General features: G+C 37.7%; 1 protein-coding gene, 2 long non-coding RNA genes, 1 other non-coding gene and 1 pseudogene across 12 annotated transcripts in view; 3 read left to right on the forward strand and 2 right to left on the reverse strand.

The window, feature by feature from the left end:
- The first annotated feature begins 14,565 nt into the window (after positions 1-14,565).
- Positions 14,566-34,985, forward strand: LOC136839418 (uncharacterized). 4 transcript variants are annotated; one of them, XR_010853317.1, is made up of 6 exons: positions 14,566-14,776; positions 17,459-18,474; positions 19,801-19,916; positions 22,512-22,573; positions 23,066-23,278; positions 32,522-34,985. It is a non-coding gene; the product is annotated as an uncharacterized lncRNA (long non-coding RNA). The 4 variants fall into 4 exon arrangements; XR_010853315.1 differs by lacking the exons at positions 22,512-22,573; positions 32,522-34,985 and adding an exon at positions 30,192-30,315 and having other exon boundaries at positions 14,569-14,776; XR_010853316.1 differs by lacking the exons at positions 22,512-22,573; positions 23,066-23,278; positions 32,522-34,985 and adding an exon at positions 30,192-30,315 and having other exon boundaries at positions 14,571-14,776.
- Positions 25,197-25,301, forward strand: LOC136839869 (U6 spliceosomal RNA). The gene has a single exon (XR_010853475.1). It is a non-coding gene; the product is annotated as a U6 spliceosomal RNA (small nuclear RNA).
- Positions 26,774-26,892, forward strand: LOC136839873 (5S ribosomal RNA; annotated as a pseudogene).
- Positions 34,986-40,543: 5,558 nt separating the features above from the next.
- Positions 40,544-59,134, reverse strand: LOC136839419 (uncharacterized). The gene is made up of 4 exons (XR_010853318.1): positions 57,170-59,134; positions 56,681-56,774; positions 48,513-48,557; positions 40,544-43,648 (listed from the first exon to the last, which is right to left on the reverse strand). It is a non-coding gene; the product is annotated as an uncharacterized lncRNA (long non-coding RNA).
- Positions 59,135-68,221: 9,087 nt separating this feature from the next.
- LOC136839420 (voltage-dependent calcium channel subunit alpha-2/delta-1-like) overlaps positions 68,222-70,585 on the reverse strand; it is a 195,360-nt gene continuing 192,996 nt past the window's right edge. For all 6 annotated transcript variants that reach the window (XM_067105436.1, XM_067105434.1, XM_067105433.1 and 3 more), the window contains 3 exons: positions 69,789-69,951; positions 68,729-68,920; positions 68,222-68,399 (listed from right to left, as the gene is read on the reverse strand). In XM_067105436.1, the coding sequence (XP_066961537.1) occupies positions 68,286-68,399; positions 68,729-68,920; positions 69,789-69,951 (469 nt within the window). In that variant the 3' untranslated portion in view covers positions 68,222-68,285. The remainder of the gene's footprint in view (positions 68,400-68,728; positions 68,921-69,788; positions 69,952-70,585) is intronic.

Consider the following 70,585-nt stretch of genomic DNA (forward strand, 5'->3'; position numbering starts at 1 on the left):
CCAGGACGCCCCTCAGATTCCAGCTTCTCAGCAGTATTCGCTTCTCCTTACAAAACAAAACAAAAAAAGAGAGAGAAGTTTTACCTATACCGGTAGTTCTTCGACATCAAGACAAGGAGGTCTGAGAACGAAAACCAACGGGAAAATTGATCGTTCTCCTCTAGTCCCGGAATGAGTTGTCGAAGCCACGGGGGTAATAAGTGGTTAGCGAACGTAGCCGACCCTTCCATTATGCAGGGGATGGGTCGTCCTCCTGCTCTGCTGTGAACAGCGTGCTCTCTCTCTCTCTCTCTCTCTCTCTCTCTCTCTCTCTCTCTCTCTCTCTCTCTCTCTCTTTGTCATTTCTTCTCTTATGAGTTGTTCTGTTTAGCCTCTCGTAATCCCAAAAGCACAATCAGGACCTATGAGATTTTACCTTGCTTTAGTTTGACGTCATTGGTGGACTCCCGCATGTATCGCAGTATTGCCAGCGATAGCCGAACTATTCGACGAAGAGTTGTGGGAAACGGCGATCGGCAGGCGCAAAAGATCTGAAGGAGGCGGTGAGGGTGGTAATCGGTCGGCAAGAGAATCAGAGACCATAATATTAACTCAATTAGGCCAACCGCAGACTCCCTTGCTTTTACTGTGCCGCTCTGAGGTTAAGTCGGATCGGGGTGAGGGTGACGCTCCGGGAGTGAATTACTTTGCACTCCTAGGATTTAAAGGTGGCTGATCATTTCACTCAAGCTATGCAATCGGACAAGAGAGAGAGAGAGAGAGAGAGAGAGAGAGAGATGCATACAGCCAGACATTACGTAGAACGGTACCTCCTCTGCTAAAAAGTAGGAAAAACACCACATTGCTTTCAGCAGAAGGTGAAATTTGCCTACGAGGTACGGTTCCAGTAGCAGCTTCCTTCTGCATTGCACGTAATGCACGGAAGTTGGAACTGACGCAATGATTCGTGAATCTCGCAAGGGACCCCAGAGGTGATTAACTAATGATTATTAGATGTTTGGCTTCGATGTCAAGTCCGCTGGATTCATATTGGGGACATGTTCAAGTTTGTGTGGTCTAGTTGCCTTTGCTTTGGCTTTTGCATAATTCGGGCACAATCACGCAGCTTTTGTACCAGCTGGATATCATGGCCTCCGCCTCATGCCTAATAAATGGTTGTTGTGGCCCACAGATGTGGCAATGTTAATTTCTCTTTCTCTCTCACGGTCTTTGTCAAGCTACTGTAATAAACAATGCGGCTGTCATTTCTGAGTGATGATTTCATGTACAGCATTGATGATTTACCATTTTACGGTAAGAGTTCAAATTCATCTGTACAGAAATCCTGGAACTAGATAGCCAAAAGAAATCGTTTTCATAGACTTAAGTCTTTTGAAGATGAAATGATGTCAACCGAAGTTGTTTAAATTTCTTAAGAAAAATATTGCCCTTGATATCCGTGAATATTTATTGGACACTATAATGACCATTTAATCTAAAAATAATTCTATGACAAAACTTGACAGCTCAGTTGTGTACCATTTTCTAGTCTTCCTCCTAGAATTACAGGTAGACAAATTTCAATGTACCCATCGAAATAGACCCACTTTATTCTGGGGGCGCATTTACGGACTGAACGGGAAAACCGGCACCAGTTACTGCGAAAAGGGAGCTACCCATCCAAAGGGCTGCCGAATTACATAACGGTCAAAGTGCGCGATGAAACACGAGAAACATCGGATACAACATCACAGCGGAACAACAAAAGACGAACAAGAAACCGCGAGAAGAAGAAGAGCGGCCTTAGAGCTGTGACTGGAACGTAACGAAAGGGTCAAATGTACACTGAAAACTCACTGGGGCTCAAGCGGCGAGTGGCATTTGGTATTCAAATGCCCCTTAAATACCCAAATTATTTTGTGAAACCGGGTACAATTATGGCATTACAAAGGCTGTAAAAGTCTCGGAGTAGTGATTTGCGCTTTCCTTTATAATAAAAAGAGGAGCATCCCTTCCAAGAAATTATAGAGATTCTTTATGGGTTCTTCCACCTCCTCTAGCCGAGTAACAAAACTGGGGTTATGGCTATCTTAGAATCTCCATTTTGGGGTTAGATTGGCTCAAGTCACGAATGTATTTTTACGAGGAAAATGACTGGTACTAATCAGAGGAAATTAATTATAAATGAAAGATGAAAACAGTCACCAGTGAGCAATTCGTACTACGGTTGATAGCGCTTGTCTTCGATTTCATGAATCTCTGTCAGTTCTAAGGTATTAACACACATAAGCCAAGATTATAAAGTAAAACGTTTCCACGAAGCTGTTTTTGTCTTTGCATGTTCAGTCAGCAGATTATTCATACTTCACTAAATTTAACAACATTCATTGAAAATTTTTGTCCCAGAATCTCTATTCTCTTTTCCATTATAATTCCATTAATAACTTATACGCTAATTTTTTAGTTTATACATAGATATACAGCACATCCACAAACAACGAAATACAAGACTACTCGTGAAGCTCTTGATTTCTCCTGCTTCCCATATTACTTTTCTTAAATAAATATCATTTCGTTTACTGTTCAGAACTAAAGTAGAGATTGTTACCACCACCCAGGTAGCCTTTTTACACATGTTTCCAGCTTGCGGATATCAGTAATCATCCCATTGCTCGGCTCTGTGACCGTTCATTTCCCCCATCTTCTGCTTTTACCGAGCAGCTAGCAATTCCAATTCTTTCATGAGGTAGGTTTATAGTTTCCTTTGGGATTAATCACAACCCGCCCCCTCCCTTTTTTTTATTTTTTTATTTTTTTATTTTTTTATTTTTTGCTCTTGCTATCGAGTAGAGATTTTGATGGCGAGCAGCTTCGACTTTCATCAGCCAACTGTAGCTTCCTATGTTTGCGTGTTGTCAACGCCGCAGTCTGTAGCTAAGTTCGGGCTACCAAGAAGTATTTTAATCCTCTGTCCTTTGGCTGCCAACTGCTTGCTGTCACTGTGACAGGCTTGATTTGCAGTGCATTATTTTCAAACTCCTTTCTTTCTCGGGAGTATCAGGTATTTAAGAACGGCTTTTCCACAAATTTATTGAGAACGCGGTATTCCCATGTGCAAATTTAAATGTTTGCATGCTGGTTTTCCTTATTTCTTATTAAAAAAGATACATCAGGAAGAGGCCACAGATATATATTCTAAATAAAGGGCGACGTTAACCGACTGACCAAAAACAGAATACATTTTAGTGTTTAGAGTACAGATAACAAAAACAAGTATGAGCCGAAGTTCTTCGGCGCAATCGAGTTTTCTGTACAGCCGCTACAGCGTGTAATGAAGGCCACCAAAAATAGATCTACCTCGGTGTAATGCTGTATGAGCCGCGGCCCATGAAAATTTAACCACGGGCCGGTGGTGGCCTATCTTGCCAGAAGCACGATTGTGGCTAACTTTAACCTTAAATGAAATAACAACTCGTGAGGCTAGAGGATGGATGACTGGAGGGTGGATGATCAACATACCACTTTGCAGCCCGCTAGCCTCAGTAGTTTTTAAGATCTGAGGGCGGACAGGAAAAATTGCGGACAGAAAGTGCGGACGGACAAACAAAGCCGGCACAATAGTTTTCCTTTGCAGAAAACTAAAAGGCAAACTGAACAATTCTTTATGTTCGAAGATATCTCTACTCATGATGGTATTGCTTTATTCATCATTAAGGAACAAGGCATCTTGTTTAACGGCTCTAAACAATAGAGAATAACGTCCTCCTTTCACCTAGTACCAAGCAAGGTGTCATACCAAATTGCATCTGAGGAAGGATGTGCCGTAGACGAGCTTTCGCTTTCCGCCCCTCCGGATTGCCCGACCGGTGAGCTCATCGCCAGAGAATTATAGAACAAAGTAATTAAGTCATTTATGGGTACTGATTAGCGGTTATATTCGCTTGTGATGGACACATTACAGATACTTGAAGGATGCGCTACCATCCAGCCCTCTAGCGGTTTCCATCTGAACTAAAGTAAGTGGGAGAGATCCTTAAAAGAATTTGCTTGACTCATCTTCACTATCACCCGATGCATTAAAACCATAAAGTGTCTCTTGGGTACATAGGCCATCTCAGACCATTTAATACAATCGTCAGGGAAGAATTAGGCAACACACACTAGACCAAATCCAACGAAAATATTTGAAAAGTAGCCGAACTTCCTAAAGAAAATAACCGCTCTTCAACACCCCCCAAATCCCCTACCCTCTTCCATCAGCACCCTAACCCCTGATCCCCCTCCCGACTTAATCTGCAGAGGTCAGTCATTACTGCAAGCCGACTAAACACACGACATTCAAGAGCTCGTTATTACTGCTAAACGAGCAAACTCATTAATTTTAGGAAGAGGCCCGTAAAGGTGTGTTCCGCAGTGTTAAGGCATTTTTTCTTCATTTTTTTTTTTCGAAAATTACTGTAGGTAACCAAAGCCGCTTTTAAGGTAGGGAGCTACTGAAGGTAAAAGCTTCAGTGACTGCAGTCATGGAAGAAAATGAGCGGAAAAGAAATTTTCTCGTGAGGTGCAGCGTAGCTTAATTCATTTTTCAGAAATAATTGTCAGGATTTCACTCAGCGCTCAGTTCCTTTATAGTGAACGGGTAAGGAAGTCTGCGAGAAGCTCTGAGAGTGATCCTAATCTACCTCGCAATATATTTTCTTCCATTATGGTTTTTAACTTATCTGAAGACTTCACTTAAGTAATAAAAGTGCACTAAAGAGCAGTGAGAAATGTTAAAGACAGGTCTCTCATGTGTGTTTATGTAGAACTGTACAATACACAGTACAAACATTACCATGAAGTGCATGGAGCCCAAGCTAGGTCACATGCTGAACAATTTTTTTCTTTTTAAGAATGCTCTGATAATAGAAGTCTTCTGCACCAAGTATAATATTTACATTACGAAAAATTATCCATGACAACGAATCATCAATTATTATATCTAAAACAAGGGTTTTATAGAACCATCTGTTTGTTATGAGGGAAATAATGATAGAATATTAGCATGAAATTTTATTAAACAGGAAAATACAACTATTATAATTTTTACCCATCACAATTCATTCTGCACCTCAAACCAGTTTCAGTGACCGTACTTTCGTTAAACTTTGAACATTTTAAAGTACCTTCCGAAATTTGCAAGAGAGAGAGAGAGAGAGAGAGAGAGAGAGAGAGAAACTCTTTTAACAAAAAGAATATAATGCTGAATTTCAGAAACATCAAAGCAAGGAAAGGTGCCTCTTTTAATGTAAGGATTTACCTGCACTCATTGCAAAGATGAACTGTTTTAGTCATTACATTTGATAAATAACATTACAATTTCCGAAGAGTATAAATACGAATAGAAACTCCTTGCAGATATAAATTATAAGCCTCAAGGACTGAGCGAACTATAAAATTCTCAGAGATTTGAACAGTTACGGTCAGACTGGACGGACACAGGGATTCCTTGGGCTAACATGTAGGTGAATATCCATGACGTTGATACAGGCACTGTAATTTCAAATTCTTCCCTGAACAGTTAAGTATCTTGCCATTGTTAAGAAAAAATATATACTTTTTTTGTGTGTACCGCCAGTTCATCTTTTTGAAACTTTACAGTTGCTAGTATGACCTGAGTAGTATTTAGGCCTCTTTTACAAAGGAGTGGAAATTATCTGTCTGCCCCCCCCCACCACTCTCTCTCTCTCTCTCTCTCTCTCTCTCTCTCTCTCTCTCTCTCTCTCTCTCTCTCTCTCTCTTCTGTCTGTCTCTAATAACAGTGAGGGTAATAGCGAGTCATCCTTTTGCACTGTTAGAACAGGAAAACTTAAGACTCTCTCTCTCTCTCTCTCTCTCTCTCTCTCTCTCTCTCTCTCTCTCTCTCTTTATAACAATTAAAGTAATGTAAAACCATCTTTTGCTCTGTTTAAGTGATAATATATAAATTACAGATATTCCGGAACAGTACGTACGTGGTAGCACTCATTTAATCTTTTAATGAGTCAAAAGTTAAAAAAAAAAAATTAACACCTAAAAGAAACATGTTCTTATATTTGCTTAACCTGGATCATCTGTTACCAAACTCTTGTAATTTTATATAACCTTAACTATACAATATATTTTTCTATAATGTTTTTATAAGCATAAAAGCTCCTGCTCGAGGAACAATTGTAGTTCAGTTTGCATTATTTAAGTAGAATGATTCACTCAAATCTATTAATGTACAAAAAGTATAGTGCAGGATATATAGTAATTCTGGTGTTGGTTGAGAATAATCATTATCAAAGCATTCATGCTTCACTATTTTCATTTTTTACAATCAGTAATATATAGTGGTGGATTTGAAAACGTTGCAAAACTCACCTCTGGAATAGAGGTCACCGAATACCAAAAGCTAAGAGTCGAGATAAGAAAACTGAACAAGAAGCGCAATGGAAAACTGCTTCCATGAATCAAATATTAGACTTGAAAAGAGCGACCAGAGGTTGCTGTGAATAAGATTCTGAAATTGCAGCCTCACTGAGATGTGTATGATTGTTGTTTTCTCAGGAAAAGAATATAATTTCTACTTGAAATTTAAAAAAGAATTCACAAAATTAAAGGGACGCGAAATCTCCACGAAGTTCACTATCAGAGAGATAGTCGTAGTCAACGGACTGCAATAGACAGAGAGACGAAAAAGCCACACATTAAAAGAAGGACCACCAGACGAATGACAATTCCTCCATTTATTCCGCCTAAGTGCTGACAGGAGGTTGAAATCTTGGGTAATTATTATTACGTTCATTTCTCCCATCCAGACAAAGAGCCTTTCTCGAGTTGCTTGAAAGTCCATTAAGTGACATCATTAGATCTTGCTTGCGCAGGCTGGGCTTCATTCATTCGTCACTTACATTCGGTGACTTGGCTGTTTTGTACTTGCTAATGGGTTTTGCGCTCTTTGTGTGTTTTAATTCGTTTCGAGGACAAGATTCATTCGGACAGTGGTCACTTGAAGCTTTTGCGACACTCGAGTGCGTGAAACTGTTGAAATAAATCATGCAAACAGATAATGAAAATGTCCGCGGGTTTCATCGAAGATGTTGCACCTGGGTATTTGATCATTTGGTTTTAATTTATGGTAATGAAAAGCAAAAGCATTTTAAGAGAAAGGAAGGTGAAGATCAAACACAATATTGATTCGAATATGGTGTTCCTCATATCCCAAGGAGATGGGACCGCAAATCCCTCAGTATTTAATGGGCAACATGAAATCAGCTGTAATTATCAAGTAAATTAGTTGGATTCTATATTTAAGATCAGGTTTTATTTCAAACACCTCTCTCTCTCTCTCTCTCTCTCTCTATCAAACTTTCTTGAAATAAAAAAAAATACTGTTTTCATTTACTCCATTTCAGAGTAATATTTAATACTATTCACTAGTTCAGTTGCAAAAATATAACAGGGTAATCTATCACCTGTCAATTCCATTTGGTCACCTTAGATTATCGCTGGGAGGCAAAAATAATGAAAAACTGTGTCACCTTGCTCGACCGCCGGAAAATCTGCGTCATCTCGTATGCCTTTACTATCGATTCTCTTGATATCAGATTTTTCTGACACTCAAGGATTACTAAAGAATCTAAGGGAATTGAAATATTCATTCTTTAGTTATTGCAAATATTCGATTCTCCTACCTTCAGAATAATAAATTCGGCAGGCCAGTGTACCTATAAGCCTACAATAGCATTGCGGCTGATGGAGGGCGGTAGGAGGGTGCCATAAAAATCCATGCGAGGGAATGTTTTTAGGGGGTTTTATTATAATGTGTTTCTCATTTAGTGTTGTTTATTTGAAGTTAGGATCTAATAGACTGTACAGTGGATTACTGTAGACTCTCTACAGAAGGAAGAGTGAGCAAAGTTTTTTTTTTTTAGCTTCCAGCTTTTACGATAGAATCAGAGGTGATCCTCTGTAAAGACAGGCACCCATTACGTTGACTTGTATGACTTCAGAATCACTGGACAATTTAGGGTGCTTTTTTGTGCCTGTTCTTTTATTTTAGGGGACTTTATAAATTTTCTTTATCATTCTTTTTCCAGCAAAATCTGAGTTGATTTTGAGTTAAGCAAGGGGGATCAAGTTATTTTACACACTTGTTGCAGAATCATTTGTCAATATATTTCCAGTGTTCTTCGCCCATCCATGTAAGTTCAAAGATAATTTTCAGTTCAGTTACGGTAAATACATATTTTCATTATATTCAGAAGAGCAGGTAGATACCAAGGGGGAGAGAGAGAGAAAGAGAGAGAGAGAGAGAGAGAGAGAGAGAGAGAGAGAGAGAGAGAGAGAGAGAGAGAGAGAGAGAGGGAGAGAGAGAGAGAGAGAGAGAGAGAATATTTCTAATTTGATATACTTTACAGAGCTTTATTTATAGCTTTTACTGTATAGAAAGTTAACTTCTTTATTCTTCAGCTTATGAATACTAATCACCTTAGGCTACATTCTGAATTTGGTATTATTTTACTTTAAATCGTTATTGCCATATGCACTTGAGAATATAATTTTCCTGTTTTTTTAAGCTCGTTTTGAGTGTTTCTGACATTCGTTTCGTTAGCAAAAGAATTCTTTTGTAAATAGTGAACCCCATCCTTATATCTTTTAATCTGGAGGCCCATAGTGGGAAAGCGAGGTTTTTGGGTGGGGGAAAACACAAAGCGAGTGAAATACAAGGACCTTAACCCAGCTGATAGTTTTGATTCAGAATAAGGCAAGTTAATGGAATGTTTTCAGACTAAATCCATGAGCTCGACCTGGTACCTTAGGTAAGGTTAGCTTAGTGCGGAAGTTTAGGGCATTTGGTAATGAAGTGAACATCAGAAACTTTTAAGCAAATATTAGAAACATGTTTAAATGATATATTGAAGTCCAAAATGCGATAATGGTTTAAAGTAACATTTTACTCTAATTTTTAGAAACTGCTGTTTGTAGGTTGGCTTATATTAAACTGGCTGGTCCATAATCATGGTAAGGTATTGAATGGTATAAGAAGCTTAATTTACACCTCTGAACTCAACATAGGCAACTAAGGCTTTAAACAGCACGACTTACAGTTATATTTAATAAAATACGAGTAATCATTATGTCTCGTTATCCCTTACTGTAATACCACAGAAAATGGACATGATGGTCTTTCAAGAAAATGTAAATTTCATGGGTAACTTCATAAATTCTAGAGATTTATCTGATGCACGATAGTTTTGGGATAAAAGGTTTTGAATTCATTGTTCATTATCAAATGTACATAGCAGTGAAATAAAGTGTGTTTGGATTTTCTCACCTTCTGAAATAAAATCAAACTTAATATAGAATATTAGAGTGGTAACGCTTAATATCATTACCAATAAGTAATAACTCTCTCTCTCTCTCTCTCTCTCTCTCTCTCTCTCTCTCTCTCTCTCTCTCTCTCTCTCCATTGATATTAAACATTAGTCATCCTCTCAAATACATTATTTTATTTTTTATCTGCCATATCTCTTAAACTAGAAATCTTTGTTTCTAATTCTTAAAGGAAAAAACCTGTTCTAATAACGACTGATGCCAGTACAATACATTATATGACACTGGAATAGCATTCGTTTACTTTACAACGTACAAGAGAAATAATGTTCATTAATGCTATCCTATAGGTATTGTCATCGCTTGACATATTTTTACCTTCTCAGTAACCAGGTGCCAGGAAGGACCCGACACCCAAGGTAGGTTAGGTTAGGGTAAGGTTGCCTCCAGGATATGGCTTCATGGAAACTTTCCTTTATTCATGTGGAATGCACACCCGAGAGAATCATTAATAATATTATTCTGCCTGTTTCATACGCCATTTTGATGATTCCAAAGCTGTTAATATTGATCTGGGTTATCTGACAGATTGGATGCTTTGTATATTTTTAGGTTACGCCTATATTGAAAGGGATATTTAATGTTACGGTTTGGTACAAGAATCTTTATTTATTCATTAATTTCATTTCATTCATTTATTTAGTCTTGGTGAGTGAAATTCCATGTAGCTCTTGAAAATGCAAAACTGTTTTCATGCCAAACCTTTTCGCCCCATTACTTCATTTTCTTACATCCAGTAAGACTGTGATCAATTATACCATCATTGTTTAGATGAGCACTCACTAGAACGACAGGAGGTACCGTGATCAGAGCAGGCCATTTACTCTTCAGACCTCATATTACTGGAGAAATAAGGAAAACAGTTGAAGTGGAGTCGCTCAGATAATAGAATACTGAGCTACTTCATATCAGGCAAATTGATTCCGCGATTAATGAATCAGACAAATGTTAAGATCTTAGTCAATTCTCTGGTCTGTTATGTCATTCTAATACTACAATACCGGAACGAATCAAAGGAACCACAAATAGAGGAATTCATTCACTGAAAGAAGGAAGGTTTTCCAATGTGGATGTATTCTACTTTGATTAATAATTCAAAAAGAAGTCGAGAGAGACTGGGTCAGTTAACGATCTTCCATCCAGCCGCGAATTGATTAATAACAGGTGATAACCGGGATATCTGGTATTTGGTCAGTAGCCTATACTCATTGTACTCGGTCCTCAGTCACAACCAACCTGTTTTTGATCTATCAGTCTCTTTTTCGAGGTTCCGAAGTGCGTATTTGCGTGTGTGTTCAAAGTAGGTAGTTCCAGGTTAGATATATGTGGATGATTTGACTATTTCTCGAATAGTATGTCTTAAGACTTGAGACCGTAAGGATCCACTATAAGGCTGGAACTTTCACCGTGTCAGAGAGGTAAGAAAAACAATTTGCAAAGTTTAATTTTTTTATTTATAAAAATCGCACGATCATAAACTCCACGATTATAAGGACGTCTTGGTATCAGAGAGGAACGCATAATAATAATAATAATAATAATAATAATAATAATAATAATAATAATAATAATAATAATAATAATAATAATAATAATAATAATAATAATATTTTGCATTTCCCTAACAGTGTAAGGTGATGACCTGCTCTCTCTCTCTCTCTCTCTCTCTCTCTCTCTCTCTCTCTCTCTCTCTGTGGTTGGTGTCCCCTTGTAAGATCATTATTCTAAGCCATCTGAAGCCGTCAAAGTAAACCTTCTTTGTGGGCTGCTGTGTGTAACCTTGCTTCTTGCGAGAGAGAGAGAGAGAGAGAGAGAGAGAGAGAGAGAGAGAGAGAGAGAGAGAGAGAGATTCTCTTGAATGCTTTTAATCCGGTGAGGTGAAAATTAGCTGGTCGAGGTCCTGTCAGTTGAAGTTAAGTTATAATGATACACATTATGATAGTAAATTGAACTCACACACTCTCTTTCTATCAACTCCAGCTACGACCCACACCGATCAACTGACATTCAGGGCACATAATCCCCAGCTTAGGTGATCTGAGATATACCCAGTTTTCAGTTGTTATGCCCATACTTTTCTATTTCTCTCCCCGTCCGCGGATCGAAACGATGGTTCCTCTGTCCGTAAGCCAAGTGGCAACTTAAAAATTTCCCTTTATATGTTTAAAGGCAGAAGAGTTCACTGAAAAGTGTCATTGTATTAGAGAGCTAAATTTGCAAAGTCACTCAAGATTATTATGGATAAAAAATAGTCTTTCATCTTCAGTTATGTTTACAGGGAATGGGGTTACAAATCCTATGTCCCAACCATTTGGTGATTTTCTTATAACACATAGCAGCAAGGATGTTCCTACAGGAGTGAAAATGTGACATGCATTTGGACTCAGGATGAAAAGTTTATTTGCCATTTAGGGTACACTTCCTCCACCAAGGCATCAGAATGGTACCTTTATGAGCTGCATAATATCTGTACTTTAAACCATTAACATTCCCTTAATGTTAATCAATTGTTACGATTTTGCCTGATGCCTGTAATTTACTGTATTGTTTCTGCTTTGGCACTAAATCTGAGGTTTGGCATTGCAGGTCAAAAATTATGACCCATCTTTGTTTCTAAGAAAAATAGGTTTCCAAGTAAAATATCTAAAGTCAAATGTGTTTTTAATATCAGTTTTAAACTCATGGCTGTACTTTAGAAAACTTTCACTTGAGCAGGCATCTGACATCCCATATTTGAGAAACAATGAGGTTAGACCCAGATTCTCTTTTTCATCAGTCATTGTCACTCATTAGTGTTTATTCTAATATATGCTGCCACTGACAGTTGCTGATTGCCATACTAACTATGTAATCAAATTAAACTATAAATCGTGACTGGCAAGTTTTCAATGGGTACCGAATAAACTTTAGTTTGCTATTGATAGCATTGTTGTTATCATTTTAGTTTTTATGTCATTATTACTTAGCTTATTATTTTTACATCATTATTGTTATTATTGCACGTTAAGAATATATAATATTTTTAACAATATGAAGATAATTAATTTTCACAACAAAACTACATATATGAATGAATATAAAAAGTATCAGACAGCAATTGCCATATTTTAACATTTAAAACAAGTAACTATTGTCTAAATCTTAGGTCTCTGATATTCAGCTGTTCAGTTAAATTGTGCCACATCCATGTAAATTAATACAGGGAATGGGGCTGCAATGCCTATGCCTCAGCCAGATAGTGACTTCCACAGTACACAAGAAGTGAGGATGTTATCATTATGTCTGCAGCTTCACACAGCAGGAGGAAAGGGCCATTCGCTATTTGGGGTGCATTTTCTCCTATGAAGGGATCCACAACACTTCTACAGGTGCTCCTTTGCCTTAAGATACACTATGTTTGTACTCAAAACCATCAGCACTTCCTAGGACACCAATTTCTAGTGTTTAGTGCTTAGTACTACAAATTTTCCTTTTCAAGAAGGTGGTTTCAGAAAGTATTAGGTGAGTTGCTAGCCCTATGCCTAGTCAACCCCACAGATGCTGTGATAGGTCTTGCTGTCTTCTGAGATTCTAACCAGCTCCAAAGTTCCTTAATTTTGCTGATGTTTTGTAATGTATGCAAGTATGTTTGTAATACAACACAACTTTGTTTCATATCATTGCTTTATTGAATAATACCCCATGCAGTGTCTTATTATTTTTGCTGATTTCAAACAGTTATGCATTCGTTTCTTTTCCGTTTCAGTAATTCCGTTGCATAGTTTGTGTTACCAAAACAATCTTACTAGAAAACCTCATTTTTTATTTGTTTTCCAGTAAAATACGATATTATTGGTGGTAAAAATTTTTAAAATTAAATATATTTATTAATTTATTATAAAATAATTTTTTATTATGCTTTTTAGGAAAATAAAGACGATAGTCCTTCTATGTTAATGCTCAGCTGACAAGACTAGTAGACGATTTTTTTGTAGGGAAACAGGCCTAAAATAGGTATGACAAAAAGACGAAACTGTTAAAAGTTAAGTGTATGTTTAAAGTTTCAATTTAATATCGCCACTATAGTCAATTCTAGTTTTACTAGATCTTAGCTTTATTTCTTTTTGGCTGTAAATGATCTTATAACAAAAGCATTCAGGTTTCTAAGTTTCCAGTCATCATTTTACACAATAACTATCTAATTAATTCCCATAGCTCCCATAACTAGCCTTAATAGCTAATGAGTTAGTACTTATTTCCTGATTATACAGTCTATTAAACAGAGGGAAATTTTTAACATCACCCCTAGAATCACAGAGAATATCTTATGTAGTAGCAAGAAGTTACCAGTTACTGTTTTTATTCTTTTGCTAAAAAAAAAAAAAGCCTTTAAGTGATGGGGTTCTGGCTCGCATATAGGCTTATATAATTATTTAAATATTTTCTTTAGAAATATCATCCATCCCAAACACGTTTATTCCATTTTCTACGTAACTATTTCTATGTAATTTTATTGTCATTTTAGTTCCGTTTCCCATTTTGAATGATGTCCTCACTTTATTAAACAAGACTTTACAGTAATTTCCAACTATAACATCGTGTTTTACTTTTCATCTCACGTCAACTTTTACGAGGTGTTAGACTGCTTGCTTTACCAGACGTCTATAGCAAAAGACCTTTAACATTTCTTATTGTTAACTGAACTACAGTGTTAAAAGTATTTACGATAGCTAAAATCTAAACATTATTATATTTTTATCCTATTTTTAGTTATATATATAAAATAATTTTTTATTTATATTAAAATTTTGAACTTAAACAATAGTTACACATTTCAAAAGTCCTGAATTGAAACAGTTGCTATGTCCTTTTTATCTGTTTTTATTTATTTTAACAATTTTTGTCACATTAATGAATCATCTTTAGAATCAGAGAGAATAAGAATGCAATTTTAAACTGTGTCTAATGTATTTTCTTATAATTTCTTAAATTTTGCATAAAATCGGAGATTTAATCGTTGCTGTAAACAAATATAGTTGTCAGTTACTCTTTAATGTTTTTATTTGTAGTTACTTTAATTGTCAATAGATGTCCATAGCGGCCATGTCCAAAAATTGCCAAGAGCCTAAAATTAAATACGTAAAATATTATGAAACCATTAAAATAGCTTCGATACTTAATATATCTAAGATTCAGTTTAATTTGTAAACAGTATATTTAAGATTTATATAAATTTATATGATAAGGCTGAAATGAAACATTTTAGATATATATTCAATCCATTTTACTTACATGTTTTGCTAATAGGTGTCAGCACCTCTGCTTCTCTTTAATAGACAACAAACCCCTGCAGAGAAGCCTGTATGAAAATTGTAGCTTGCTTTTTTTCGACTTCTCCATCATCAGCAGTGTTATTTTGGTGAGTAAATTGATTATTAGACTTCAAAATATTGAGTGTAGGTCTCGTCCAAGTACAGTAGAAGCTCATAAGTACATAGATTACAACTGAAGAACACCTTGCAAAAGAAAAGTGCCTTTGAGACACCTTCCATATTTGCCATCAAATATCAAGTTGTCACAGCGAAACTCCTTGTTTCATACAAAGATTAAGAATATTTAAGTAACTATTGAAATTATGGATTAAGGTAACCAGGGTAGACTAGTGTAGTTTTTAGCTTGTAGCCTAAGATTTCTGCTATAGCCTAGGTATTCCTGTCTAAGGATAGCTTACCCTACTGCTGCTAAGAACTTGTGACACAATAGTATTGTTAATTTCTGTGGGACAGAAGACTTTAAATTCCTTATTTTTGTGGGATGTAAGGCTGGGTAGAACGAAGTAGTATCTCTGTGTTGGGTGTTACCTTGGAAATTTACTTTTCCTATATTTTTTGGTTGCTTATCCAGAAATTAGCATTATTTTTTGTCGGTTGACTGTAATTAACCCGTAATTAATCTCAGAACTGATTATATTTTTGCTATCGCGCATGCGTAGTGTTATAGGTGAACTTTTGGTAAAAAGTGGAGTTTTCTTGACTGGGGGTCCAGGGGGTGGAGCCCCCTGGGTAAGTAACACGGCCTACAAGGTTAGGGTAGGTAGGGTATGTAAGGTTAGTATGGTTCCTTTTTTAAATAGACTCTGGAACATATGGCTCCCTAATGTCTGTCGTATTTGCGGAACCTTTCCATACAGTCTGTGCAGAGCTAATACTTAGAAATACCTAAAACTGGAAATACTTTATTTCTGTGTGACTGTAGACTCGAAATTCCACTGATGTGATTGAGTCTTAAAGCAAGAGAATGAAATTTGTACAGTACTAGTTAAAAGAATGGCAAAGGGTGAGATTTACAGATTTTGCATTGTAGTTACATATAAATGTGCCATAACTAATATATATATATATATATATATATATATATATATATATATATATATATATATATATATATATATATATATATATATATATATATATATATAATGTATATATATATATATATATATATATATATGTTATGTATTATTATATTATATATATATTTATATATATATATATATATAAAGTGTGTATGAGTTTGAAGATCAAGGTTAAGGTGTAAAACTCAGTTAAAATTGCCTAGGTTGCTGGGTCCTTACCTTGTTTGGGGGCTTTGCCCTTCTCCATTACCTCCTTACCCAGGGCCCTGTAAATTAGAAGGTTCTAGCCTAACTTAAACTTAGGGTGCTGGATCCTTCCATGGCAAAGCTGCCTTTGGTTCCCCCCTCACCTAACCTGGCTTATGGCACTATGATTTAAATAAGAGGATTACAACCTAATCTAGGTACTAGGTCCTTACCTGGGCAGGGGGCTTCACCTCCTGCCCCAGCCCACCACTAACATAACTTAGGTTACCAGGTCTGTACTTATATAGTGCATGATTTCACTTTGAAATCTTGTAGTAAACCATACCTTAATCACAGTCACCACTTGCAGAAGTAACTATGATGAGTATGTTTGATATCCCTGTTTACATTTTTTTTTATCTCCCCAACCAAAAACTCCAGTTTCTTACTGAGCTCCCCCATTATTGTATGATATAAAACTAGGCCTAACCAATTAATATGCTAGAGAATGAATGTCAGAAGCATTTAAAACACACTTTAAAACAGAAAAATCAAAATTTAATAGCAACTTACTTTTAAAACAGTTTTTGCATGAAGTGCTGCAATAATTTTAATAAGAACAACTGATTAAACCTTCCTTAAGTGTGACATGTTTGACATATTTAAAACAACCTTTAGCTTAGAACGCTATGCTGTATATTGAGTTAGTGCTCATTGAATTTGGTGCAGTGAGCCAAGCCCTTATAAATGCCATTCCAGGCACCTTTGATGACATGTAATTTAACTTCGAGGTAATTCTAAACCACAGTTCCGCAGTGAGCTAGACTGGCAGTTGACGTTTTCCTATGTTATTTTATTTGCTTTACAAGAATTTAAAGTAATATTTTGTCGGCCGGCTGTAACTAAACTGTAATTGACCTTTGAAGGCTACACTACCGATGGTAGATCTAAGCCGGCATTCTGCGGCAAGCCCCCCACCCCCCTCCATAGCTAATACGGCAAAATTGTAACCAGTAAACATCCCTAGGGTACGTTAGGGTGGTATTTTTAGGGGTGTTTACTGCTTACAAATTTGCCTTATTAGCTATGGATGGGGTTGGGGGCCTCGCCGTGGAATGCCGGCTTAGCTCTACCCCGTTGGTAGTGTAGTCTTCAAAGGTCAATTACAGTTTAGTTACAGCCGGCCAACAAAATATTACTTTAAATTCTTGTAAAGCAAGTTTAATAACATAGGAAAACGTCAATTGCCATAGTCTAGCTCACCGCGGAACTACGGCTTAGAATGACCAACTTTTATATTTATGTGAGCTGTTACATACATTATATATGCAAAATTGTTTGTATGCTTTCACTTGTTTTCATACTGTACTGTATGTAGTCACAGGTAGATAGGTGAACTTTATTATTACATTAAAAACTTGGTTATATTCACAAGGGTCAAGTTTTATTTTCCCATATTCATATGTTCTGTCTTTTACAAAGAGTTTTTCTCCTTTTCAGATACATTATCATTGAAGAAACAGCCAGGCATTATCAGAATGGTATATAAAAAGCAGGCGAAAGACAGTCCCTAATTGAGTTTTTGAAATGAAGAGTGCTATGAGCTGAAAAGCAAAAGAAAAATTTGTCAAAGACGGTTGTTGCCATGAAGAAGAAAACCTCACTATTCATTATGGTAGGTGAAGATGAAAATATCAAGAAAATCACACCAAGGAAGATATGTATTAAATTCAAAGAAAAAAGAAAGTAATAATTATGCCACCAAGAGATCAAGTTGGATCTCCCCAGTAAAGGCTGCTACACTCATTACAAGTCAATGGTATACAGTAGTGGCAGAAATCCAGACATAAACTAAGACCAGTTTACAAAGGGTAATGTATCAGAAAGACTACAGGATAAATGATTAAGATTCAACTGAAACACTGTCCCCAATCTGCTTAGGATAACGCACCACAGAAAAAAAACCCACAAGCAGCATTAGGATAGAACTGATCACTGAAATAGCTATAAATGATAGTCTTATCAATGATCTGTTAGAGACTAGGCTGCAGAAACACTGAACCTGATAATAGCAATTGACAATGTCAACAGAAGAAAGATGAGTGAAACCGATAAAGGCTACCCTTGACTTTTACCTTATGTCAAGGTTAAAAGAGCAGTGATAGCCTGAGGCAGAGTAGGAATTCTTTTGAGCAACTAGGAAATGGGAAGCAAGTAGAAATGAAATGTCTTGAGTATTCAAAAGATTTTGGTGTAGGGTACATCACAATACGGGACATGGTATGAAAAAGACTTTAACAGAAGTTACCACCTATTCAGTAAGTTGCCTTTGGAATAAGGAAGGTTTAAAAATGGATACTGACAAAAATAATGGCACATTAAAGGTGGTTTTGTCATGAAAACTATAACACTAACGTAGGAACTTGCCAGATGGTGCAGATGAGGGCTGCTGGGAGCCCCTCCAAAAGTAAACCTGAGGAAGAGAGAATAGGGCATCAAAACCTATTTTATCATGGGTGAGTATGAAATCTGATTGTAGCTTTGAAGGAGGTTGTAGAGTGTACCATTTTTCATCATTGATTATTCCATGGTTAAGAACACAAAACTTGGGTCTTGAGACACGAGTGAATGTTGAGTGCCAGCATTAAAAGGATGAAGAATTTAGATGCATATACATTTACTGTACAGCTCAGATTTTCATGTTCATGTCATATCTGAAATCCTTAAGAAATGTAGGCTTCAAACACAACAAATAAAAAATGCGCTGAAGTTTCATTCGGCGCAATCGAGTTTTCTGTCTGGTGGTGGCCTCAGCCACGGCCCATGAAATTCAGCCACAGTCAGGTGGTGGCCTATGTTGTTGGTACCTATAGTGCTGCAAGAAGGACAATTATGGCTAACTTTAACTTTGAATAAAATTAAAACTTCTAAGGCTATAGGGCTGCAATTTGTTATGTTTGATGATTGGAGGGTGGATGATCAACATACCAATTTGCACCCCTCCAGCCTCAGTAGTTTTTTAGTTCTGAGGGCGGACGGACAGACAAAGCCAGTGCAACTGTATTCTTTTACAGAAAACTAATTAAAAGATTGTATGTCAACATATTCCTAATACAAAGGGAATTTGTTTTTGAGAGTGGACTGTTCCAAGAGTATAAAATAACCTTATACCAGTAGCTGAAACAAAGGGTAGCTTTGTTTGTAAGTTGTAAAGGTATTTCCTAGTTGTAACTACATTCTGTTATTTTATAAAGGAATTGCAAAGTTGTCCCTCATAAGGGACCGGAGCTCTTGTACATAACAGTGTTATTTGTGAAAGTGTAAATTTCCTGAAATGAGCTGAAAATTGATCTTGTTTTTATCATGACAAACTATGAATGTGAAGAATTTTGATATTGAATAAGTTGCAGAAAATGACCAAGTCTCTTATAGAAGGCACTACAATGGGGAAAAGTTTATGTAGGTATTCTAAAAATCTGAAAAGTTTAGAAAACCTTTACAAAGATGACTAAAGAACTTTTTTTCAGTAAATCTTATCCTTTCATAGAAGCATGGCCTTGTAACTATTTTGCTCCACTTCAAGAAGTCTTGTTAGTTGAGCCATACACTAAAAATATAAGTGATTTCAATAAAAAAGAAATGATAGTGATGCTTTAAAGGGGAGTTGAAGAGGAGACTGATGTTGTTACTTGAAAGTATCAACGTTCCATTCAACTTGGGAAGGCTTTGCTCAACAGCTTTAGATATGAAATGTAAAGTACAAAAGGATTTTTTTTGTACCTTTTAGAAGGTTATGTCTTGAGCTTGCATCATTAAGATCTAATTAAATGTTTTCCCTTTAGGCTCAAGACTCAGAAGAACAAGCCACTATGAGGAACTGAACGGTTAGAAGCCCTCTACATCATAGACTGGAGTGACCAAGCCTTTTATTCTTCACCTGGATCAATGGCTTGCAAAGGTATGACCCTAGCAAAACTAGAAATGCTCTACTGATTTGGTATGAGTGTAATTCCAGTCAAAGACTACTTGGGATTGATTGTGAGAAGTAGAATTTTATGCAGTATGCAATGTATTTGTTTTCTGTGAACACCAGTTAAAAATTGTAAACTGTTTGTGTTAAACAACAGGCTAGACTTCACAGAGTCATTACACTGTTAAAGTATTATGGTATTTGGAGCTTTATATGTAGTTTGTAGTAAAGCATAGTGGTAAACATTTTGGTCATAAGTTCATCCAAACAAATACAGTAGTATATTTTCATACTGACTGGTGTTGAGTATAAAGGTAATGGTAATTAAAAAGATTGTTGATATGATCCATTTTGCACAGGAAAGATGTTTGTAATTGAAGTATCAAAAGAAGTCTAAGGAAGCATTATAGGGAAGATTGTGGTATGCAAAACAAGGAATTTTTAGTCTTGAGGATTCTGTTAGGAATTTGTCCTGTAGTTTTCTTAGGTATTAGATACAAATAGAGGTTGTACCTTAAATAAGTAAGAGTATGTGCAGCATTCCTAATGCTATGCACTATAATCTTGATACATGGCTAAATTTTGCCTGTGGATTTTGAATGATGTTTAATAAACTACTGTAATTTCAAGGTATATAGTTTATGAACAATAAATTCTGATCTCTCTGGACAAAAATCATCCACTCCAGCACTGAATTATACAGCAGAATTGCTCATTTTAGTAAAAAAAAAAAAAAATTGAGCTTCTAAATGTTCATGAGACAGTTTACCATTTCTTATAATAACGAGTAATGAAATATTTGGGAATATATGCCAGTTTTGATATGATATAATAGGTGTATGAAATTCAAATACAATATATTTTATTAGATACTTGTTTACAATTCTTACCTAAGCCCAACTTCCAGTTGGAAAAATAGTCTTGAAAGAATGTCTAATGTGCAATCTAGATAGCCTCATGTACTGGTAATTCGTTTTTATAGACAAGGAAGAGTTTTGGACATCATTGTCAACTTGGAATTATGAATTTTTGAGAAAATAGTAGTTGAGAAGAAGCTTCTCTGTGAACTTGGGCAAGGTAAAACTGTAGGGTAAGCTATATGAAATATGTCGAGACCAAACATATGTCAATTGGACCATATATGCATGGTTAAAGTACCTGACTAAAATTAATGTTTGGGTATGAAAACTCACAGATTCAGTGAAGATCGTAGGAAGGAGATAAATTGACAAACGGTACTGAAAATGGTGAATGGGTAATAAGATATTCTGGAGAGATAACTGGTGTAATTAGATTGGTAAGGTGATACTCTGAAGGGGTGGTTAGTGCAGGTAGACTGTTAATAAGGTATTCTAAAGGGATAACTAGTATGGTTTGCAAGATTTGCATACACAGATTTACAAGAAAGTTGCCATCAGTGGTAATCAAAACTTTATTTCCCAACAAAAATTAAAACTTCGGATTTCTCTACCCATAGTTTCTCCAATGTAAGTTTTTAAGCATTGTACAGGTTTCCTGCATTGAATAATAAACACCAGTCTCACTAAGGTATTGCTGATTCCACTCAGTTTTCTTAAATCTTTACTTTCCTGCTTCTCAAAGTGGAGCTTTATTATAGAATGTGTTTCTTAGCCTGTAGTTCCTCTTCCATTTTAGTACATTTTAAGATTTTGATGCACATTTTGATCCATTTTTACTGCATTGAATCATGAAGACATCATTTATGGAAAACCTTTGATGCTTAGGGCATTTTGCTGAATTAATACTCGCAACTGCTTTATTACTGGCTTGTCTTTGATATTCAGGCTGTTTTGTTGCTGAATGAACAGTCAAGACCATATTATCACTGGATTATTTTTTTATATTCATGGCAATTTTTATTGAATTCATTGGTAGGAGGTGAACAGGCTTAGAGGCCTGATGTCAAGCTCTGGACCCTGACCAGTCTACAGAGACAGACTTCCTTTGACGATCGAGGCATTTTTTACAGTTGTACAAGTCAGGAGTACATTACATAATTAGTAGAGTACCCTAGATATTCAGAATGGTCTTACTGAATTTGTATGACTGGAATACCCGTACCTTTAATTTGTTGAGTTATGAGTCAGGACCATATAACTACTCAACTGAATTTGATGTTCAGGTTATTTCTGTGTTATTGTTAAAGTGGGGTTTAGGTTAGATTTTTGGAGAGAGAATTGAGATTGTATGCTTTTGAAATATGGTGGATTTAGTTTGACAGTTTTCTTGAAGTTTATCATGAAGTGTTGTATCTGTAGGTGACTTTTAAACATGAAGTAATAATTACTATTATAAATATTATGTTTTCACTTCAGTGTTGGTAGGGTTAAATGGAGAATCTCATCAGCATATGGTATATGTTTTGGATAAAATGAATCAAGATCAAGTGTTTAAGACTGATTTGTAATCTTTTGGTGAAAAACATAAGTGATAGAATTTGTTAGCAAAAACTGTAAGGCTTTGCAATTAATGCAGCATCCAAATCTACAAAATATTTTGTAAAAATAATGAAAATATCCTTGATCTTATGTAATCAGTACAGTACTGGACATTTCAGTTCAGATTGAGAAGTGAATTTGAGGTGAAACACCTTCCAAGTACCCTTTTGCTCCTCTGAAGTTGAGGTAAGACACTTTAGGAATTAAGAACTTTATGATGATGTGTAAAAGTTAGGTTTTGAGAAAAATAAAAAATTTAATTCTAAAATTTATTTAACAGTATGGTTGTCAAGTTCATGCATTATAACTCATTTGGTATTGCCTGTAGAACTGATTATGAGGTTAATTACCAACTTAATGTGTTTAACAGAGCTTTTAAAAGTACTGTATAAATTGTAGATCACATACTCACAGATTATATGTGTGGCATACCTACTGAATAATAATACTGTTTTTGAGATTCTCCTCCCTCAGCCCCTAGACTCGTGACTCTTGTTATTAGTTTGGTACTCATGAGAAGGAATACTTCAGTCTTAAACTTTTGTCACTAAGATTTAAGCATTTTTTCTAAAATAGCCGTGACATTTTCACAATTTCCACTCAATTTTCCCCTGATTGTCATTTCAAATGATAGTTAATCGAAATATGGACTTCAACCTCCAGGTTTTTGTCTTGCAGGTTTGACTTTTTAATCGTTGATATTCTGTCCAAGGTTGAGGAAGTCTTTTGGCATCAGCTTATATCTTATGAGGTTGACATAAACATATTTCGTCAGTGGATCTTCAAACCTCTGCCCTTAAGTCTCACAAGCTTCTTAAATGGGACCCTTTCCTCCATCCTTTAGCAATCATCCACCTACAGACACATAAGGGCGGCATCACTGCTGAACAGGTTATAAGACTTGGAGAGAAGGTTCTATACAAATTAAATGCTGTAGAAACAGCTATTGTATTCAGTAATAGTTAATGATAATATTTAATCAAAATCCAGAACTATGTTGTAATTTGCCCATTGAAACATTCAGTATACAGTACTAAAAAGCTTCTATCACTTTTGTAACATAATTTGCTTTGAAATCCCATTTTGTTCATGAGACTTACCTGCCAGATATATATATAGCTGTATTCTCCGAAGGTCCGACAGAATTTCAAATTTCGCGGCACACGCAGGCCGGTCAGGTGGTTAGTACCCATTCCGCCGCTGGGAGGCGGGTATCAGGAACCATTCCCATTTTCTATTCAGATTTTCTCTGTCGCCGGACTGTCAACACCTGTTGTCAGTTCCTCCGCCATTTGGATTTCGAAATTTGTTGTCACTTAAGTATTTTGGTTGTTTTTTGGTATTCGACTGGATCTGTGACTTGGCATACGCTCTTTGTGGACCGTTTTTGATTTTGCTTTTGACTTTTCTTATAATTAAGATGTCTTACCTCTAGCTATCGAGTCTGTAGCTTGGTGAATGTAAGGTGAGGCTATCGAAGACTTTGATAGTTCCTCACTCTTTATGTATGATATGTAAGGGTGTTCAATGCTCTATATAATCGGTAATGAATGTGTGGGATTGTCTGAGGGTGAGTGGAAGAAATATGAAGCCTATATGCTTAAATTGGAGCGTGATAGGCTGAGGAATCTTCCTCCTAGAGTGCATCCTTAGATGGACAGTCAGGGTTTTCTCCTACTAGTAACCCTGTAAATTTTAGTACTAACCCTGTAGTTTGTTGCTGCAGAAGGTAATTCCCTGGCTCTCGTGGAGTCAATGCGTGCTCTTGAAACTGAAGTGATTGCAATTCAAACGCATAGTGTTAGTGCTAGTGCCCTACTGTTGTGGAGGGGGCGTCAGATCGGCCCTATAATGCCTCTAGGCCTGGACCTCTGTCGAACTCCCAGGACCAGGGGGGGCATGTCGAAAGCCGCATGAGGGTTACGGGGCTTCCCACCGATCTGGCGTCCCTTCGGCAGGTCCTGATGACGCTACCCAGGCTGCCAGGGATCGTGCTCAGGCACGCATCCTGAAGGATTGCTTCTCGTCCTCCGACACGCCCTCCCCGCCTCGGGGTTGGAGCTCGGTTGGACTCTCGCCCTCTTAAGAGAAGCTTAGAGGAGAGGACGCTTCACGTCCTCTTCCTCTAGACGTTTGTACTCTTCCCGAAAGTTGCGTGGATATTCCTCTGCAGAAGAGAATAAAGTGTTTTTCGAATGATCACGCTACTCGACCCCCCTGTCGCGCTAAGGCAAGGGCTAGAGCTTCTTCCCCTGTGGAAGGAAGTATACGTCTCTCGCCCCCTTTCCTTCTCTCAGGTTCAGCCCTTCTCCCGAGAGAGTGGCCTCTCCAACGCGTAAGATTTTGTTGGGTTTGCAACAACAGCTGGATGCTCTCATGAACCTTTCAAGATTCGTTTCTGCCTGTTAAGAGGTACAGACTTTCACCTTCGTCTCCCGCTTCGGGAACGATACAGAGCGTCTGTCGTCTAGAGAGAGTGTTTAGTGGCTTCCTATTCGTCTTCCCTGAGTTGAGGTGTTGGCCTTTTCTCTTGCTCTTCGTGCGCTTCTCACGCTTCACGCGCGCCTCACCTTGACGCTCGGCGCGCGCCTATCCATGACGCTCGGCGCGCGCCTATCCATGACGCTTCGCGCGCGCCACGCTGTGACTCTCTTCTAGTACTTGCCACGGAGCCTCTCGCCCGTCACTCCATGACGCCCGCGACTCGCTTCGCCAGATAGCTTCAAGTCTTGTGTTGACACCGCTCCAGTTGTTTATCATGTCGCACAACTACCCGCTTCAACATCTGATGTCCTTCTTAATTTAGCCAGTACTTGCTTCGGCAGTACATATACTAAGTTGGAACGATACAGAGAAGATTAGCATGGCTCTTGCGCAAGGATGACACGCTAATCGTGAAGCGTTCCACATTTTTTTATGTTTACTAAACGACTTCTTCGTTCGCGGGAGTTCCCGCTTACGTATCGGCGAATCGGAACTACTTTCACCACTCACTCAAGACCCGCCAGCTGCGGAAGAACATCCTCTTTCGTCACAGCCTTTGTATGAAGAGAAACTTCTTTCGTCTTCTTCTTCCTCTGATTATCAGACTCTGGCTTTTTTCTTAAGGATCTGTTTCCTGAGACTTTTCAACCTTCGGCTCCTCTCTCTCCACCTTCGCAGTTGTCTTTGTCTTAAGGGGAGCGTTTGACGAAAAAATCGGAAATCAAATTTTCTGGGATATTTTTTTATGGCATCATACATATCCTGACTATCTTCTCAGAAAGTTTTATTTAAGAGTTCGCCACAGTTAGGAGTTATAAACAAAACAGTAACCTATCATAGTCAAATTACATTTTTCATATAATGTAATGATATTGTCAGTATATCGGTGGTAATTTCCTTTTAGCTATGGAATAATATCTAATGCGATCTATGGCAACCCTGTCCAGACATAGTACGCATCAGCGAAAGACAGGAATGCCGCAGGGCAGTCAGTGGCAGTCAGTCAGTAGCAGCTCAGAGCTTGACTAAGTATGACGTCGCGCTGGCCAACCTCAGCCGTGTTTTGACACTCGCTTCATTTTTAGTTATATTACTTTGCAGGTCTATTTTTTGGCTTTTCATTATGTCATAAAACATCAAACTGTGTAACTGCAAGCAAATAAATACACAGAGAAGCAAAAATATCGTTTTTCTCAAAACTAAAGTTATCGACATTCAAACTGCATCTCCTTCATAACGCTTGCACCGATCTCATGATACAAAAAGTAAACGAAAGCTAAATGTTTGCCTAACAAAGGGGCTTCCATGGGAAGCAACACGAGACCCGCATCACGAGAGAGAGTTTTTTCCCGAAGGAATGTCACTTCCAAGAGAGGTAGCAAGTGACTCCTTTCATCTCCAGACTCCCTTTGCAACCAGGCTTCATTTTGCACAAGCCTGGAAAGAGTGAGGGCGGACGTTTGGTCCCTCCTACTGTTAGAGAGAGGTTACTTGATTCCCTTCCTGTCTCCTCCTCTTTGTTTTTTGTTTCCCAACTGCCTTCCTGTCAAACAGAAATTGTTTGACCTGCTCGAACAGATGTTCGAGCGGAGAGCAGTGGAACAGGTCTTGACTCGGTGTTCCCGGGATTTTACTACAGATTGTTTCTAGTCCCAAAACTTTCAGTAGGCTGGAGACCCGTCTTGGACGTCAACAGGTCGAACAATTTGGTCCGGAAGGAAAAGTTCAAGATGGAGACCTCGCAGTCAATACTAGGAGCCCTTCATCCCGGGGATTGGATGGTATCTTTGGATCTCCAAGATACTTATCTTCACGCCCCAATTCATCCACGTTCGGTGAAGTATCTCAGGTTGTCTTGGGGGACTAGACGTACCAGTTCAGGGCTCTCTGCTTTGGACTCTGCACAACGGCCATACCACATTGAAAACACCGCTTCTCGTCCGATCAGCGAAGTTAAGCAACGTTGGGTCTGGTCAGTCCTTGGATGGTTGACCGCCTGGGAACACCAGATGCTGTTGGCGTCACATTTTGCTCCGAGGGTGTTTACACGTCTCATGAAAAACGTTGCGATGCAGTTGCATCTGTCGCACGTCAGGATCTCACTCTACTTGGACGACTGGTTGATTCGAGCGTCGTCGGCGAAGGTATCTGGAGGACCTTCAGTTGACTCTGCAACTCGTGAAGTCCCTGGGACTTCTGGTCTGTGGAGAAGTCGCAGCTGATCCCCTCACTGTCCATTGTGTCTGGGAATTCAGATCTATTCAGCGGCTTTTATAGCGTCTCCGTCGCAAGAACGGCAACTTCTATGTACGGAAAAGTCTCGGCCTTCTTGGAAAAGGAAACATGCTAGGTGAAGGAAGGAATGAGTCTGCTGGGGCCATTTCCTCGCTGGAGAAGTTTGTTTTCTGGGAGTCTGCATCTCAGGCCTCTTCAGTTCTTTTGTTGGAGAACTGGCAAAGCAAGGAAGACTTGAAGAGGAATTGAGAATTCTTCCTTATATAAAGAGGATCTGGGGTGGTGGCTCGATCCAACGAAATTGCAGAAGGGATCTCCCTCAAGCTTCTGAACCCCAACCTAGTGTTGTTTTTCCGACGGGTCGTCAACAGGTTGGGGGCAACACTAGAGGGAGAGGAAGTGTTAGGAACCCGGAGAGAGGAACAGGTGTCCTGGCACATCGACTTCAAAGATTTGGCGGCTATCTTTTAGCTCGCCAATTCTTCGAGGTCCAAGTTTGCAATCGTGTAGTTCTAGCAAACTCGGACAATACTACTTGTTCCCTGTTCAGCCTTGCAAGAGAGATTATTCTTTGAGCCTATGCTCGCAACATTTCGATTCTCACAAGTTTTGTTGCAGGGGTCGAAAATGTTCGAGCAGACCTGCTCTGTTGGCGCCATCAACTCCTGCCGAAGGAATGGACCCTTCATCAGGAGGTTTGCCAAGATGTTTGGAAATTTTGGGGTCGCCATCTTGTGGATATTTTCACGACCTCAAGAACAGCGAGGCTCCCTCTATAAAGCTCATCTGTACTCGACCCTGGGGCAGTTGCGATAGTTGCTCTTCCCTGGGATTGGACGGGAATAGATGTTTACGCCTTTTTCCCCGTTCTAAATTCTGGGAGAAGTCATACGCAAGTTCGCGGCCTCACAAGGGACGAGGATGACTCTCATCCCCACGTTTTGGCCTTCGAACCACTGGTTCTCGGAGTTTCTCTTCTGGTTGGTAGACGTTCCGAGGACCCTTCCTATGAGAGCAGACCTGCTCATACAAACCCACTTCACGTGATATCTTTGAATCTCCCCGCTCTGAACCTGACTGCTTTCAGACTATCGAAACTTGGTCAGAGCGAAGGGTTTTTTTTTTTTTCTGGCCAGGTGGCACGGGCCATCGCTAGAGCCAGAAGTTCTTCATCTAAAGGATATATCTAGCGAAGTGAGCAACCTTCAAAGGTTGGTGTAGAAAGAAGGGCTTTTCCTCTTCCTCTATCACTGTGAGCCAGGTTGCGGATTTTCTCCTTTACTTAAGAGAAAAACTCGATATAGCAGTTCCGACTATCAAGTGTTATCGGAGCATGCTTTCGATTGTATTCAGACACAGAGGATTAGCTTTGTCTGACAATAAGGACCTCCACGATTTTACGAGCTCTTTCAAGACGTCCAAGGTTCCTCAGCTAATTCCCCCTGCTTGGAACTTGGACGTAATGCTCAAGTTTTTGATGTTTAGTCCTTTTGAGCCTCTCCACTCTGCATCTCTAAAGGATGTTACTCGAAACGGCATTCCTCGCGGCGAAGAGAGTGAGCGAAGTTCGAGGCCGTCATGTGGGCTTCAAGGAACACAATGCTGTCTATTCTTTAAGCCCTAAGTTCTTGGCTAAGAATGATAGGTCTTCTAACCCTTGGCCTAGACACTTTGAAATTAAAGGTTTAGCAGACCTTATTGGACAGGAACCTGAGGGAGTTCTATGTCCAGTTAGAGCTCTCAAGTACTACCTTAAAAGAACACAGGACACTCGTGGTCCCTTGGATGTTTTATGGTGTTCTGTGAGGCAACCAGTTAAACCTATGTCGAAGAATGCACTGGCATTCTTCATTAGGGACGTCATCAAGGACGCACACTCTAGTTGTGACGACTCCAACTTCAAGTTGTTGAGAGTTAACGCTCACGAGGTGAAGGCACTTGCTACCTCCATGGCGTTCAAGAAAAATATGGTACTCAGTGACATTTTTAGTGCCACATTTTGGCGAAGTCAATTCGGTGTTTGCCTCACACTCTTGGCAAGATGTTTAGGTAGCATACGAAAATTGCTTTTCGCTGGGACCATACATTGCTGCTTCAGCAACCTTGGGGACAGGGGGTAACTCTGATCCTATCCCCTTTTTAATTGTGTTTTTGTGGTTGTTGGGTCGACTACTGGAGGCAGTCTTCCCAATCCTTTGCAAACTAACGCTTTAGGTGTTGGTTAGGTGGTTAGTAATGCTCTTTTGTCCTCTTTGTATGGTCTATGATCTAGTCACATTGTGGTCACGCCCCCGTTGACAGATCATCTAGAAGTCGCCAGCTATATAGGTCACTACCTCGCTGGGGTCTCTAGTAAAGCAGAAGCAGACTAGAGTGGCAGTAACCACTCAGTCAGCTACGCTATCAGATAAGGAACCAAAATAATTTTACCAATACTTGGTTTTTTCCCTAATTCTTGGCTGTCTCTACCCCCCTCCAAAGGTGGTATTCAGCTATATATATATCTGGCAGGTAAGTCTCATGAACAAAATGATATTTTAATGATAAAATAAAGTTTGTTCATACTTACCTGGCAGATATATATATTCATATTGCCCTCCCTCCTCCCCTCAGGAGACAGTGGCGTTAGAAAATCTGAATAGAAAATGGGAATGGTTCCTGATACCCGCCTCCCAGCGGCGGGAATGGGTACTAACCACCTGACCGGCCACTGCGTGTGCCGCGAAATTTGAAATTCTGTCGGACCTTCGGAGAATACAGCTATATATATATCTGCCAGGTAAGTATGAACAAACTTTATTTTATCATTAAAATATCATTTTTTAGCAGTGGTTCCTTAGTGCTCAACTTAATTAATTTCAGAATGTTGTTCAATTGCTGATTTGTTCAAATTAAAGAATCTTTCCTATAAGGAAATATGGAAATTGGATTAATCCATTCCTGACCTCAAAAAATTAAAAAACAAAAGCATTTTAACTCCAATTTAGCTCGTAAGTTTACAAGCTTAGCATGCAGAAATCATTAAAAACCCTGAATACAATCAGTATATGAAATAACTGCAAATTTATTCTCATTTTACCTGTAGTTAAGAGATTTGATGGTGTATGAGGAAGGTGGTGAGGAAAGCGAAAAGGAGGAGGGACGTCATTGTTTTGGGGGAGTCCCCATCTATAAAAATGGCAGGAAACTGTTTGTGTGTTTCTTTTTCTTTTCTGTATCTTTGTGCTTTCTTCCTGAAACTCAGTGGGTTTGTCTCAATAAAAATCTGTCCATGATGTTTGTATTTGCCTGCATTTTAGAATATTTTTAGGGTTAAACGTAGCAATGTCATTCAGCAGGTTCTTAACACTGTTTGCTACAGCTTTGTCTGGGTAATATTTTTCAGGAAAACTTTCCCCCATTTTTCACACATTTCTTTTATTAGAATACTAGGGACATCCTCATTCCCTCATCCTCATCTGAAAACAATCCCTCAATTGCAATCTGTTGCTGCTCCCTCTGAAGGTCTTACAGTTCTTCTGTGGTAAGCTCTGCTTTGTGGTCCTCCACTACTCCTGTACATCATCATCACAGCCCTGCAGAGGACATTGTGCCTAGGCACAGTATCCTCTGCAACATGTTCAGCCTCAAAGCCTTCACAGTCTCTTTCTGCTACATCTGACCACAACATCTCGGCAGAGTTAATGTTCTTATAAGAGACTTTACCCTAAGCTCTGCCTCTGAGGTCTATACAATGAAGTATGTTGAAGTGGCTCTTCCAGAATTCATTTAGGGTCAGCTGTATCCCAAAAGTCACCTCAAAGCACCTCTGGAATAATGCTTTGGTGTAGAATCCATCAGCTGGGTGAGAGGAGTCATGTTAGTGGGCAAGAACTTCACTTTAATTCAACTCCTCCAGTGGCTCGCCCTCCAAGCTTGGAGGATAAGTGGGAGTATTACCCAGTCTGAGAAGAGCTTTTGTAGGTATTTGTTTCTTCTCAAGTTACTTCTTGTCAGTAGAGTCAATTACTTTATAAATTCACTTAATAGAAAATTACTTGGTTACCCAAGTATTACTATTAGCCCCCACATCACTTTACATTTAATTTACTTTCCATTACACTGTCTTTCTTAAAATCCCTCAGGTTTTACAAGAGATAGTCAAGCAAAGGCTTCAGTTTTAAATCCACCCACTTGCATTCCCACACAAGAAAATATTGAGTCTGTCCTTTATTGGCTTGTGTCCTGGTTACCTAAACTTTAAGCTTTACTATAAGCCTTCGGCATCACATTTAGTTAACTTTTCATTGCATTGTTTTTTTTTTTTCCAAACCCTTGGGTTCTTTGAGCAATAGGCCAGTGAAGCCTTTAATCATAAATCCCCACATGCTTTCCAACACAGTTAAAGAGTGGATCTGTTCTTCACTGGTGTGTGTCCTGGCAATGGCTTCTCCTCATGAGTGATATAGGTCCTGTTTGGCATTTTTTTTTTCTAAAACAAGTCAGTCTCATCTCAAACACTTGTGGAGGAACAAAGCCCTTAAATGCTATATTTCTCAGCATTATGCCACTTCTCTTAAATTTCTCAAACTGCCCATGACTCGCATGGAACACTTCACTGCCAGTGTTAGCTAACTTATTTTCTTGTATCCACATTAACAGCAGTTTCTCAACCCCTTCAATTGTCTGTGATTTTCATTTAACTGCTGTTACTCCCTTAGCAACATTAGTTCTGTAGATGGCCTCTATATGTTGTAATATTATATATTTGTAGAATTTGGCACAGGAAACTTCCTAGCGAGATCAGTGATGTGGACACCACTTTTAAATCTTTTGCTATGAGTTTTTTTCATCTTTCTTTTCTGTCTACTTTTCTTTTAGTTGCTCTTACCTCTAACCTTATTAGGCCCCAGGATGACTTATTTTGACTAAGAAGAAAACTTTCACCGGGGAAAAAACGAAGAAGCATGAGAAAATTAAGTGGAATTGTGAACTGAGTGACAGCAACTAGTACATTTGCAACTTCTCCTTGGTCAGCTGGGATGCGATCACGTGACGTGTCTCAGCTCATATCCATTCTAGCAGGTTATGTTAATTTGGTCAAGCACCAAGCAATTGATTGATAAATTAGCAATGTTTTATTCAGTAAAGAGTTCAAACACCAAATTGTATGATTTGGGAGCCATCTGAACATACTAGGGTACCACTGCTTGAATATTTACTGTAGCAGTACTTACACATCTGAATTACATACCTTTATAAATGACTACAAACATTCATCACTAGTCTGAAAAAACCCTGTTAGATCTGTGCCCCTCTTAGTAAAAGGGGCTTAGGTATAGGATGCTTGGGGTCTGATTATAACTTTTATCTTAATACTTCACCATAAGATTGTTATTTGACATGATATAATTAATGTCTTCCTTCTCTCCTCAGGAAAGTGCCTCTACCTACTATCTGCAAGCATAAATGGGACAAGCTAATTTGACACCAATCCCACTTTGGAATTTAACAAATTATCTGGTATGATTGAAGTGTTAACTCATATATTTATCAAATTTGTATTATGTATTGGAATATAGAGCTTATTTAGTTACAAACTGTTAGGTTAGAGATGAAGTAGCAAAATTGGCCCAAAGTTTCAAATTTTTAAAAGTAATACATTGTTGTAGAAATATTATAATCATACCTCCTTTGGCAGATACAACTAGAATTTTGAGTTTATATTATGGTGCAAGTGTGAGTTCATCAGGGTCATGACAGTGCCTATGGACACTTAAAGCTAGGTTGAGTTCAGCTTTGCTGTTTCTTGTTATTTCGAAGTAGGATCTGTAGAGTATTTATCATATGAGGTAATTCACTTCGGTTCAGGAATTGATCGTTTAACTTGCTACTGATTTGATAACAGCATCAGCTAGCTAATATGATTCACATTACATACGTTCACTTTAATTTTTGCCAGCTTAGTGTAAGCTATCCAGCAGCTCAGTATTATTGAGGATACATACATTTTTTGTCTTATCATTTTAGTTTCAGTTTATTTCCTAGTCTCGGTGTATTTCTAGAATTATAATTTTTACTCAAAATTCAAGTGAGTTTAATATTACCAGTCAGTGGATTTGTACATATCATGAAATGTAGCTTTTGAATTTCACTAATTTCTTGGCAGTTTAATATCAACAGATAGTTTGTTAAAGTTGATGGCATGTAAGTTAGTCTAAGTAAGTATTAATATCACTTAAATTAGCTACAAAGTAACATGTTACGATACTGTACATATTTTATACTCAAAACTCATTAATATTACTTACTGTACATATTTTATACTCAAAACTCATTAATATTACTATCAGGTAGGTCAGAATGTTCCAGAATATATAGTCTTTTACATAAATGTCTTATCAGTCTAGTATCATTTAATAGCTAACCACGACTGTATTTTGACTTTAGTCTAGTATACTTTATATTTAATTTAGTTAATATGCCTTGTCAGTTAATGAATCATTTTTCAGTATATACGTCCAGTGAGAAGTCATTTTCCTTAAGCTTATTTATGGTCAAAGTACTGGTAGCTCATTAGTAAGAAAGACCATGTTTGATTTTTGGAATTTCCTCATGATAGTTAGTACAGTTAGAAGTAATGTGGTGGAATGAAACCTGCTAGGGATTAGCCTTCATAGATTAATGATTCTTGATATTTTTACTCATTAAGCAGTAAATCTTCTAGTTAGTTAAACTAATTTCATCTAGTAGACCTGGAGATAAGCTTCTTGTACACTTCACATAGCCTTAATCCATAGTTTGATTGGTACTGGATTGTATTAGAATCGGATGCCTAATAGCTTCTACACTTAGCATTGTGGTCTTACTATATAAGCTTCATTGGTGATTTTACTTTAAGACCCAGGTTATGTACAGGCTTTGCTTAATACAGTAGAGATTAAACAGCCTGAATTATTTACAAGTTTACATTCCAGGAATGGGAATATTAAAGAATTTAGTTTACAGATTTTTATCACAAATTCGATAACAGATGGAGAAATTAGCTTAATTTGTCAAGTGATTAAATAATACTCTTTCAAATATGTGTGAAGTTTGCCATGAGAATACTGCATCCTGATAAACATTAAACTTAAATTGATTAAAAGTAATGTAAATACAATAAGTATCACTGAATATTTTGTCAAGAACATTATCATCATGGTATCTCTGCATATTTCAAGACACTGCTGGCATTTGAAGGTTCCAAATTGAAACTGTAGATTGAGAAAAATTTTTATTGTTGACTTAGTATTATACAGTATATAAACGAGTTAATAAGTAAACTCAAATTCAGTGTTAGTGTAAGGAACGTTTTTCATACTGACAGTGGTATTTTATGTAAATTAAATATTCTTCAGTCAGATTGGATGTATGACTGAAAATTAGGTTAATTAACTGCTGTTATTAAACAAGTTCAGTATCTTTTGCCTTGTAAGCTCCCACAGGGGGGGATTGATTTTCCATGAAAGATTTAATTACAGTAAGGTTATGTTAAAGGTGAACAGCAGAATGGAAGAGATAAAGGTAAAGTGAATATATTTGATGGCAGGGATTTTTGTTATTGGTATACTTACCCAAAGACGACTTAGTATGAAGCCAGATAAGTACCCATGTAAAGTATAGATCATTTCAGGTCACAAGTGTCATTTTTATTTGCTATTTAAATTAAGATTTTCAAGGAAGATTTCTGTCGTGGCTTAAGAACAATGAATTTCAGTGAATGGTAATACAGTACTATGCATATTTTGTGTAAATGTAAATGGTTTGAGGAATCCCTTTTCATTAACTCAGATTTACAGTATAGGTTTTCCTGATACTTGAGCCTACAAAATAAAAATCTCTATATGTCAAATATAAATCATACTTTTTTTGAGTTAACATATTATTCCCATTGTGTTTTAGTGATGTGATCAATTGTAATTATATAAGGGATCTTGAAAATTTTAGTAATTGAAAAGTACTGTACAGTATTGTAGTACCAAACTGTACATTCATTTTTATATAAGTAACTTGCCAAGAAATTACACAGCTAAGAGTTTCTACTCGCACAAAATCAAAAATTGCGCAGGTAACACTTCAAAGTTTAGTGCAGGTGACTGCCCTGCCCACCAACGGGAATACCAGGAACGACTTAGCAGACAACTCATTCTGTTTCTGCCAGCGCTTGAATAAACACCAAGTGTTGATGGCAGCTTTGTTCTTAAATTTGCCAGTCAGAGACCGGATTTTGGTGATGTATTATCGCTGATTTTGGGTATTCTTCTAGCCAACAGCTTTCAGGATCAGTACTTTATTGTTTTATCAAGATCTGATTCAAGCTCATATTTCGCTACAGTAGCAAATCTGCATTCAAATTGAGTAACTACCAGTAGCATAATTTATCCATTAAACATAAGCATTGCGTTTGCTACCACCTTTACCGATGAGCATAATAAATGTAAATATTGCGCTCGCTACTGAACCAGTAGTTTTGGTAGTGAAAAGCGCTTATTGGGAATGGAACCCCCGCCATTAACCGGGGACTGCCTGTACCAGTGTTAGTTCCCAATTAGGAGGTTTAAGCTCTCTCAAGGAATAGGACTGTTTAAAACTCTTTGAGAAGCATAGAAATCTCCCATGAAGAAGATAGGTTAACGTCTTTCAGACGTAGAACCAAACCTAGGGCAGCTCTGTATTCCTTGATTGCTGATACTGAAAGAAGTTTCTCCATATAGAGGAAAATGAGGAAGTCTACTACTTGTTGAATAGTAGTTCCGACTGGAGAGAGACCCCCCGATGATGACACCAATCACAGCAGCTGGCCCACTTTCCCTGGTACAAGGCTGTAGAAGACCTCCTGAGGTAGCTTGACATTTCTGTTGCTGCTCTGAGAGAAAAGCCTGCTCGCTGGAGATACTGGATAGTCTCCAACTGTGAAGAGATAGGGACCTTACTGAGTGGTTAAGTCTCTCAATGTGTAGTTGACACAGAAGATTGTGCCAAGAAGGAATCTCTCTCTGTGCTTCTGTCAGTAAGGCTAGAAGATCAGGGTACCGTTCTGCATGAGGCCACATGGGAGCTACAAGGGTCATCGTGTGGTTCTGGGAAATCATCACTGTTGATGACCTGACGGATGAGGCAAAAGGGGGAAAGGCATAGACGTTCAGACTGTCCCAAGATGTTGAAGGGCATCCTCTGACATGGCCCTGGGATCTGAAACAACCGAACAAAACACCTCTAGTTTTCTGTTGTCTCTCGTAGCAAATAGGTCTAATGATGGCCTTCCCTACAGATAAAAAAGCATTTCTGCCACTTCTTGATGTAGTGACCACTCTGTACCCAGAACTTGACCCTGGTGACTCAAGCTTGTCCGCCACCACATTCTTTTTGCCTGGGATGTATCTGGCAAAGAGAACTACTGTGAGAGGCCGCCCACTGGTGCAGATGTACTGTCAAGTCGCGAAAATGACGAGGCACTAGCCTGTTTGCTGACATAAGCTACCACTGTAGTGTTGTTGGACATTAGAACCACGGCATGCCCTGTTACTCTTTCTTGAAATTCTTGAAGTGCTAGGAAGGCTGCTTTCAACTCCAGGATGTTGATATGGAACTGTTTGTCTTGGTGATCCCATACTCGTGATGTTAGAAGATCAGTGTGCTCCCCAATCTCTAGAGGTGGAGAGTGAAGGGGTACTCTTATAGTCAGGTTCCTGTTGCCCAGCCACCAAGCTAAGTCTTTCCTCACTTCTACTGATAACGGAACTTGGAACAAGGGAGGATCCATTGCAGGGGGCCAAAACTCCTTTAGTTTCCAATGGACAGATCGAATGTGTATTCGACTGTGAGGAACAAGTTTCTCTAAGGATGACAGGAAACCTAGAATGACCTGTCACTGATGAGCAGGTTGCATCTGTTTGGAGAGGAACAGGTGGGCGAAGTTCCTAAACTTCTTTAGCTGTTGTTTCGAAGGGAATACTCATGCTACTGTCGTGTCTGTCATCGTACCCAGGTAAAGAAATCTTTGAAATGGAGTGAGGTTTGACTTTTCCAAATTAATCATGATGCCTAAGTCGTGACAAAATTGAAGAAGGCAGAATCTGCTAGCACCACCCAGTCGTCGAGGTATCTCGAGATCTGTATTCCTTGAGAATGTGCCCATGTCAAAATTAAGGTGAAGACTCTGGGGAAGACTTGTGGGCCAGTAGACTCAAGCTAAAAACTTTGAACTGGTAAACTATCTCTCCCAGACTGAAGCGAAGATACTTCCGGGAAGATTGATTATTGGAAATATGCATCCTTCAGATCTAGTGTGAGCATGAAATCGTTCTCCCCGATGGCTTGAAGAACAGTACAAGGAGTTTCCAGTCTGAACCATGTCTTTCTGATGAGGTTGAGGGTCAATAGGTCTATTACCAGTCTCCAATTGCCTGTAGCTTGGGAAACAGAAAGACACGGCTGTAAAATCCTGGAGATGCTTCCTTCACAATCTCCACGGCTCCTTTTTCCATCATCATCTCCACTTCACCTTGAAGGGCTAGATGTTTTGCCCAACCTAGAGAGTAGGTTGATTGGAGAAGTGGACCCTTGGGAGAGTGGGGGAGGAAACTCGAAGGGGAGTAGATATCTCGCCCGAAGACATCTACTACCCAGTACTCTGCCCTGAACTGCTGCCAAGTTGCCCAATGGCTTGCCAGGCAACCTGCAACTGATGGCAGCAAGAGGGGAGGGGTGCCCCTCCTATCATCTACCTCCCCAGCTCCTGCCTCTGCCTCCTCTCCCAGGGCTGAAAGGGTCACTGCCAAGGAGTTTTCTTGAACAAAGGAGGAGATGGTTGATGAGCCTTATGTTGAACTGTCGTAACTTGAGTCTTCTTTGGTGAGATGTAGGAAGATGTTTGAGGTCTTGCTTTGGATGTACTACCATGAGAAGGGACGGATGATTTTGTGACAGCTTTTTGCACCAGTGTCGTTATTATCAGCTCTTCGTCTATCGACTTCAGAATCTAACTGGTCTTTTGGAAACAGATGTAGAAGGTAAAATATCCCCATTCCTTAAGGCTAACACTGAATCCACACTGACGAACTTTGAGAACTTGAAGACCCAGAATATCTTCTTTTAGGTAGCCAGTTGGCCCACATATTAGCCGTTAGATGGGACAAGCATAAGATGGTTTTCCCACCAGACTGTAATAACCTCGAAGTCTGCACTGTCTGCAGATTTGGCCATAGCAGTGGAGGATATCTTTGCCACTGAAGTTGATCAAAGGTCTAACCAAGAAATAGCCTGAAAAGCTGATGAAGCCGTACCTCCATTGTTACCAATTCCTGAAATATAAAAGAAGTACCCTCTACCTTAACTTGGTCCAACGATATTCCTATGCCTAACTAAATTAGGTCTGGGTCGACTTTGTTGTAAAACATCCATTGTAGTAGCTGTAAAACATCCATTGTAGTAGCTGTAAAACATCCATTGTAGTAGCCGGGGAAAAAGGTGGAGGTAGTAACTTGAGGGATCTACTGGAACATAAGGAGTTATCCCATTCACTTGCTTAAGAATTCCTCTGGCAAGTTTAGAGCATGGCAACCCCAGGGACATTTTTGATTCTTTCTTAGGGCCTAGGAATGATTTGATACCCAAAGATAAATCCGAATTTGTTGCCACAGCCTCTTCAGTCAAGCCATTACAACCACGTATTAATTCCAGCACTTCAGCGTAGGAAGACAAGAACTCTTAATGGTCTGCATCCTCTACCTCCTGTCCTCGAGAGTCACGATCTGGTCTGTCGGTAAAGTCAGGCACAGAGACGTCCTGATTTGAAACTGGAGCATAGGCTCTTTCAGGGCCTAAAACTCTTTTGGGAGCCTGTACGTCTCTAGAAGTAGATGGAACTTTGTTTTGGTCCTGGTCATGCCCTCGGAAATGGGAACAAGAATCATGATGAAATGGCAAATGTCGTGACAGGTTATGAGGCCGCAAAGGACTCCTGTGGTGCAAAGATCATTCACAGCCGCGTGAAGGGAGTGTGTATCTTGATCACGGATGTGAATGAAAGCGCTGCTCATAAGGAGATAAAGAATGTGGTTTTAACAGTATGCTGTGCAGGACTGGGATTACTTGTAGTTCGGTCACGGCCATGCAAACAGGAGCGTGAGTCGCGATCACATAAGTGTGAGCAACTTAACATGAGTTGCTCAATCACGGCTGTGTGAACAGGAGCATGAATCACGGTCTTGTCCATGTGAGCAGGAACGCCAAACACAGTACCTTCTAGGGAAACATGATCAGGAACGATGATGTGAAGACGAAGTACGAGAAAAGTCGCATGATCTCTTAGGACTTTCAGTACATGGGACATGAACAAGAGGAGCAGGAGACCTCCGGGGAGAGGGATCCAGCAATTTAAGACTTTTTGATGAGGGCCTTGTCATCCTTCCTACGGACTTGAAACTGGAACAGGAGGAGAAGCAGAAGCCTTCTGAGGGGGAGCTCGGTTGAAGGGTTGACAGTCCTCATGTCATCAGCTGGTCAAGGAGCATTGGAAATAGTAGGAGGAACACATACATATCCCTTGATGGAAGAAAGGTTCTGAAAGGTAACTTGAGTAGAAGTACAAACTGGTTCAGCATGGACGTGCTTAGATGAACAAAGGACAGTTACAGGAGATGAAGAGTGAGATTCCGAGGAAGAGACATACCTTCTTACTTGGAGGAGCTGCGAAGTCTCTTTTCCTCCAATGTCTGACAGGAACACACGGGGGCCGATGATGAAGACGAAGTGGAAGTTGATGAAGAGGAGGATCTACGACGTCTCTTTTTGGATGCCATAACCTCCAGTTGACCGAGCTTCGTCATGAAGATACCTTCGACTGTACCGCAAACAAATTGGATAAGGGAGTCACAGCCGGGAGCAGCAAGCATTGTCGACAGCTGAGAGGAGGCTAAGGAGACTGAAGCTCCAGCTGTAGAGAGATGACACCACCGAGACAGTGGTCTTAGAAACTGTCATGGCAGATGAAACTGGAGTGGGGGAAGACAAACAGTGAAACAAAAGGTCCCCAACACTCGATCATCTTCTGCACGTCACCTCCTGAAAAAAACAGTACAAGGTGGGCCAGCCCTACCCTCCTGGAGGGGCATCCAAATCAATCACAAGATCTGAACTCCCAATCAAATCTACTGAACTCCCAATCAAATCTACTAAGGCCAAAGCATTAGAAGAATGAGAGGGAGTAAAATTTTCATGGGAATACCTTGGTGCATAAAGTCTATTCTGAGAAGAACCTGTGTTGGAAGGAAGTTGGGTCTGGTCTAGATAAGCATAAAAAAGTCTATTCTGAGAAGAACCTGTTTTGGAAGGAAGTTGGGTCTGGTCTAGATAACTGAAATCCAAAAAAGCTTGAAATCAGTCTGAGATGGTGAAATAGGAAGTTAGCCATTAGGTAACCATACAACTCCGAGGGTAGTTGCACACATGAGCCAGCTACTGGGTACTGGGGCCTGGTGTTTTCTATTCTGCAGTGGATTATGGTGTCTATTAAGTCACACAGCACACAATAATGGCTCTGAGAATAAACAAAAGCGAATATAAAACAAAGAAAACATTTAGATAGATGACACAATCTGCTGCTGCTCCAAGAAATACTCCTAAAATCTCAAACAAAATAGCAAGATATATCTTCATCCATTCTTGACAGGTGATAACATACTTCTAAAAACCATAATCACTGACAAATTACCACACAATTTATAAATGTTAAATACATACATGGAAGAAATGACCCATCAAGCCAAAAATGTATAGTAGATGACAGCCGTAGATGCCATCGTATAAGGTGACTCAGCTTGTGAGATGACCCCCATTTTTCATATAAAAATATAGGTTTAGGGGTCTGTTCGCCGTATAAGACGACCCCCAATTTAGTATATTAAATGACACTATTAGCTGATGTAAGTAGTTGGTACATAAATAAAATCAATAATTATAGAATTATTGTACCAAAAATGTATCAAATCAATATCTTCAAGATTTTAAAATGTTTGGCAAAGCTCACCATTACGAAAAATTACTTTTGTATTTCCTTAGGAAAAATATACAGTAAACATTACGACAAATGCTTAACACCTGTGATGTCACTATTGGCAGAGTAATATATGTTGGAAGTAGATCCACATGAATGTATTCCTTTAAAATTGGAAAGGACCCAGATATTTAGGATAAGTGGGGAACTAACAATATCACAAAACCCATTACAGTATTTTTTTTTATAAAATACTACCAAGGAAATACTAGCTTTAGTAAACAATAAGCCTCGTAAGTCAAGCACGACTGGGAACTACAAACACAAACAAGAAAGTTTGACTACCCCAATTTACCCTTTTGATAACTTCAAATTATCTATCAATGTTAAAAGGGCGTTGTATAATAAGTATCAATAACAAAATTGTCTAATATTATTGCCTAATAATGGTACTCTGGATAAAGTTAATAACAAAGTAAGAGCTCTCTCATCCTAACGTCTAATTATGGTGTTTGTTTACAGTATTGATAGTTGTGTCACTAGTGATTCACTTGAATTACCTACAGGTTTTACCATTATTACACTTGTTTTGTTTACAGTGTCGATAGTTATGATGGTAGTTAACTTTTGACACAACTACCGACACCTCAAGAGTTAGCCTATCATTAAAAATCTCAGCAGAATTTAAAGTTTGCTTTTTATACTCAGCATATAAGACGACCTCCTAATTTGGGGTGATTTTTTAAGGTTAAAAGGTAGCCTTAAACGCCGGCATATGCAGTATATGAAAAACACAACATAACAGTTAAATCATTCATAATTTTTGCAACAACTATCAATATGTCTACTGACATTACTAAAATGTACCCAAGAGTCCAAGTAAAAATTAAACTATACAACAATAATGCTAATTGTTTCTTTAAATAAAAAAAGGGCCAGAAAACATCATCACACAACAAATGAAGAATCAGGTAACAAAACAATATATTCCATAAAAAAAAAGTAAAACATGGCACTTTTACAATTATGCTCTACAAGACCTAGACAATACCACAAAGTAACACTACTAGAACCTAACAGGGCTTGTCCAAGGATACGTTCTTAAATCATTATTACCTGTATTACTATAGCTAACCATGCCAATGAGCCAAAACACTTGACACTTATGGGCTAGCCAAAGGGTCCACTTCTTTAGCAAAATTGACATTATATTTAATAAAGTGCACTGTTTTACATTATAACTGGATAATGGAAAAAGGAAGATTCTGAAAAAAGAGGACAGCCTATTAGAGAACTTGCCAGAATACATGGAGCAAATGCCTGTTCAAAACAAAAACACAAAACATTATGTCTTTGGAACAAGCTGAAGAGACCATTAACCAGCATGACAGAATACCCTGCATAGCATAGATGCAATGGAAACAAATAACCACCAAGAAATATGTCAAAAAATACATGTCAAGTTATACAGAAGCAACCAAGGAAATACTGTAGTGCAAGACACTTTAAAGCTGTATCTGAAAGAATAATGGGAGAGTATTACACCACTTTCATGTAAAGGTTCAAGTAAATCATGACAAAGTGCAAAATACAGAGGAGGAAGGTTAAGATATCTGTTAAAATTAACAACTACATAAGAGGAATCATGCACGAAAAGAAGATATACTGTATACAGTACAGTATTAGTATACCCCAGGAAAGCACTGAGAAGAGTACCCACACCAGCAATTAAAAGGAACATTACAAAGGAAAAGGGAACAAGAAATAGTGTTGGTAATGTTTCATCACAATACTTATTCTGGCAGAAAGTGTACAAAGTACTGTACAAGGCAATGGAGAAAACTCCTCATACAGACAGAAATTATTCCAAAGTCACCATTTATAGGACACACAACAAATGAAATTATAATTGACCTGAAGTAAATTTATGCTGGAGGTATAAGCTTGGCCCCATCACAATAGAGATGGTAATCAAGATTCTCTTTGATGTTCCTTTAGCCCCAGATGCAATGCCCTGTCTTGCACTCTTCATCTACCCCCTTTGGTTTCTTCTAACCTCTTTAACTTAGCTTTGTTCCATTTATAATTCTTATTAAAAAAAACAATCCCCGAAGGAAGTCTGAAGAGTCTAGCAGTGTGACACAGTGGTCTCATTCTAGTACCCCATTACTGTATTCAATAATGACCATCTGATTTTAAGGACAGCTTTGAATCCTATCTCCTTACAAGAATACAAGAATGGTTGTGTGTGTGTGTGTGTGTGTGTGTGTGTGTGTCTCTATACAACATTTGCACGAAGTCCATGTACTATAACTAAATAGTCCTGTATTTGTTTCCATGCTGTCCACTGCACTAGAGGACAAAGCAAAATTCAACTCATAACTTGAGACACGAGTCATATTTCAATCGTGGTTTTTGTTCTGGGAACTGAATGGCCACAGAAGAGAACTTGAAGGTTACTGAAGACAAGGATGAATACAGTAGTATGAACAGTATAGTATACTGTACTGATATCTTCCTCTACCCTGTAATGAAGAAAATGACAAATATAAATTTAATGTAATTTGGATGCTTTCATACGTCTTGAAATTAAAAAAAAAAAAAAAAAATCTGGCCTTAATTACTACTGTTCTGCCTTAATAACTACTGTTCTGACTTGGACTTTTCATTTTCTGTTAATACATACCTGAATACAAATTGCCTAAGCCAGAACTCTTCCTACACATAACATACAGACATCTCAAAACACCAAAGAAGAGTATATTTAAAATACAGTACCTCCATTCATAGAATACACAAACCTCTTGTTATACTTCTGACTAATACCCAAAGAGGGTGTCTGCTTTAGTGGAAAATAGAATTTAGTACAGTTTTCTCAAGAGAGTGAAGATTATATCCCCATTTGTCCTCTAGATGTGTATTCTCATTCCCAGTTTGGTTTAAAGTGTCTGTATGGTTTGTTCAATCAGGGTTTCATATTACAGTACTGTTTTATTTCTTTCTAAGAGGGCACATAGCCATGAATGCCATAACAGTTCTAATAGTTACAAAATATATGTAAACTTGAATTGCCTTCCTTTTTCTCTTTCTTTCTTTCTCCTCTCTTCCTTCAAATCTTCATTTGAAAACCCTTATGGATAAAGTCAACTTACTATAAACCCAAGAGACTTCAGAGGGAAATTAGCATGGAGAGAGATAAGTAATGGAAAAGGTGATTAATAAATAAGAGGGAATGGAAAATAAAATCCATGCACCTGAATTCAGGAAACTTCGGCAGAATAAAGCTTCACTTTAATATTTGGAGGTCCAAAGGTTTCACAACTGCACTAGGTAAACTATTTCACATTTCAGTTATAGCCAAAATAAAACTCTTAGCAAAAAGTGAAGTATTAAACTTGCTAACAGAAAATGACACACTGTTTGCAGCAGCAGCCTGCCTAGAGTCGAGTAAAAATACCCAGGTCAGGTAAAGAGGAGTGCTGAGGATGTTTGTCATGGTAGTACATTTTATGCAATGAACATCTAGAAGTCATGTTTATGTCACAAGCCAACGTAAGGAGTTAGCAAAATAAACTTGATTGATGATATAACTCTATCCTGGAGTTTGAAATAAGAGTCAGCACTCAATAATCATACTGAAGAACAGTTCTCCAAACAAGGAAGAAAACTGTGAAAACACTTCGATGTATTAGCTTCATCATGAAACATTCCACAAGTTAACCAACTTTTGAGATACTGAGGAATTTATATTATGTATATGCTTCTCAAAAGTCAATTTCTTATCAAAAGTTACACCTAAAACCTTAAAAAAAAAAGTCACTGACATCTAAAACCATACCACTTGAATGTAAATCAAGATGCAAAGGCACAAGTGTTCTGGATCGACTAAATATCATACTTTGAGTTTTAAAAGGGTTAAACTTCATGCCCCAAAGCCCAATCCAGTCATGAATACTTGCCAGATCTCTATTCAAGAATTCTGCAACCAGAGACCTAAGGCATTGAAAAGGAACAACAGCTAGAAGAGTAGCATCATTGGTATAAGCTGTCAATTTGTTCTCCAGACCTTACCGTATGTCACTGTTGTTGTTGTTGTTCTTCAGTAGATGTAACCTATTCGTATGGAACAACCCACAGGGGCCACCGACTTGAAATTCAAGCTTCCAAAGAAGATGGTGTTCATTAGGAAGAAGAGGAAGTAAAGGGAAATAAAGAAATGAGATCCCATCTGTTAAAAAATAAAAAAAAATAAATTAATAGATAAAAATGTATTAAAATGAAAGGAGAATAGTATTAGGGTAGTAATTCATTGCATCTTCGCTTGAACTTCCGAAGTTCCAACTGCACGACATCCTCTGGGAGGCTGCTCCACAGTTCAACAGTGTGAGGAATAAAGGACCTCTGGAACTGAGAAGTTTGACAGCGAGGCACATTTACTACAAATTGGTGCTGCTGTTCACTGAATCAAGTTGCCCTCGGCAGATAAAGGGTATCAGGGATCAGTTGTGAATATGAAAGATCTCTGTTGAAATACAACTTATGAAAAAGTGACAAACGAGACCATCCATCGATGGTCCAAGTCATAACTGCTACTAATAGGAAATAGAAACCTACCACCACGAACCACTATCTAAAAGAGATAAATCTCTGGCAGAAGCAGACTACCATACCTGAGAACAGTATTCTAGTAAAGGAAATGCAAATGACCTAAAACAGGTTGCATTGATTTTATCACAGTTATAAATATATGAGGCCTTACTAACAATACCTAACTTTCGTGCAGCATTTGCTGAAACTTTCATTAGATGTTTCTCAAAAGTTGGACAAGTGAAAAGTTACACCTAGAATAGTTAAAGCTTCAGACTCACTCAGCAAAGTTCCATCCACCTGAAGGGGAGAATGGGGCTGGAAATCAGTATGAGATCTGCTAATCAATAGTGTTTTCAATTTACCAGAGTTCAGCCTCATACCCCACCGACTACACCATTCCCTCATCTAGGCCATGCCTGATTAAGGCTGAGGACAGCTTCATTTCTCATAAATGGAGATTTTACTACAACATGCACAAGTGTTGCATCATTGGCATACTGAACAATCTTGTTTTCAAGGCCAACAACCATATCACTTGTATATACTAAAAATAACAGTGGACCAAGAACACTGCCTGTGGAACTCCAGACACATTAGGTCTTGGTTCACTGAAGATCCCATCCACAGCAACTCATTGCTGCCTACTTGTAAGGAAATCTTGAAGTAATCCTAAAAAATATCCACCCACTCCAAGAATTAAAAGCAGCACTAAAATCTATTTGAATTACTATGCACTAAAAACCCTTATCAAGGTTCCCTTGCAAATGGCATGTCAAGTCTAACACAGCATCACAGGTACCTACCTGCTTCCTGTATGCATACTGACTACAGCTAACAATCCTCTAGCATAAAAATAATTTTTCAGCAGCTTTGGAGAGCACAGGGAGAATAAAGAATGGCCTGTAGTTACTGCAGTCTGCAGATAGGCCACTTTTTGGAACAGGCGCTGTATTACTAAGCTTGCACTCATCAGCAAAAATACTAACATTGACATAAAAGTCTTTAGAATCCACTAATCTTGGGGCAAAACACACTAGAAACTTTTTTTTTTTTTTTTTTTAAAACAAAGGGAAGAAACCGTCAGGATCTTCTCCATTCCAGCTATCAAGATTATCCAGAATTTTCTTAACATCCCTAGAGGGAAATGGAAATTTTGTAAGAATAGGTTCAGGATGACAAGTGTCAGGGAGAGGGACATCCTCAGCTGATTGCTTTGCTTCAAAAGCTCAATGAAGCAGTTTGGCCTTTTCCCTAGGGCCAGTAACCAATCTACCATCATCTGCTAGTAGTGATGGAATGGAAGACACGCCTGACCCGAAGATATATGATGCCAATTTGATCCACCACAGATAAGACTGAGTAACTCCTTCATGTTTTCTCTGTAAGGAATTACTGCAATTTCTCTTGGCTGTAAGGTAAGTTCTTTCGCAGCATGGCAAGACTCAATAAAAATGGTGTATATAATTTTCATTTGAACTATTTTGTCTCTGTGCATTGAATTTGGCCTGTTTGTCATGGTAGGCTCATCTACATGTATCATCAAACCATGGCTGGTCATTTGTCCTAAATTTGATGACGTTTCTAGGGACATATCTTATTAAAATAGCCATCAGCATTTCATTTAACTTCTTCAGGATCTAATACAGAATCTGAAATATCAAATGCCTGACAAGCTTCAATTATGCGATCCCAATTGGCTCTGGATTCCAGCCAGACCATTTTTCCAATGGTGGAATTGGGAATATACTGACTGACAGATATGTCCATCTCAATGGCGCAATGATCAGAAGTGCCTGTATATGCACAGACCTTTGATTTCACAATAGCTGAAACATCTGTGAATATAAGGCCTAATCTATTAACAGAAATGTGTTTGGGTCCAACGATTAGCTGGACAAAATTGGAGGATACAGAGAACTCGAGCAGACCAGCCTTGTTGATCTGTGGAGTTTGAATTTAGCCAATCGCTGCGCTTTGCATTAAATCTCCACAAATAACAAATGAAACTTTTGAATCCTGTGACTGAGCCACACTAATCCTTTCCAAATTACAGTCACATACAGAATCGTCAATATCTGGATTGCAGTAAACAGCAAACACATGTAAAACTTATTGAAAATTTTAAAACAAAGAACTTCATGGCAACTATACTCCAAATTTTTCTGTTCATAAATAGGTTATCCATACTTAGTGTACACAGCCATACCTTGCTCATGTTGGATGTTAGGCGGATAAATAAAGTTGGCAATCAAACCCCAGGATTAAAAATCAACCTTTGACTTGCTACTACTTACGAGAGTCTCAGATAAAAACATCAGATCGTAGTTATGGGCACAACTCTGGAAAAGAAGGAAATTTGACTTTAGGCCCCAAATATTTGAGGAAAGTGCTTAGCAATTTTTCTTACTGTAATGAGTAACAGGCCCAGGGTTCAGCTCAATGTCTCCAAAAAAAATTAAAATTAACAACACAAAATCAGTAACAAAACTAATAAATAGACACAAAACATAACATTGTAAAAATCAACAGAACAATAAAAACAATGCTGTACCATCAACAACAATAATATTTACATTATTTACAAAAATTCCTTTGAGAGTATAAATAAACATTGCCATACATCATTGAAAAAAGTGCCAGAAGCAACTGGTTGACAAGGTGGGCCGGCACATTTTGTAAGGAAAAAGAAATCCGCCAGGTTTGCCACAACAACTTGGGGAAGACAGTCACGATGAATTTAGAAACAAAACACTCAGAAGGAACAGATTAAAAATCAACCTTTGACTTGCTACTACTTACGAGAGTCTCAGATAAAAACATCAGATCGTAGTTATGGGCACAACTCTGGAAAAGAAGGAAATTTGACTTTAGGCTCCAAATATTTGAGGAAAGTGCTTAGCAATTTTCCTTACTGTAATGAGTAACATGCCCAGGGTTCAGCTCAATGTCTCCTAAAAAAATTAAAATTAACAACATAAAATCAGTAACAAAACTAATAAATAGACACAACATAACATTGTAAAAATCAACAGAACAATAAAAACAATGCTGTACCATCAACAACAATAATATTTACATTATTTACAAAACAAATTCCTTTGAGAGTATAAATAAACATTAAAAAAAGTGCCAGAAGCAACTGGTTGACAAGGTGGGCCGGCACATTTTGTAAGGAAAAAGAAATCCGCCAGGTTTGCCACAACAACTTGGGGAAGACAGTCACGATGAATTTAGAAACAAAACACTCAGAAGGAACAGATTAGGTAAAGACTCAATAAAAATGGTGTATATAATTTTCATTTGAACTATTTGAACTAATCAACCAAGCAAATTTTGCCTTCTCATCAACCTGTCCTACACACTTTAAAAAAAAAAAAAAAAATTTAAGTGAACGAAAAAGAGGAAAAATACCTGATTGTACCCTCAGGCAATGGAACTCATACTCAAGACCATGGAAGGCCACAGTACAATGGCTATGGCACAGTCCAAGGTTGGAGAACAACGTTTGTATTCAGAGTAACCTTCTCTTTGACTGGGTGCCTACCAAGGCTGAAGAGTCCCTTCTACCCACTGGTTTGATTTTGGAGTGTCGTCCTAAAAAAGTTGCCTGCCAAGGCTAGAGAGTCTTCTACCCTAACCCTATAGACAGACATCACACTCTGAAGTGAATGTTGCTTTAGCCACATTAACCCACTACCCAATAGCAAAGATTCAGGAACACTACCTTGAGGGACACCTGAAGTGACATTACTAAAGCTACTATACTGGCCTGTCAAAAATTCATTTAAAATATTAAGAAAAGATCCATCAATTCCCCATGGTTTAAACACGTACATAAGTGCTTTGTGATTCCCATGGTCAGAGGCTACAATAAAATCTAAACTAACCATGTGTGCCTCTGCATCCTCATCAAGGGCACGCTGTAAGACAGTTTATGTTGACGAGCGCATTACAAGTACCAAAGTCTTTACAAAACCAGAACTGTAATGCTGGTACAGTAGCAGGTTATCATCATCAACAAACCTAAGACGACTCTATGAGTGGCTTCTCAAAAACCACATATAAAACAAGGGTATAATTGAAATTGGCCTATTTGCAGAGGGGCATAAGGATGGACTTTGTCCCTTAGGTAATGCAGCAATGTTGCCCTTCCTCCAAACAGAAGGAAAACTTCCAAGTCCCACTAACTTCCTGAAAATATAGTAATCTTTGGAACAATGAAATCAGCAGTCTTTTTAAAAAAAGACTGGAAAGGTCCTGTTAGGACCTAAGCCACCATAAACGTCAATCCTCAGAGCCAAAGTTTTGACTCCTCTAGAGATATGAAGGCCATTGGACACAATTTGGCTCAGGAAAGCATGACTGAGGCAAAAGCAAGGACTCACTACATTGTTTGCTCACAGACTTAAGCCAAAAGATCTGCCTTCTGTTTTGGGCAATAAACATTAGTTCTGTCAGATCCTACAAGGAGAGTCATGCTAGAATAAACTCCAAGGGGTGATGACTCAAGAGTAGACCACTACTGTACTAATGGTCTTCACCACTGGAGAGTATGATGATCTTCACACCCTCAATATAAGCTTTCCAATAGATTACCTGAGCTTAAGAAAATTGGAATATAAAATTTAGCCTAAGGCCAAGTAATGGGACCTATGACATCATTCAGTGCTGAAAATAATGTTGAAACAATTGTTAAAAGAGGGTGGAAAGTAACATGGAAGAAAGACAATATGAAAGGAGGTACTGTATAGTAACAGGAATGAAAGGGGATGCAGCTTGGGGCTGAAGGGATGCTGCAAAGAACCTTAACCATAATGCCTAAAGTGCATTGTGTGAGGTACACTGATGGCACTATCCCCCTAAAGTGCACAGATGATAAGCTTCTTGTTTTTCATGATAGGCATTAAACCACGGCTTATCCTTAAGACAAGACCTGAGGAATTTTAGAAGGAATTCTCTTGATAGTGGTGCTAAGATGATCACTTACACACTTAATAACATTCAAACTTCTATGAATTTCTCTCCAACTGAGCTCAATATGGTCACAGTGAATACCATCCCAATTGGCCTGGGATTTCCAGTATACCTTTCTTAAAAAGTTAAGATCAACAACAACCTCATCCATCTCCTCATTAACCTTAGTTAAACTATGATCAGGTGAGCCGATGGCAAACCTACTCAAAAAGATGCAATCCCTGTAACATCTATGAATACAAGGTGAATACAAGATCAAACCTACTCAAAAAGATGCAATCCCTGTAACATCTATGAATACAAGGTCAAACCTACTCAAAAAGATGCAATCCCTGTAACATCTATGAATACAGGGTGAATACAAGGTCAAGACAGTTGCCAGATTGGTGTGTAGGTTTACTTATTCCATGCTCAAAACCAAGGAAAATCTAAAGCAGGAACACATGATTACCTTTGGATGTAATAGAGCTCAGCCATTCAGTGTGATGAGCAGAGCTCAGCCATTCAGTGTGATGAGCAGAGCTCAGGCATTCAGTGTGATGAGCACTGTAACTGCCAACGAAGATGAAGCAAGCTTCTTTGATACACAACTTTCTATTATCTATCAAAGATACATTTTTCAGTTTAGGTTTACAGGAAATGGAATGCCTACCGTACCACATTAAAAAAGAATTTCTTTCATATTAACATTTCTGAAGACACAAGCAAAATCTAGAAATGACTATTTTAACACAGTAGTTTACCCAGTGTCACAACTGGTGACAATAAAAATTTGCTAGTCAGATCAACTAAAAATTTGCTAGTCAAATCAACTTTTTTTTTTTTTTTTTTTTTTCAAAATTATAGGTGCACACCTATCATAAATCAATAATTCATAAAAGCTATAAAATTATAGTCAATAAAAAATTCATGAGTTATGAAACAAATTTAAATCATAAAAGCTCTTTGGACACTTAAGCCTACAGTTACTCAATTCCATCATTAATTATATTTTTTTAAGGTGTACAATTCCTTCTACAAACTTAAAAATATCACAGTGGTTACAGTTTACTTACTTTCTGAACATTCTGGAGATGAAGCATTTGCCATTACCATCAAAATATTCAGAAAGGAATTATATTCTGTCCAAGTCACAGAGAATGAAACACTGACAGTTAATGGGACCGAAAAGGTTTCACTGGTGACTCGGATTTCTTGTCCATGAGAAATCCATGGGTCAAAAGTGTGTGTACAACCCCCCAATGGCATACAACCCTTTCTCATCTCCTTGTTATATTACTGTAGAACCACTGGAATACTGTACTGGAATATAAAATTTAGGCCAAAGGGCAAGTGCTGGGATCTATGAGGTAATTCAGCACTGAAATGGAAACTGAGAGTAAAAGAAGTTTTAAAGGTGTAACAGGAGGAAAACCTCACAGTTGCACTATGAATCAACTGTTAGATGATGGAAAGTAAGATGGAAGATATTTAATAAGGAATGGAGACAGTAGAGTTGCAGACTGGGGCTAAAGGGACAATGCTAAGAACCTGAAGTAATGCCTATTGTGCACTGCATGAGGTGCACTGACGGTACTATCCCCCTATGGGATTGTAGACCCATGGGACAGTTGGCTTGGTAATCTAAAACACTTTCTGGTTACTGCCAACCAGACTTTCCCATTTGATTTGCTGGGCCTTTTCTTTCATCGGGATTGCTGGAAATAATCTCTAAATGCCAAAGGATTCATTCCCTACAGCATATGATGCAATGCTCTTTGCCAAATTGTCTGCCCTTTCATTACCTATTATACTTTTGTGGGCTGGTGTCCAACAAAAAATTAATTTCTTTAAGACAACTGAGTGTTCAGTATTTTACCTTTCCAGAGACTGCAGTACACCCAGGAAATCACTAATACTGTAATGGTATTTTCTTGCCACGAGTTATAATTTCATTTAAAAGAATTAAAATTGCTTGAATTCTGAAGATAAATTGATAACACTGTACAAAGAGCCACTGAATTTAGTATCTGGGCAAATAGCTCTGAACCCAATGCCAGCTTCAGATTTATAGTCATCAGCATACAGTATATATGAGAACAGCATCCCTGTGTATCAAAGCTTATCATAAAAAGAAAGCTTGCATTACTCAATCTATCTCCTGCTTTTGTGAATCTGGAAATTTACAGCACTGTATTTAATTTGTGGTAATTGCCAAGAAGAATTGTAGGAAATTTTCATGGTAATAAATGGCAATATGTTTGGTTCAGTTTATTCAAAATCTCTTTTGTTCTGCATGAAAAGGGCCAACTGCTGTTAAAAGATCTGTGAATCCTCTGGAACCTAATATAGCTACAAGCCAGCATGGTCTGGATGTGAAGCTCCAGCGGAAGCTTGCCAGCATCTACCAACACACTCTTAATAGATCGAATGGATCCTGTGGCTATTTGGATTCCTGTATATATTATGAATAGTTTTTTTGTTTTTTATTGTATGTGGAGAGGCAGATATAAACACCTCATGTCCACAGCACAAATTTGGTAAGATAAACCTTGTTAAAGTTTCAGTAGCTGTTTGCTGACAGCATCCCATGAGGTATGAGACAGAACCCTTATAAAGTCGAAGGACTTCATACATATCACCTAACTGAGAGTTCCATGTGAGCTCACTACCAAATACCAACCCAAGGAACCTTGCTTCTTTAACACAAGAAATCCTTTGTCCATTCACAAATAATCAAGATCAGGATGGACACCCCTTATTCTACAAAAATGTCAGACTCAGCAAAAGTTTATATTTTTCCTAACATACAAACCCATATCATGTGACAGGAGTATCCTTAAGTGCACACAGAATCTAAAAGTATGCATTTCAGCCAATTCACTATTTCATTGATGCAGTACTCATTCTTGAGGCTGCAAATGATAGACAGACCATCAACAAAGTGTGTATGTTATCTTTTGGGACTACTGTACTGATAATGTCAAAGACTATTACCAGTTCTCAAATACTCTGCAAAATTTTAAGGGCAACTTCTGTTTTTCAACCTAACCAGGGGTTTAGGCAACAGTAATGCCTGTATAGTACGACTTCTTTTTGAGTAATTCACTGTATCCAATAAGCAATGACTTCTTGTATACAGTTAGCTACCCAAGTCCCTAACAGATACAATCATTTGGGGTACTATTATTCACGCCTACAGCTCATCATCGAGAGACATCAATGGATTCAGGGATTAGAGTCACAACTAACATTTAATACTGAGCTTCATGTATCAGTATTCTAAGTAAAAAAAAAAAAGTGCACTGCAGAGTAAGTACGATCAGTGACCACTCCACATATGGCTAGGTATTTCCTACATTAATCACCAAAAAGTATTGTGGGCTTTATAAAATTTTTTAAACATTAGTAATCTATTCAGATTGTGGTCTGCACAATGGAACATATTGTACATGTGTGTCACTTAAATTTATCGATGGAGACTAAATTACTGTATACCAAAATACATTAACAGCTAATGATACAAATTCCCATTTTTTAATTAACTAAAACACCTGATGCCTTCTCATTTCTAGGTACTTAAGCAGAATACATACCCTGTCACAGGGCTGGCCTGAAGATTTAGTTAATATTAAAGTTTAGATTTTACTTATTTAATTACAGCCTCTTAAAAGTTTAAAAATTAAATTAACTGAAAAAGATGGGATAACATCATTGTGTTTTTACTTGAAATATTCTCCTGAGTTTTAATGTGTGCTCTGAACATCTATAACATTTGATTTGTTAACAAATGAGTACTTTTAGAGATGGTGGACCCCACCATTATCCTACAATTTAGGGAACCACAGTGGGAAGGCAGGGTTTTGAGTGGGGAAGAACACAAAGTACAAGGATGGCTTTAACCTAACCTAACTTTGGGCTCTGGGCCCTTAACTAGCCCTAGACCCCTACACCTAACCTAAGGGACCACATTCTTACCTAGCCCTAGAACTCCGTCTACCCTAATCTGGGAATACAGACTGTATCCCCATGGATCCCCCCAACTTACCTTACGACGCTGGGTCCTAGCCTTGCTAGAGCAAATCCCTAGACACTGCAAATGAATAATAAGATTGTGACCAAACATACAACACTTTACCTAATCTAACTTAGGGCACCAGGTCCTTTCAAAGTGCATGACAAGTGTTGAAAACCATGCAATATATTGACCATAATCTAATGAGAACTAATGGGATTGATATTGTCAGACAGGTCTGGATCTTGCCTAAATGTTTAAGGCCGCAGAATGTCAGACTGAGGATGGTACAGCTGATCAGCATTTATGAAGAAATGGTGTTGCAGCTGGTTCCAAGGATATTTACAGTATAAAAATAAACCAGGAAATGCATTGTTGAAAATACTCGACTTATTACTAGGTCAATTAATCCATTCTTTAAAGGTTCCTCCACAGACATTCTATATTTTGTTTAAGAATGTTGGGCTTTGGAGACTCCACAGACTTTTCAGAATGATTAATAGCCTGGTGATTGTAACCTAAAAAAAAAAAAAAAAAAAAACTTGTAGGTTAACCATTTATCGCTGATATTAGTGCTGACAGCCTTAACATACTTCTCAAGGCTCTAAGGCAGTTGCATCACAATGACTAGCCAATGACCCTACTTGAGGTACAATAATTATTTTTTTAATCCCTTTCAGTGTCTCCAAACACCCAAATATCACCCAGTGAAGGTAACTCTTGAGTTTCCTTTTGACTGTATGAAAATTAGCAATCTCTACTATAACACCAGGGACAATAGTATCGTACTCTAGATTGGAAAAAGCATAATCAGTCACCTTTGAGAAAAAGCTCCTCCAGTCAACACTGGTCTTGGAGGAAATATTAAGTCACTAACTATCTATCTATCACAGTTTGGTGGTCCAAACACTTACTCAACCAATGGTTAACAATTTTTATGTCTTCGGAATTTTCCTTTCCATTGACAATGTTATCATTAACAAACAAACCACTAAGTAGGTAATTGCATTTGTCAGTAAATATCTCACTAACAGTTAATCTGCAATAGAGCTGTGCATGAGTTTCGCCAAGCATGTTAAGGAGATTAAAAGATTACCGCATGAAAACCCCGATATTGAGTGGAGGTTTAAAATAAAATACCTAAGGTTTATAAAGTTTGGAGGTTTAAAATAAAATACCTAAGGTTTATAAAGTTTGGAGGTTTAAAATAAAATACCTAAGGTTTATAAAGTTTTCAAACTTTGTAAAAAGTTTATGTTTTTATGTTCAATACTTGTCTATTTTTTTAGCTGTTGTAACACTGAAATCAGCCTACAGTATACTAGGCTACTTCGATAGAGTAGCAAAACGAAAGCACCAACTGTCAGTAGACAACAGCCTGAACACTGAATATAAAATGAAGAGTCATTTCCAGGAAAAAGATCTGGTAATTCTAAGCCGGCTGTCCGCGGTGAGCTAGACTGTGGCAATTGACGTTTTCCTATGTTATTTTACTTCCTTTAGAAGAATTTAAAGTAATATTTTGTCGGCCGGCTGTAACTAAGCTTTTGACCTTTGAAGACTACACGACTTGTATTACCTAACGTGGGTAGGTCTAAGCCGGCATTCCGCGGCAAGCCCCACCTCCATGAATACGGCAAAATACCAGTAAACCCCTAAAAATACCAAAAATTTTGTTTTCAATGGAGGGAGGTGGGGGCTTGTCGTGAATATATATATATATTTACAGCCGGCTGACAAAATATGACTTTAAACACAAGTAAAATAACATAGAAACGCCTCAATTGCCACAGTCTAGCCTCACCAGACAAACTTAGAATTACCAAAGATCTTTGTTTTACAATATGTAAATGAATACATACTTATAAAAATTTTGTTTTCAATATATATATATCATTTGACACTTAGGCTAGTATTACCAGACAAAATACAGTTAATGTACATTCCTGTGAAAAAAATCATTGTGTGTGAGATAAATAAATAATGCAAATAATTTTACCTTTGCTCTGGGGTCTTCCACAGGAAGTCTCTTCATTTACAATGAATCACCTACTACTTTGATCTCAAGGGCGAGTTTGCATGATTCAAAATTCCTGTAAATTCAATGCTATTAAGTCTATGATGTGTAATATATAGTTTAATGACCATTAGTGCTGAAATATTTTTGCAATGCTCAACATGATTTTTAAAGCAAGACTAGGCTACCTAATACGATCCTGAGTTTATCATATTCCCCAGCATGCCGTCATAAAAATTTACTTGGGAAAGCATCGTTAAAATGAATTCGGTCCTGGCAATGGTACAACTAGTATAAGTTGGCTTTGTTACTGTAAGTAATATTTGTCAAGTATGACAATTTACAAACTATCAGAAACCGCCACGGAGGAGTCACACAGGCTACATGCCCACTGTCCAGCCGAGCTAAATTGAATATTTGACATAAGCTATTCCCAAACGTTCTGTTGTGCAAAAACAATGTAGTACCTACCTTTCTTTGTTTTATTCGGGAAGCAAGAAAAAATGAATGCTACTGTCTTGTCTTCCTGTTCGAGCTGCCAAAGGGTGAGCCGTTTCCACCAGCTCCATTGGCCTATGTAGGGCCATAGTACACAATCCAATATGGCGGCGTACAGTCTCCTTTATTACCTGATTCAGCCAGCCCTCAGGTTAACTTAGGCTAGGAGGCTAGCAATTAGTAGTTTGGGTCCTAGTGCACTGAACCAAGAACACCTCAAATAAAGTAACAATATTCATTTCCTAATATGGAAGATACCAACACACACACACACACCAGTATCCATCTTCACCGGTTGGTAAACATGGACGATGTGTGATCAGTGCTCAGCTGTGCTGTGACGGCAACTGACAGATGCAGTTGCCACTTGCCACTTTCTCGTGTGAAGGTTATTGTATCTGCAACGGCTCCTTAGCCTTCATTTCCAACATTAACGCAAACTCTTACAAACATTTGATTTTTCCCATTTTTTTGATTATTCGTAGTTCATTATGGGAATGAAGTTGTTTTACTTTTGAAATGCGATGCAGTGGAAACAAATAGTGTCAGAACTCAAAGAAAAATTCAAAGCTAGGCTAGGCTAACAATCATAATCACTTCAAGTTGCGTACATTTATAGACGTGCATTTCAGTATGGTAACTAAATACAGCTACGCACTTTGCCAGTGCAAAAATCACAGGAAAAAAAAGGAACTCTTATAACAGAATGAAAAAGACGAAAAATTCCAGGTTAGGCAAACAGATGCTGTGTAGTCGAGTACATAAGCCCTTGCCGCCTATGGTGTTTGGACAATACAATTATTAGAGGTTTTAATATCTGGATGTGATGACCAAGTAAATTTGAGTATATCACACCACATAATATAGCTGTAAAATGTCTTTACCAGTCAGAATCACAGTGCTAGTCATGCTGTATGGTCCTCTGGCTTGTGTATATTGGGAATTGTGAGAGTCCTATAGCAACAAGGATGAAGGGGATATGCTACTGTGATGAGAGTGATCTAAAGGTTAAACTGTGATAAATTCATTACTTCTCCAAGTATTGTTATCGAAAGCATCTTTCTCTGTTAAACCCTTCTTTTCCAAATCCTGTATTTTATCAAACCATCTAATCCTTTGGCTCCCTCTTGGAAGTCTACCCCTAACAGGTTCCACCCGAAGTCCTCTTATTCCCTCCCCATCACTCATCTTTATCACATGACAATACGTCTGAATATCGACTCTCCTATCATATCAATAATCTTTACCAACCCGACATGTCTCCAAATTTCTATATTTTCCAACCTTTCCCAGAGCGAGACAGCAAAATCCACTTCTGCCTCCCCATTTCTGTTCGCTTTCGGTTCTGTTCCTCCGCCCTTCAAAATGCCAATGTTACTGAACCATAGCCTACATCATCATCACTAGTCTAATTAAGATACGATATATTTTTTTCGCTTTAATTGGCATTCTTTTGTCAAACGCATTATCTGCCACCTTCCACCATTTCCCCCAAGCTGCTTTTATCCTGGTTTCAAGCTAAGCTTTACAACCCTACCTTTCTGGCTTAAAGTAGACCCTAAATGCCGTGTTTAAATTCTCTGTCTGTTTTGAATCTAGGCCTTACATCTTTTATAAAAAAAATAATCCCCTCCCTACTTACTGGACACTCACTTTTAGTGGCATTTACCTTCACACCACCCAATTCCAGAATTCTAGGAATTCCTGTCCCACTCTTACCCTTCTCTGCAGCTCTCAACCGCAGGACAAGCCAGCCCATGTGTGTATTCCATCTATTAGACTGGTGTTCACGTCACTCTAAAGGTAAAACACTATTACCAACTCACCGACCTTTGCCAAAGGCCATATTCTAACGGTAACCTACTTCACGCTGTCCTGCAATACAAGGATATGTAGTATCAGAAGGGGCAATTTTAGTGGACGCAGTCATAAAGCAATCGTTTCAGAATTTAAGATAAATTATAAAAACAAGCCAGTGGAGAACTCTAGGGCAAGACTTTTAGGTCTTGATTTAGGGAAGATGAATAATAAAACCCCAAGTCTTCCAACGTTAAACATTTTTATTCATTTTGTAGTTTTTCTCAACAAATAAGAGCTACAAAATCTATGACCTTATTTACTACAACATAACTGAAATCACACTAACACTGTACATAAATAAAATAAAACTCTCATGTTTTCCTCGACAAGAAAGTCGATGTCTTTCATAATCCCTACCCCCGAAGACACTTCGGAGATAGTCAAAGAGATGATTACAACTACCACTGGAAATGCGAACGCAAGAATGACGAAATAAAATCCGTAATATTTAAAGATCATTAGCATTCTTCAAGGACAACAGTATATACACATTATCACACAAGAAACATATATTCATCAGCGCTCCCTGAATTTGACACAACTTTGCAATTTAAAATTTGGACTCAAGTGGGGGATTGTGGAAATACAACTTCAATAAATAGAGCATAAGGATTTAACAGCTGGGCAACTACGGACCAAAGTTCAAGTTGATGAATCTTCACGAAACAAATGTAAAATTTTCTAGAAAAAATAAATTGGTGCTCTAGGTGGAACTTGGAGCAAAAGTGAATGATGGATGAAACTCATTCATATTGACGGGCAGAAAATTACAAAATTACCATTTGAAGTGAAACTTAGGTCACCGGTGAACATAGCTTGGAAATGGCAATCATATGTACATATAACTGTTTGCACAGGGAACGCTGAGAATATGGCGAGAAATAGCTACTGTAACAGAACTATATACAATTTTACGGTACAACTCGGTAAATAGTGTTTCCTATCGTATTTGATGACCACTAATATATCTCTGACTAATCACTTCTCATATGAAAACATTTAATCCCAAGTAGAACAACCAAACGAGCTGGAAACTCAAAACAGAACTATATAAAAATTAGAAATTTTAAAAATAAAATCACTACTTGCACTAGTGTCAGCAGTTACTCTTTTTTTCAAAACGCCTGAACGATTCGGAGCATTCACTTACTTGGAGGTGTTTATATTATATATATATATATATATATATATATATATATATATATATATATATATATATATATATATAAATACATACATATTATATATATGTATATACATATATATAATTATATATAGAGTATATACATATATATTATATGTATGTGTGCTTATATTAAATTTCAAAAACAACTTTACATAAAGGCATATCATACATGCACATGTCCTGAGAGATTATATATATAATATATATATATATATATATATATATATATATATATATATATATATATATAATATATATATATATATATATATATATATATATATATATATATATATATATATATATATAATATATATATATATATATATAATATATATATATATATATATATACATATATATATATATATATGTATATATATATATATATATATATATATATATATATATATATATAATATATATATATATATATATATATATATATATATATATATATATATATATATAGCAGCAGCAGAAGGTGGACCATGGAAACGTTAATTTCAACATTATTCTTTATTTCCAACGTTTCGTGATAACTTTATTACATCATCAGGGAATCTGTTAAATAATGAGTAAATTTTAAAAATTGCTCTAAAAATCAATAAAATTCATAAAATACAGCACAGTTACAATACAAAATAAAAACCAAAAAAAACAAGAGACATAAAAGCAAAATCAAAGACCGCTAACCAACCTTATACCAAGAAGGCAGAAAACAGAATGCATAAATAAAAAGTTAACTCAGGTAGAGCTGAGTGGAGGAGGTCTGGGTATTTAACTGGGGAACCAGTTGTTTAACAAATAATGATTCCAGGATAGGCAGTTCGCATGCATTGCTTGTTTGGCCTATGATACAGAAATTATTTCTATCAATATATGTTTTACTTTTTTTGAATGGTTTCTTATTCTTGAATGTTCGGGATTGGAGAGCCTACAGCCAGTACGGAAACTTAATCCACCTTCGCGCTGATGTGTCCCATTGGCCGTCGCCTACTTCTGTTTATATATATATATATTTATATATATATATATATATATATATATATATATATATATATATATATATATATATATATATATATATACACACCCACATTCATACAGGAGCTTTCATTATGTAAAGTACTTACAGAAATGTTTAACTCTATGGAATAAGAGTCATTATGAGAAATAATAATAAAAAAACGTGTGAGACAAAATAACGAACTGACACACATCTAGTTGCAAAAATTCTATGGTAACAGTTTCAAGATATAAGCAGCAAACAAAACCTCATCAATACTCCGGTCAGCACTAAAAACATCACACACTGATTTAAACCTTGAAGTTCCTGTTCCAAATCATTGTTCCGACTTGAAAAAATAAATTTCAAATCGGTAAAAGATATTCATTAACTGACTTGAAACATAAAATCGCAAAACTAAATCGACTCGAAAAATAAAAGTTTTAAGTAAAAAAACATTCAGTTTAACTTGCGGGTGAGTCCCAACTTGGGAATAGAAAGAATACTATATATAACACCCAGTTCAACATTTCTACTTGAATAACATTGCATTATACTTGAAATCTCACAGTCACCATAGGGAAAGTGAGGCTGTAAAGTCTTTCAACAACTTGTTACTCTGTATGAGCCTATAACAATATTATATTTATATGTATTATGTATACATGGTGAGAGAAGAAGACTTAAGCACAGTGAAGTGCTTTTTACTGGAAAAAACTTGCTGCCTGATTTGCTGGAAGCATCGTCAGGGACTCAGAACGAAACCATTGTCAGGGGCTCCTAGAGAACCTGGCGGCCTGATTCGCGCGAAGCATCGTTTAGAGCGCCAAGTGAAGATTTTTGCCAGATTTACTCGATGCTTTGTCAAGGGCTGTAAGTGAGGCTTGCTGCCCGATTTTCTTGATCCTTTGTCAGGGGCTCCAAGAGAAGATTGCTGCCTGATTTCCTTGAGCCACTGTCAAGGGCTCCAAGAGAAGCTTGCTGTCTGATCTGCTCAAACCACTGTCAAGGTCTCCAAGAGGAACTGCTATCTAATTTGCTTTAACCATTGACAATGACTCCAATGGATACTTGCCGCTTAATTTGCTCGAGTCATCGCTAAGAGCTCCAAGTGAAGATTTTTGCCATATTTACTCGATGCTCTGTCTAGAGCTTCAAGGAAAGTTGCTGCCTGATTTGCCTGGATCATTGTCAAGGGCCCCAAGAGAAGTTTGCTGCCTGATTTGCTCTAAGCACTGTCAATGGCTCCCAAAGAAACCTGCTGCCTGCCTTGTTCGAATCATTGTCAAAGGCTCCATGAAAAAACTTACTTTTGATGCATTCGAGGAATCATCAAGGTCTGTAAAGAGAAGCTACCTGCTAGCTGCCTGAGTTACTAGAAGCATCCTCTTAGCTCTAAGAGAGGCTTGCTGCCTGATTTATTTGAAACATCATTAGGGGTCCCTGTAGAAGCTGGTTGTCTGATTCGCTCAAACTTTAATCAGGGGATCCAATAAAAGCTTGCTGCCTGATTCGCTCGAAACATCGTTGGGGGGTCCAAGAGAAACTTCCTACCTTCTTCAAGGGCTCCACGTGAAACTTGCTGCCAGATTTTCTAGAAGTATCATCAGGAACTCCAAGCATGGAAGCATTGAAGAGAATGAGTCTACCCCCACTGGGATACAACTGATGGTTCAGAAAGTATTTTGCTTTATAAGACTATGATTCACTGCATTAGTTGCTTTGATTTACTCTACAAAGCATATACTATAACAGTCACTGTGAAGTAGGAAACTGAGTATGACAGGAATTACTGTACAGAATTGCAAAACAAAACCGAGAGCAGTACATAAGGCCTAGACTATGACCACGGTGATAACTATCATATATTGAAAAATAACTATATTACTAACAAGAAACTAAATGCCTAAGCATACGAACACTATTTGGCAATGTTTTAACACCTCTTTTTAATTCTTAGAATGAAGATCTCGCTTATGACTATTTCATAACGTTCACAGTAACAGTTCAGATATTCTGAAGACACCTGATACATTTTTTTACTATTTCATGAACATTACATTAACAATGAATAAATCACACATAGGTGATGCATCACCATTATATATATATATATATATATATATATATATATATATATATATATATATATATATATATATATATATATATAATATATAATATATATATATATATATATATATATATATATATATATATATATATATATATATATATATATATATATATATATATATATATTCAGAAAACCTGAATTCACACATGACATTTATCATGAAAGCACCCATTGACATTCAAGGAAAATCTCTAAAATGAAATGAACAGAAGCAACAGTTAATTGCCTCTAGAAGTGAGCGAACCCAAAGGAATGAAATATTATATTCAGCACAGACCCCCACCCCACCAACAACCCCAAAAGGTCCATGCTTTAACTACTATTAGCGAAACTATATTTTCTTTATTCCATTCATTGGTCAGATTTGAATCTATCATTTTATGATTCTACTTTCGTGTTTTTCCGGAACTTAATCAAGAGAGTATATGGTTTTCATCACTACATTTAGCAAATGGCCAATGTTCAAATTTTACGATCACACAAGATAACTAACACTAGTCAGGAGAGAGTAATTATGCTAATGGACAGAAGATAGACTTTATCTATCACAGTGAGATCTAGTATGGGGACCCCCACTACAGTAGTAAGTAGTTCAATAACAAGGCTACGTAATATAGAAAGAACAGCTACACTTTGCATTTTTTCGTCTTTTTTGTTTGTTCATCTGTTATCTGAGAACTACAACAGTACCTACAACACCTTCAACAACACTACAACCAGCTAGATGTAACCGGCAGATCTATGAGTGTAGTATCTCTTCTACAAGAGTGGAAATCTACGTAATTCACGTTACGGCAAACGAAGCCTTTTAACTTCAACATGAGCAACTGAAAGATATCATCTACCTCTACTTGAATCATAAATAGTTAATTAATAACCGAGGAAGACACTTATATGCATTTTCAATCTTCACCTTTCATGATGGCCGACCCGGAAATCGTGCGTATAAAAATATTTTTGTCATTGAGGGCAGATATTTTTCTACTTCACAATAATACTACCCATAACACCTTCAGTGTTTTCGTATGTACTTTTGCGGCAAGTAAGCAAAATGCCATTTCTTATGGGTAAATATTCATTGCGTACAGAAGAGGTTCATTTCTATAACATGAAATTTATATCACGTCAAAATATGATTTCAAGCACGCAAGGTGCATGTGTGGTAGACAACTCTACTTCTATTTTGTGGAATTTCGATGAAGTAAAAAAATAAAGCTCACCGAGACAACGAGCTTTTGTGAATGCAAAAACTGAATGAGTTTCTAGATTTTTTGTTTTGTTATGCCATTCTTTAAATCTTTCCTTGACTGATTTAACGACTTTTTCTTATGTATATTATAACTTTGGTACAAAAAGTGATGTCAAAATCTTTGCAGTTGGACATTAAATTTTGGTACTTGTAATTGAGAATCAAAAGACCACAGCAACCGGTAAATGTAATTCTCTACAATTCATTAACCTATTTTATGGATTTTTTCTGAAACGACCTACTCAGACTTATTTGCATGAGAAGGTAGGTCATTTCAAGCAGTTTGCTTAGCAAGACACCAACTAATATATATATATATATATATATATATATATATATATATATATATATATATATATATATATATATATATATATATATATATGTGTGTGTGTGTGTGTGTGTTATATTAGGCCGGGCACTCTCTTTCGATGTCGACGCACGATACGATGGGGGTGGGAGGAAACTCCAAAAAGACGACTGCTAAATCACATGACTGTTTTGCGAAATGAGTCACAAGTTAGCAGCGGAGCCGTCGGGGCATGTTGAGGAACTTTAGGCAATCTCTCATGACGAATTTTACGCTCTTGGCCTCTGAGCCGTAAAAGCTCAAGAGACAAAGCCAAAAGAAGAAACTGTTTGAGTCCAATTCTCTTAAAACACCCAACACGATCTACTGGTCGAGGAAAACTAGTTCGGAACCGCTTTATGGAAAATTTCAGTAACCTAGGTTACTTGAATTTGTACACGTATAAATTGTAAAAAACCTGGAAAATGGGGATGCTTGGCCAAACTAATTTTAAGGAATATGCCGCAAATTTTCACTTCTAATTTACAAGCAATTTATGTTCACCGCGTATATGCATAATTTTCGCAGCACGGAAAGAACGTAATTGAGTGAACGTTCTTAAGAAGGTGCAAGGTTTTAGTACTTTGCGGAGGTGGAATGATTGGCTGATTTTCCAGTAATACTATTAAAAAAATTAAGCTAGACATAGTATGCCTATATAAGTTTCTAATTACTCTATCTATAATAGGATTACAGTCCGTTAGTCCGAAGGCCCGATAGTCCGAAGGTCCGATAGTCGTAGGTCTAAGCCGGCATTCCGAGGCAAGCGCCCCCACCCCGCCTGATTAATCCCCTGCCTCCATGGCTAATACGGCAAAATTGTAACCAGTAAACACCCCTAGGGTACGTTATGTTGGTATTTTTATGGGTGTTTTACTGGTTACAATTGTGCCGTATTAGCTATGGAGGGGTGGGGGGCTGATTACAGTCCGTCGAACTATCGGGCCTTCTGACTTTCGGGCTATCGGATCTTCGGACTATCGGGCCTGCTGACTTTCGGACTATCGGACCTTCGGACTATCGGGCCTTCGGACTATAGGGCGGTCACCCTATAATAGCTGCAGTATGTTCCTTTTATTATAAACTAAATTTTCCTGTCTACAACAATATATAATGACTGTTTACTGTGTGGGTATCAACAAACAGAAGAACTTCCATCGTGATGGATATTGAAGGGTACAGTGTTTCCTAGTCATGATATGCATCTCCTCCACTGCCTGGTTTAGAGATGAAGTTTTGTTTATTTTCCTGGTAACCATCTCTCCTATTGCACTGAGGAACGTCTCTTCAAGCTTCTCAATTGGTGGATGATAAGAGCATTCCTCTGGTGCATTTTTGAATATTCTTTGATTCTTTGCACAAACATGGTTGAGATTTACACATCTCCAAGAACGCTGTCCAGACTTATTTATCCACCACGTTTGACATTTCAAATTGCACTTGAGCGAACTTTTCACTAACAAAATTAACGGCCCTTCTGATTTCATCAACGACTCCACTCACGCGCTAACTGTCAATTCTGAACAAGACATGTTTAACGGTCTTGTTGGAGCATTAATTGTCCACTCTGACTTCATAGGCCAGTTCTATCGACCCTGCTGACAGCCGGCCTTGATCACATCAGGCCTGACAGAAAACTCACCTGGCTCACCTTCATATATTCTTTAACACCCTCCCCTCTACCCCCGGCCTACTCTGGTCGCAAACAGTGGTTCTCAAACTTCTTTGGCCCACGCAACCTTTCACCATATTTCGGAATTTCATTCCGCCCCTTTCCAAAATTGTCTGCCTCAAAAGGTACATTCCAAATAATATGCAACAAAACACCAACACAAACACACAAGCTAGCAGAGAGAAAGTCCAGCGTGACCTCTCAGTAGTGCGGACCGATGCACATTGCGTTTTGAGTGGTCCTAGAGCCAGCCTGAGCCTGCCAATCTGTGGTCACAATTCCCCCCTGGTTGAGAACCACTGTACAACGAGATCGAACGCGAGTACCCGGCCTCAGACCCGGTCTGTGTTTGAAAAGGCAAGATCCAACTACGCAGACTATCGGAAAGTCGTTCCCTTCTTTATCAACGACTTCCATAATATGTACATAATATACGGTTAGCCTATATATAGATTTTCTACACTGACTTAAATATTTGGATTTGATCAGGGCCCTCTGCGTCATCCCATACACAATCAGCTCATTGATGATTAGATATACCGTCATCTCTCCTATTCGAAACAAGCGAAATGCATAGCTCAAAAGTCAATTAATTTTTTGCCTTACCCATTTGTATATAACGATACTCATGTATATTCAAAAGACTCACAATGTTTTAGCATCGTGTGGTGCAGAAACGAATAACAAAAATCCCTAACGAATTACGAATGTAAGAATGTAATTCAAATGCCATCAAGTATATTCCAAATATAAAACATTAAAATTTAAATCTCTCTGCGACAAAAGCGTGATGTTAAACGTCAGACTTTTGCATCTTTTCAAAACCAGATCAAAATGTTCGAACTAATCTTATACACTGAGCGCTGTGAGCAAAGTATTAGCCACCATTTAGGCATTTAACTGCAGGAAAATGACTAGCTTACGCAAAATCAATATCTCACGCAAAACATTGTAATAAAATCAAGGAAGTTGCGAGTCAACTGTATGTGCATTTGCATGTATATACTGTACACTATATGCAGCCACTTATACATATTTACACTATATATACGAGTGTGTATATATATAAATATATATACATATACATATATATATTATACATATATTATATATGTATATATGTTTATATATATACACATATATATACATATATTATATATATATATATATATATATATATATATATATATATATATATATATATATATATATATATATATTCATTTATCTATTTTTTTCATATTATCTGAGATATCATTAAAAGACCAATATACTATTTGTACCTCACTGGAAACAAACGTTAGAGGGAATGTCTTTTGAGAATGGTAAATCACATTTTTTTTTTAAATGTTTGTAAAATGTTTTTAGGTGATCATTTCTTTCTCTCTCTCTCTCTGTTCCTTTTGCGCATAAGCTCTACTCCACTGAATACGCACCAAAAACAGAATCCCACCGACGTCAATAACGTTCCTGATAGAAATGATAACCTGAAAAATACAATCAACAGACGTATTTACAAATCTCCTAGAAAACATATAACGCACATCAAGAATAATCTGTCCTCTTTTTATATTAACTTTTGAGTAATCAGTGCTAAGGCTCAACATTTATTGTGCAGAACGGTTAACTTAATGTTCAAGACCCATGTGAAGAAGCATCCTGCACATCCCTAGGGCTGTCAACATTAACGCCAGGGAGCTTTGCAACTGGCGGGGGCATCCGCTACAGCCTAGTTTGCCAGCCTGCAATGGAAGAATTGAATGAAATTAGTAACACGGTTTTTTGCATTACCTTTAAATGAACACCACTGCAGAAAGGAAGACTGATTGGTTTTGGTCTGTTAAACAACGGTTGTTACCACAATTCAGACTGTCTACAGGAGAGAGTCAGTTGGTAGATTTTCCGCATAAGTGTCAATTATTGAATGTAAGCATGAACCTGGAGACTGCTGAAAGCAAAATTAATACGAAATGTGAAACTCTGCTTTAATTGGGCTCGAGTTAAAGCAAAAATCTTACAGTAAAAGGAAAAGTGGGCATGCGTATGTCAAAAGTCACACTTCGGAACTAACCGTTGAATTTCCCATGAGGCATGTAGGCGGCCTTTCTCTGAATCTATCCTGGTAGGAGCAAGGGTCAACGCTAGTTACCCTTTGTGGCACAATACTCGGCAAATTAGATTGCACGCCACATTCCGGGCTGCCATCGCCGATGTCGATGGCGACCAGGAGGGCGTTGATGGATTCCAGACGAGTAGCTCTAAACTGCAATATACAAAGTCAACATCAGCAGGATGCATATCGTGAGAGAATTTTAAAAACTTGTGCTTGAGGTACAAACGAACTTATATGTAAAAGCGCATGTACACGCGAGCGTATATTGACAAGCGTGTAAAATGTACGCATGTAAAAACCGTAACCTGGTGAAACTTATTCTCGGTGCGTCTGAGAGATGTCATGACTAATGCTTTAGCTTTCTTCCAGGGTGAATGAGCGTTTTTGTTTACACATAAAAAAAATTCATATTGTGAATTTCATATAAGTTTGAGGAACGAATTTAATTTCCATAGTCGATATGTGATTGTTTGTACACACCCAGAATATAAACTGTGACTGTCAAGTGAATTAGAGCACATTTCATGGTCACTGCGTACTCCCAACATTGGGCATTTAAGAGATGCCGGACTTCTCCATCAGGGATGGGCACTATGCTATATCTTCTCGTACCATCTACCTATTTAGGTTCAAGCAAGGTTCAAGGCTAAGCAGTAACCATGGAAAGCCCTTCTCTTTTTCAATATCCAGTTAGAATACCAAGATGAATAGTTTAATACTGAACTTTATAATCAGTTAGTAAAATAACCAGCCAATAATTCCACAATTAAATAACTTTGAAACATTGCTGCTCTCCCTCGATAAAAATACTTATTGGTCAAACACTACTATTTAATGGGTGCACCATCTATATAGGTTACATTTACGTCTGTGAAAATACATATATAAAATGTTTCACAATAAAAGTGGTGCATTTCGACAGTAAAATAATCAGAAAATAAAAAAAAGGACAGCAGGTAAAAATACGCACTGGCAAGTGCTCAAGATGTTTGTTTACTGCGACGTTACCACAACTCACCTCGGCAGTGTAGTTGCTGCATTTCATGAAATCCGTGAAAGTGTTCGTTTCCCCGAAGTAATAGATGGTTTTCTCCATAATACATGACTCCTGATCGCCAATCCGGGTCATGCCCCATTCCGAAAAGGCCTCGCTTCGAGGCGTTAGTAGAGCCAGCACCCCACTGCATGAGAGGGAAGATTCATAATCCATATAAACGTTATTCAAAATGCCGTGTAACAATATTCTAAGCAATGAACAAGATGTAGTATTGCTTCAGCACAATGAACATGGCGGTAGAAAAAAATGAAAATGTGCATATCCTGTAACTGAATCAAAATATGACATCCTGCTGCAAAAGAATGAAGACTCAGAACGGATTCCTCACAGGCAACTAATACTGCATATCAAGACGTTAAAATGAGTAGTAGTAATGCTTAAACAATGAATATCTGGAATAAGGACAGGAATAAGTAGGCAGCCTATAATTATCTCTTTAGAAAAATCTGGTTTTGCTATGTGACAATATCTGACTCCATGAAATATGACTAGCTATTAAAGTTCAATGTCCAGTGTTGTGTAAATCGAGCAGAGGATACCAGGATATAACTTCTGAATATCTATGATGCGATATATGCTAATGAAAATGAAGTGCTATTCCAAAGACATTATCGAGAGTATTATCTATTTCTCATGAATTACCATGTTGCAATAGACAGTGATGCAAAGCATCGTAAATGTTCAAAGAATGCTAGGTAGAAATGGAGTGAAACTGCATATTTATACGTGAACTTTTTTTTTTTTTTTCTTCGTTTTAA

Source organism: Macrobrachium rosenbergii, chromosome 6 (genome assembly GCF_040412425.1).
Source record: "Macrobrachium rosenbergii isolate ZJJX-2024 chromosome 6, ASM4041242v1, whole genome shotgun sequence".
Classification (NCBI taxonomy): domain Eukaryota; kingdom Metazoa; phylum Arthropoda; class Malacostraca; order Decapoda; family Palaemonidae; genus Macrobrachium; species Macrobrachium rosenbergii.